Genomic DNA, 72,089 nt, shown 5'->3' with positions numbered 1-72,089 from the left:
TTTTCTTTTTCTCTCTCCCAACTCCTAATTCTCTCTTGTTCTTTTATCCTTTTATTCTTCTTTCATCTTACTACTTGCTTTTGTTTTCAGTTCTTCTTTGCTTGAGGACAAGCAAACCTTTAAGTTTGGTGTTGACGATACGCTTAGAGCTTTGCTGTCTAATTTTATGGCACAAAGGGAGGTGAATCATCTTCACGGAGGAGCACAACCTGAAGAATAAAATGACCGCTAGGATAATTAAGGTGGTTGAGTTCCTTTCATTCTATATTCCTTCCCGCTTTCACTATATTATGTTCCGGTTTTCTGCTATTTTGCTTTGTTTGTTGCATGATCCTTTATTAGTTAGAATTCTAGGTTTAGTTTAGTTTTCTCTTAATTGCTTTAATTCTGAAAAGATGTCTCATGTATTACTCATTGAGCTTGAATGCAAATAAAAAATACATAAGTGATGTATTGCATGAGAAAGTGAGTTTATATTGAAGAATAGTCTTGTTTACTTAAATGTGGTGGTATTTTCTGTGATTCTGAATGCATGACATGAACAGTATATATTTAAATTTGAATCAAAGAATGTTGATGTACAAGGAACAGGAATTTAGAGAATTATTATTATTTCTCTGAAATTAATGAAAGTTTAATCCTTGAAGCAAAAGAAACAGCGAAAGAAAAAAATAAAAGCAAGGTCCAAGGCTCTGAGCATCAATGACTAGGGAGGTCAGACATGATTAAAAGCTCAAAGAGTTGTTTCCCTAGTCACATGCTTGTGGTATTCTTGTGTCAAGTAATCCTTGAGACAAAACATTCAGAGTCGAGATCAATTGCAGAGTACGCCAACGGTTTTGAGCACCACTGTCTGGAAGTAACGAAAAAAAATTAAGAATAACAAAAATAAAAATATTTAGAACGTAAAGAGAGTTCCCCAGTTAAGTGCTTGTGGTATTTCTGTGTCAAGTAAAATTTGAGACAAAATATTTAAAGTCACGGCTAGGCTCAAGGTGAAAAGCACCAGAAAAAATTGCTGTGTTCAAGGATTAAATTGAGTTACAAAAGATCAGAGAGTTCATAATATTATCCGGATTCTAATTCCGAATGATAGTGACATTCTTCTGATTCAAAGGAGAGTGAGATGCCAAAACTATTCTGGATTGTGGTTGCAAAACCCACTATAAGAAGAGACATGAGCTTAATCGAACTCTCATTCTCATGCGAATTCACATCCTAAGCCTATATTAATTATGGTTGCTTGAGGACAAGCAACAATTCAAGTTTAGTGTTGTGATGCGTGAGCATCTTTCCTATCTTTTCCTAGTGAATTTGCATCTAAATTGTTGAGTTTAATAAAGAATTAATTATCTTTTAGCCAATATAGATGCTACTTTGAGTCTTTTGTAATTTTGTTTATTTTAGTAGCATTTGGCTGAATTTGATGGAGTTTCTGCATCACAAGAATCAAAGGAGATGGCAGCGAGGAGTGACGCGTACGCGTGACTCGGGAAGAAGACCATCGACGCGTATGCGTGACATGCGCCACGTGCAGAAAATGCAGAAAAATATTGGGGCGATTTCTGGGCTGTTTTGACCCAGTTTTCAGCCCAGAAAACACAGATTAGAAGCTGCAGAATGGACAAAACAAGTGGTCCCCATCCATCAACTGAAGACTTGTTGATTAATTCAGATTTAAATTCAAATTTTAAAGATATTATTTTAATTTTAAAAATTAGATTTTTAAATTTATGAGGATTAGATATAAAAGGGAGAGAAACCTCTCTTTTAGGAGTTCCGGGGGATTCTATTCCAAATTTACATTCCGTATTTCACAGTTTTCTACTCTGAACCATGAGTAACTAATCCTCCATTGTTAAGGTTAGGAGCTCTGTCTATTTGTATGGATTGATTTTATTGCTTTTTTTATTTTAATTCATGTCTGGATTTATAATTTAAGAATTGTTTTTGCTCTTTATCTTATGAATTTGGGTGGAACGGAAGTATGACCCTCGTTCTATTTGAGTTCTTGTATAACTTGGAAAAGCTCTTTACTTGAACAACAGCTTGAAAACATATTCTCCTAAATTTTAATTATCTGGATTTAACGGGATACGTGACATATAATCCTTTTATTTTTAGGTAATTAGAGTTTTTGTGGCATATAAACTGGAATTTGATCATGCAGCTTCTAATTGGAATTAATTGACCAAGGAATTGGCAGTTAATGAATTTTAGAGGAGACTAGAAAGGTCTAAGGAATTAGGGTCTAGTCACTTATAGTTTGCCATAAATTAAATCCTACATGATTAAAATAGTTAGTAAGAAAAGTTAATCTGAAAAAATAGATAACTCTAAAACATTAACTGTTTTCTCAATATTTTCTTCTCAATTTAATTACTTGCCTTCCTTCAATATTCTTTGTATTATTTAATGTCTTTTATATTGCTCAAACACTCTTTTCTATTTGTCTAACTAAGCCAATCAATCAATCATTGTTGCTTGATCCATCAATCCTCGTGGGATTGACCCTTACTCATGTAAGGTATTACTTGGTACGACCCGATGCACTTGCCGGATAGTTTGTGGTTAGAAAATCCGCACCAATACCCAACCTCCACCAAGTCTCAAGTGTCTACAAATCAAGCTCGAATTTATATATACACCTAATTTCATATCACCACATATGTATATATCCAAAATTTAATACCCAACACACAAAATTATAGAATTAACTAGATTCTAGGATTCTCACCTTACCAACGGGAAATTGGGACATGACTCAGCAAGTCCACCAAGTTAATTTGATCCTAAACACCGAAATTACACAAAATCTCAATACCAAAGCCCAAGAATTTTGAAACTAAAAATGGAGAAATTGAGAAAGAAAATGTGACTTACTTACCTAATTAAGTACTAGGCTTTGTAGAGCTTGACACTGTGGTCGCGTTACCGCAAACGGTGCGGCGATCAGAGCCCCAGATCAAAAGTTATTGGAATATGAAAAAAGAATAAGGGTTGGAAGCTTATGTTCTTCTGCTCTCCTTGTTTCGCGTTGCCGCAAACGGTGCGGCGATCAGAGCCCCGGATCAAAAGTTATTGGAATTTGAAAAAAGAATAAGGGTTGGAAGCTTATGTTCTTCTGCTCTCCTTGTTTCGCAGCGTTTCAACATGCATGAGGAGAGAGAAAATGGCTAAAGCAATCTTTATTAAGTGGCAAAGTTGGGCCTCGGGCCCATTATGGGTCTAGTTTGCTTGGTTCGGCCCGTTCGACTTAATTTTGGGCCAAATTTTTTAAAATTAGTGTCAAAATTTTTATTTTAATTAATTCTATCATATTAAACTATAAAATTTCATTTTCTAATTCCTTATATTAATAATTATTTTATTGACTAATTATTTATTAATTTCTCGGGTTTTACAGTAAATCCCCTCAAGGGTAATAAAAGTTGTTTTCTCCCTGTCAACTTTATGCATCGGGATTTGGTTATAACCACTATAAGCATCCAAGAAGCTTAGAATACGATATCCCAAGGAGGAGTCAATCATGTTATCTATGTTAGCTAAAGGAAAACAGTCCTTTGGGTAGGCTTTGTTTAAGTATGTGTAGTCTACACACATTCGCCACTTTCCATTAGACTTTTTCACCATCACCACATTCGACAACCAAGTGGAGTAAGTCAACTCTTGGATGAACCCAGCATCCAGTAATCCTTGCACTTGGCTTTTGACCTTAGCTGCTCGGTTGGGTGACATCTTTTGACGTCACTGCGCAACCGGCTTGAAGGCGGGGTCAATAGCCAGTTGATGGGACATGAATGCAGGGTCTATTCCGGGCATATCGACATGTTCCCAAGCAAATAAGTCCACAGTAAGGTAGTTCTTTATTAATCATGGTGTATTTCTCTGACTTGTCCCTAGTCTAAAATTTTTCATGCTCTTTGTGAGGCTTTAGCCTCAGGTTCTCTTGAATTTGGGTGTCTAAGTCAACAAGAAAAACTCCAGTAGATTCTTTGGCCTTATCTTGGAGTGAGTGACTAGCTTTTCTACACTTGACCGCAGACACCCGATCTCCTCGAATCGTTGCAACCCGATTTTTCATTGTAAGAAACTTCATGACAAAAAACTTGGTCGAGATGAACGCACACAAATAATTGAGTATCTTTCTCTCCAAAATTACATTGTAGGCTGTAGAATCTTGAAGGATAACGAATCCGGCTTGTACTTCCCTTATGTTCATGCCTTTTCCTAGGGTAAAAAGGAGCTCTACGGCTCCATCTGGCTTGATATAATGATCTCCCAGGCCAACAACTCCCAGTAGATGGGGTTTCAAGTGCTAATCCTTCAACCCCAGGGCATCGAATGCATTTCTAAAGAGGAGGTTTGAGTCCGCGCTAATATCAACGAGCATCCTCTTTACAATGCCATTACCTAATCTGGCCGTGATGACTAAGGGTTCGTCCTCATCCAATGTGGTGATCCTCATCCAATGTGGCAATCTGAAAGTCTTCCGCTGTGAACTAGACTGCTGGACACCGCTTTAATCTTGCTTTTTTACAGCATTGTTGGATCTTGACAACCCATTCCTTCCAACTACCACGTTGACCACAACCTGAGTTGTATCTTCCGTATTCTCTGGAGGTCTGGAGCTCTTTGGGTTTCTGGTTTCCTGATCTTCATCCTCATTACACCGTCTTGGCAGTCGTACGTGTTGAACGAATTCATGAAGCTTTCCATCTTGGATTTCTTGCTCCAAGGCATCTTTTAGATCAATACAATCATCAGCTTTGTGACAATGAGACTTTTGGTAGTCACGATACTGATATTTATTCAACGAAGCTCTTGGTTGGATCTGCCTTGCTTTCGGCAAGATTCCTCGATGAGAAACTTGCTGATAAACTTCGGCAAGTGAGGCCACTAGGGGAGTGTAGGAGGTGAACTTTCCAACTCGAGGAAATGAAGGTTTTGGGGTTGAGATTTGTCCCGAACTCCTGCCTTTCTGAGGAAACGGTGCTGGGTTCTTTCTTTTGGTAGAAACTACCTTTGATACATCCTCATCTCGCATGTACTTCATAGCGATCAGGTGGATTTCTTACATGGATTTTATGTCCTTAGAAGTTAAGTGCCTACGGAAGTCTCTTTCTAATAATCCAGCGATCAAGCACAAGCACACCACTTTAGGGGTTCGTATGTTCACCTCTAAAAGTACTTTGTTGAACCGATCCAAGTAGTCTTGAATGCTCTCACCCACCCTTTGTTCTACCCCCAATAAGGAAATTGGGTGTTTTGCTTGGGTCCTTCTGGTGGTGAAGTGAGACAGAAATTTGACCTTGATGTCAACAAAGGAAGAGATCGATCCAGAAGGTAATGTATTAAACCACACCATGGCTGGTTTCGACAATGTTATCGAAAAGACTTTACATCAAATTGCATCTTCAACCCCCTCTAGGTTCATCTTGGTCTCAAAGGCATCAATATACTCTTGAGGATCCGTCTTTCCGTCATACTTCAAGTCCGTTGGCTTGTCAAAATGCTTTAACAATCGAACTTGAAGAACGTCAGAGGCAAATGGAGTCTAACCCATGATGACATGTTCACGGGATTCCATATGCCTTTTAGATGTTGGACTCCTCTGTGGGATCCGCATCCTTTTAGACTGGGCAAATCGTGATTCTTCTCCTGCCCAGAAATTGCCGTGTCGTCGAGGTGACCTTCTCTCGTCTCTACAACGTGAGGGAGAAGGTGAAGCCCTCCAGAGTTCGTGCCTTTGTTCATGAGTTCTGGGATGAAATTCTTTTTTACATCAGCTGGCATTTTCCACCAAACTTCTTGTGTAGAAACACCAGAGCAAAACGGTATTATAGAGCGAAAACACCAACACAGTTTAAGTGTTACTAGAGCACTGTTATTTCAATCAGGAATTCCATATTGTTTTTGGTAATAAGCAGTTGCTCACGCTATTCACCTAATTAATAGGCTGCCCAGCACTAAACTGGATAATGCTTGTCCTTATAAGCTTTTGTATGGTAACTTACCTAACCTTTCATATTTAAGAGTATTTGGTTCTCTTGCATATGCCTCTACATTAACAAATTCAAGAACAAAATTAGACCCAAGAGTCAGGAAAATACTTTTCTCAGTTTTAAATTAGGAACAAAAGGTTTTCGACTTATTGATTTAAAATCAAAAGAAATTTTCATATATAGAAATATAACTTTCTATGAAACTCATTTTGCATTTTCACATTCTACTAGCACTGACATTCTTGCAGTACCCACTCGTACTCCACAATGCATTGATCTTTTTCAATATGATACACCATCTATACATCATTTGTAATCACCTACACATACCACACTCACAGATTCAAATGAATATTTCTCAAGCTCAATGCACTTACCAATTTCCTCACACACCATTGTGCCCATTAGCACACCACATACTAACAATGCACCTGCATCACAAAACTACAACATCACACGTGATTGCATCACTAGAAAATCTGAAAGAATCAAGAAATCGCTTGCTTATTTGAAGGACTACGTAACTCACTCTAACAACTTTGCCAACTCTAACTCTTTACATCCTATCTCACAACATTTTTCATATGATAAACTAACGCCAAAATATAAGTCTCTTTCTCTAGCCATCACCTCAAATCCGGAACCTAGCACTTATGAGGAAGCGGCTGCACATGAATGTTGGAGAATGGCAATACAAGTTGAATTGACAGCTCTAGATCATAACAGAATTTGGTGTCTCACTAAACTCCCAAAAGGCAAGAAGACTGTGGGTTGCAAATGGGTTTTTCGGGTAAAATTCAATCCCGATGGCACCATAGAAAGGCACAAAGCGAGGCTAGTTGCAAAAAGATTCACTCAAGTGCAAGGAGTGGATTATAGTGATACTTTTAGTCCAGTTGTCAAAATGACTACCCTACGAGTAATGTTAGCATTAGCAGCAACAAAGAAATGGCATTTGAAACAGCTGGACGTCAATACTGCCTTCCTTCATGGAGATTTGGACAAGGAAGTTTATATAAAGAAACCACCCGATTTGGCTGTGTCACAACTAGGTTTTGTAACACCCTAATTAGCCTAAGCTTTACCTCGCATTGTAAAGCAAAGGTTAATCAAATGCTACGACAGTTCTAAGCTCATACGTATAATATATAGAAAGAATTAATATAATCTAGAAGCCCGATGAAGGATATAGCTCAAAAATAGGATTTAAAAAGCGCAAAATGTACTAGCGAAGCTTCTAACTTAAAGCACAAGATATAGATAAGACATAGCAAAAGATAATAGTATAATATCATAAGAATTTAGTCACGACTCGCGAAGTTTAAGCCGGCTAGCAATATACAGACTATACAGAACCAGACAGTAAAATCAGCTTATACAGTTTTTCTCTCTCAAATACAAGCCTCTAGACAAAGCAAAATACAAAAGTGAGAGATATATAAACAAAATAAATCCAAATGACCCCAAAAAGTAACAGGATCCTCCGCTTCTGTCACCATCCAAGTAACTCACCGAGGTGGGTTGCGACCTGCATCTGAAAAACACAACAAAAATATGGTATGAGAACCGGAGGTTCTTAGTATGGTAACAGTGCCCAGTGATGTAGGATATAAGACCTCGGGACGCCAAAGGCAATCCTAGACTTCATATCCATCACAAGATTCAATCTTAAAGCATACTAAAACAATAAAGCTTAATTCTATAAATCTTAACATAATTAAACAGGGTACTCTATCTTAAGGGATTTCTATTCTAACCAAACACCGCTATCCCACAGCCTTCACCAACCTATCCTCGATGCGATCCCATCGCCACCACCTTCCGAACCTCCTCAATCCAAGTAAAAATCACAATTAATTACAATGCAAGTAAAGCACAAGTAGAAGCATATAAGTCAAGTAGTTCAAGTAAGCAAATAGGCATGTTATTCAATTAGGCATACAATTTCAAGTCGACAAAGCAGACGAACTGATAGAAAATGCACATGATGAATGCCTGCCCTACTGGCTGTGATATCACATTGTCGGTTCAATTGCCAACCCGACACATCTCCATGGAGATTTCGCCCTTCGAAATCATAATTGGGAACCCCCGAGATATAGTACTCGGACCACTGTCCAGGATTTTGTGCCTACACACTCTATAGATCCGAAGGGATGCGAGCGGGATACTCTTGCCTCGGACCTCACATCTCAACGCAAGCGGGACGAACCACTGCCCTTACGCCGCCGCCGCTACCTCGATAGGAGGGATCCAACTGCCGTCCCTGCTGGGCGCATAGCGTCTCATAGTCTCAGTATAAAACAGTAGTTCAGTGGTTTTTCAGAAAACATTTTTAATACAACAATGATTCATCATTGCACATTCGAGTCCTCGACTCGTTCTCAACCACTGTCACATCAACCTTTCCATTTCCGAGTCCTTGACTCATCTCAACTACTGTCAATTCACATTTCAAATTTGAACTCAATATTTCATCAGTTTTCAGTTCACATATCAGTCTACCTTCACACGCCATCAAAGCATCCTCAGTACACCCGAAACCTAAGCCTCCGTTTGCTAATTTTTCATAATAATCATCAACTAAAACTCTTAGGTTATTTCCCATGTTCTCATGCCCAAAATTAAGCCCAAAAGCCTTAAAATGGTGTCATAGAAGCTTACAATCTTGTTGGGAAGGTGAAATAGTTGAAAACAAAGTTAAACTTGAGAAACAGGACGTGTGCGTCTGCACAGGGGTGTGCGTGCGCACGCCCAGGAAGATTTTTAAAAGTGTGCGTACACACAGGGGTGTGCGTATGCACAGGTACGAAAATTCACAAGTCTGTTCACTCACACAAGCTGTGCTAGTGTCCCCAGCAGACTGACCTTCCCAACGTGTGCGTGCGCACAGGGCTGTGTGTACGCACAGGTTGTAATTCCTCATTGGTGTGTGCGCGCACAAGCTGTGCTAGCGCTGCAAACAGGGAACCTTCCCCTGCGTGTGCATACACATAGGTCTGTGCATGCGCACAGGGTAAAATTTTCGCAGGGTTGTGCGTGCGCACATACCAGAAATCATAAAATTCTGTAACTTTGCAGAATTTCAGATTTTAACACCAATCTTTGTATGATCATAACTCCCTCTACAAAAGTCCAAATTTTACAAACTTTATATCGATTTGAAGAGTTTTCTATGGACTTTAATTTTAAACAAATTTCAATAATTTTTGAAAACTGGGGAAAAAGTTATGATCAGACAAAATTCACCAAAAATCAACTTTTACCAAATTCCACAATTTCCACAATTGCTTGTACAACACAACCAAAACCATACCAAACCATTCCAAACTCCATTTTTCATCAAAATCTACCCTTTGTGTCATATTACACCAATCCTACCACATTTTCCTTCACATCTCATTATTCTCAACCTCAATTATCACATATACAACATGTCAAACAATTTTCCACCAACACATTCACCAATCCTCATTTCATCAATATCAATCTTCATCTTCAACTCATTCATGCTCCACATTAATGATCAAAATGCACATTCATACAAGTTCATCATATATCACATCCCAACATCATTATTTAACAACATGCACATCATCAACAACCCAAACAATCATCAACAACATATAAATTTCTAAACCTATCCTATGAGTCACTAGCCTAAGTGTCCATGAATATTATATACTACATAGAGAAAACAAAAACCATACCTTGACCGATTCCCAATAGGTCTTTAACCCCAAATTGAGCACAAGCAAGCTCTCAACCACAATCCAAGTTTTCAATTCCACTTCAACAAGCACCAACAAGTTCCAATAGCTCCGAAACTCATAATTATTCAAGCTATATATACATAAATCATCACAAATCAACCTAGGGCTCAATATAAACATAATCTCACAAGGGTTCAATGCCTCTTACCTTGTCCAACAGTTTTGGTAGCCAAAACCCAATGCTAAGCAAGGATTAGAGTGGACCTAAACACCCAAAATCACAAAAACTCTAAGACTCAAAATTTTTGAAGAGAAGAACTGAAAGGGATTCGAGCTTTTCTTACCAGTTTCTTGGGTGAGTTTTGTAGAGCTCTTCGCAAGGAACGCGTGGCTGCAAACAGTGCGGTGATCGGAGCTCTATAGCTCAAGATATGAGCTTGTGAAGTTGAGAGTGAATAGTAACAATGAAGCTTCTTCTCCTTCTCTTATCAGCTGGTGGTGTTGTGTTTTAAGTGTTTGTTGCTGAATGGGTTCACTTATGAACCTATTTATATGTTGGGCTTGGGCCCAACTTGGGTTCGGTCCAACTCGTTAGTATTTTTAGCCCGTTTGGCCCAAACGTCCGGTTTTTTACTTCTAATATTTTTCTAATATTTTTTACTGTTTTAAATTTTTCTCTCACAGTACCGGGCAGACTTGAACCGATTCAACTCAGAAAAATCTACTAAGTCCAAAAATCATATTTAAATCTCCTAATTCTCACTCTAATTATTCCGAACCTAATTTGGGCAAATAAATTATCTTATTAGGTGGTTAATTAGTCGCGGTTCTTACAGGTTTGGTTTGTAAATTGCAAAAGTCTCTATATGGGTTTAAGCAAGCAAGCAGACAATGAAACATTAAGCTCACCCAGACTCTTGTTGATGCTGGTTATAAGCAGTTTTTTTATGATCATTCCCTCTTCATCAAGAAACAATCTGAAAGTTTCGCTGCCATTCTAGTATATGTTGATGACTTGGTTTTAACCGGGAATGATATTGGCGAAATCAATTCTATCAAGAAAATTTTGGGTGACAAATTCAAAATAAAGGATCTTGGTGATCTCAAGTACTTCTTGGAAATGGAAGTAGCACGCTCTGACTCTGGAATTCACATTTATCAGCAGAAGTATGCCATGGACCTTCTCAATGATTTTGGTTATCTAGATTGCAAGCCTCTCTCCACTCTATTTGATTATAGTCAGAAACTCTCGAAGGAATCAAGTACCATTTTAATGGACAACACTACTTACAGACACCTCATCAGCCGACTCCTTTACCTCACAAACACTAGACCCGATATCTCTTATGTTGTGGGATGTTTGAGCCAATTTTTAGACTGTGCAACTACTTCTCACTTACAAGCTGCTTTCTGCGTACTCCGATATTTAAAAGGCAGACCTGCAACTGGTCTATTCTTCTCCTTTGCTTCTAATATACATCTCACTAAATTTGTCGACGCTGACTGGGATACCTATGCCGATACTCGTCATTCCGTTTTTGGTTATTGCTTTATGCTTGGGAACTCTCTCGTTAGCTGGAAGAGTAAGAAGCAAACCACCGTTGCCAAGTCCTCTGCAGAAGTTGAATATAGGTCTCTTGCTGTTGCAACTTGTGAAGCTAGTTGGTTATTTTTCTTAATGGATTTCATTGGTTTGTCGCTTCAAAAGGCTATCACTTTATTCTGTGACAATGAATCAGCCATTCACATTGCCAATAATCTCATCTTTCATGAAAGAACCAAATACATTGAAGTGGACTGCTACATTGTTCGTAAAAAGCATTTGTCTGGTCTCATTCATCTTATGCTAGTTCGTTTCAAATACCAACTTGTTGATTTTCTTACCAAGGCTCTACCACCGGGTTCTTTTCTTACTAATGTTTCCAAGTTAGGATTATTAAATTTATACAATTCTAGCTTGCGGGAGAGTGTTACCTAGATTTTTTTTATCAATAGTAGATGTAAGCTTACTTGTAAATTTTTTTTAGTGAGAGTACATAAAAAGTATATAGTATACAAGGTGTAATAACTCAACAAATATTTTTTAAAGGATTTTTTTTATTCTTTTCAAAATGAGAAGAAATTATTTTTCTCCTTCTCTTAATCCCTTTAGGTTTATGAAACCATCAACATCACAACTTCAATAGCTTAGGACATGAGATTTTCTTCAGAAGTTAATATCGTATGTACCATCACACGATTGGTCTTACACGTTCGGTTATCCCAATATGAATTTATTTGGTCATGTTCAGTGTTCTTTGTTATCCATTGCACTTATAAAGGTTCCTATATGTTGACTTTATTTCCTCCAATTTTTTATACCTCTGACTTAGTTGAATTTGGACAATACAAGAGAAGTTCGTACTTGGATTTTGTGCTCTTTCCCCAGAAACCACCTTGAATACATGGGAAAGCCAGTAATACATCATTCACAAATTTGTGCTTTTCTTATAGTTCCTAAACAATTATTTGCTTCTAATGGTCGTGTCATATGTTGACAGAAATTATTAGAGACAAGATGCTCACCATAATACATCGCAGATTTCTTCAAATACCTGAAAACCAACCAGGCTCAAGTAAAGCTTGATGAGATAGAAGTAATTGGTTTTGGTTTCCTGAAGCTTGTCCCGAAGTGGCATGTGAAACAAGGCATAATGGTGATGTTGGCCAAGGCCTACGACACTGAAATGAGCACCCTGAAGCTAGGTCATGGGAACATCCGCATTCAGCCTGAGCTTTTCCAGCGTGTTTTCAGAATCCTGCCCGGTGGTGAGTATACCTTTATCTATTACACAACATTCAATTGGGTAAAATGGTTTTGGTCTCCGTTATTTTTCCTTTATTCTACCTATGCCACAACTCATTTTACACTATTTTATACACATCCATATTGTAGTTGACGACTTTCCACCGTTCGTTGGTGGAATACTGCCCATGTCTCAATAAAAAGAAAATTTCACAGGTTGAAAACTATACAGCTAAGGCATTTTGTCAACCAGTGTATTAATTTCTAACATCTCGCTAATTTTGTCACAAGAATAAAATATATTTCACGTACACCTCATGAACCACTGTCGTAGCATCATCCTAATTGAATAACGTCTACAGATTCTTTCTTATGAAATCGATAACCAAGGACATATCACCAAAACAGATAAACATCCACCATTTGACACTCATAAAAACTCTTCCAATAACCACTTATTCAATGATAACACTAACTAATAAACAACCAAAACTAAACTGATATAAAACAACACTATCCATGTTCATATCTATAAAACGAAAATTAATTAAACTTGCAAACATCAACTCAACATGATGAACAAAAAGAATAATAAAATACATCAAATGTAGAAAATGTATCATCATTCTAGCATAATTGAATGAAAGAATATCCACAACCATTCTAATTAAACAAACAAAATCACAATCCTTCCAACAAAGCATATCATTGTTAATAACTCAACAATAAAATAAAAAATAAGTTACAGATAAAGATAACCAAATATACTACTAACACACAAATTACCTTGTCCATACGTTGTGTGTTATCTTCACTCAGAGATGGGACATTAACGTCGGTGGAATTAGAATGATCACTCACATCATATGCAGTGTTGTACGATGCTTCTTCACAAATTGATGGATCCATCGATGTAATGTGGTCCACTCACCTTCAATGGAGACACATACACTTTTCTCCTACAGATTTTAAAAACTATTTGCCAATGAGAGTGGCTGTTCACGTTGCCGGTGGTCTGTGAGGGCTATGTCTCAACGAAGGTGAAACGCTATGGCTCAATGTGCATCCACGACAACGACAATGCCGCTACTAGAAATAGGACTTTTTCGGACGAATTTTGAGACGAAATCGAAATAAATTTCGAACAAATTAGAGACAAAATGTTTCTTTCAAACAAAATTGGGACAAATTTTTTTTGTCCCAAAAAGCCTTGTTACTAATTTATATTTTGTCTGAAATTTCATCTGAAATTTTTTTCAGACGATTTTGCGACAGATTTTGAATAGGCATTTATCTGCTAGATTTCTAACTATTATGATGTATTTTAGACAAATTTTAGACAGATTAGCCAACATAAAGACAATGTATTTCAGACAAATTTCAAACGTAAAAATATTTTATTTTAGAAAAATTTCAAACAAAAAAATATATTTTATTTCAGACAAATTTCTAACGAATTTAGTCAAATATAACAAATTTTTTTTGAACAAATTTTAGACAAATCAAATATTTCTTTTCAATTAAATTTCAGACAAATTTAATTTAAAAGAATTTACGTATTTGAAACAAATTTCATACAAAATAAAAAATTATTTTCGCACAAATTTTCTACAAATTTAATATAATATTTCAAACAATTTTCATACAAAATAATTTGCTATTTAATATATAAATATTTTAGAAAATAAATTGTATTCGATCTGCTTTCTATATTAAGATCATCATAATCATTTTTTTCATATTACATCATCGAAATTATAAACACATAATAAAGTCATGAAAAAGTTGATTACCATAAAAGAGTTAAAAATTATGTATTATTAAAATACTTTTGTCCATAAATGTAATCAAACTAAAATAAGAAAAAAAATACTTAAACTAAAACAAAGAAAGCCTTTAAAAAGGTCAAATATCATGAATAAAATAAAATGTACTGACTAATTCACCTAAAAATTCCTTAATCTAAAAAAAAAACATATATTCCTGACGTCAATCACTTATGTTATCATCCTCATCATCACTAGAGCCTGTCCCAAGCTCATCTTCTGCAGGATCAGACAAAGTTGAAGGAAGTAGGAGATTTAACTTTTTATACAAAGCATGAATTGTCTTTTTAGTAGAACCAATTCTTTTCTGTTGAACCTTTAGTTGACGTCCTTGATCTTTTAACTTGTGCTCAGCATCATTCAACTTAACCTTTTGCTCTAACCACTAGAGAATACATAAATCAAAACAAATGTTAAATTCAAAGACATTGGCAAATGATAGAAAAAGAAAAGTGTTAATAGAGTTGAAGGAAAATTACTAACAGTGTTAATAGGATCAAGAGTTTGTATTGAATCAACATCCATAGCACAAGGGGAAAAAAGCTGAGCTTTCTTCAATATGTCCTGAAAACTAAATTAAGATATAAAAAGCATACAAGTATCTAGACTTCACCATACAGTTCTCGCAAGTTAAGGCTATTACATGAAATAATCACTTAATAGGACCCAGACAATAACTTCAATAAAAATTCATGTATAAAACAGAAAATAATATAGCAAGAAGAATGCTAGCAGAAAAACTAATCAGAAGAAATCTAGATTTCCACCTCAATATCAGTACTTAAATATAAATATATATCTGAATTAATTCTAAGGCGTTCTGCTCTATTACCAATTTGCTCAAGGCTTTGTCACATGACACAAATAGAGAAGGTTAACTAACTCTAAACCCAAAGCACAGTCACAAATCAAATGTTAAACTTCAGTGCCCACATCAGGGAAATCAAATATTATCCCAAACTACAATACCAGGATGCAGGAAAGAAACCCAATAAAAGCTAACCTCTTCACCAGACACATAAAACTCGAGACGCTTTGCCTTCACTGCAACCCTTTGCTATCATTGTTGCCATCTTTCAATCAAATTGTGACAATAAAAGAAACCCTTAGTGGTAAGAGTTTTGTATCCTCTTAATTTAAAAGAAATCAAATTGAACTCCTCCCAAGTCCAATTAGCAAAATCTGAAACAAGATAGATAATAATAACATTACAATCCACAAGATCGATTATGTTACAAGTGAGCCAATCATTTCACTTCATTTGTATCTTCTTAATTTATTTTGTGGCATTATGGATGCGATCCAGAAAGAACTTATTGTATAAATATTGCTCTCATAAAATTTTAGTACCAGAAATAAAATCTCTCACACAAGGACATATTTATAAAGTTTAAATTTAATGCACTTTGAGGTTAAGTAATTTTAGACATGCATTCAATTAAGTAAAGTCACCTAGCAAAAGTAAACTACTTTTTTACATTGATTGTAGAAACCAACAAGTTTAGTATCTTTCAACTTGTATAACTTTTACTACAAAACTTCAATTAGGCTAAAGTTTGGTTTGGAAACTCCTAACTTATCTAGCAACAAGTGTGTCTTAGTTGCAACCGAATTGCTATTCAATTCTAAGAGTTACAAGCATTAGAAGTTGATGCATAACTTGCTAAAAACTGGTTCTTTCCAGCTTAAATCATTAACTTTAAAAAATTCACAACTCCCAATCCTTAACTCCTAAAATTCTGAATTTTTATAGAAATAAACCAAATTAATCATATTTTAAAATAAAATTAGTTTCGCTCCAAAACTCAGCTCGTAGGAGTCTTAGTACAACAAACAAGTTGCTACCCTATTTGAACTTTTCTGTTGCAGGACAGATTTATCGACCTAACTTTAAAAATTCGCCATAAATTGTGTATATAACGAAAAAGGCCTCAAATTTTCCAGTCCAGCTCCACATATTCCCAAGTTTAATCCGGATTTGGTCCTATACAATTCCAATCATCACAGAATTAGTTATAACTTTTCAAAGTTTCTGACTTCGTTTAGAAGTAATGCAGAAAATCAGATTTTACTATTCATCTTTGAAAAATCATAACTAATTCTCTAGTTAAAAGGAAACCTTCAAAATTGAATATTAATAACTATACTTGTTGTAGTTCACTTAGCTTTTAATCTCATAACATTCCAATCTCTATTAAGTTGCTGGTTCACTTTCAAAGTTGCCATTTAATTTCAAAACTCAAATTTTTCAGCAAGCAATTCAACATCTCAAATTCAATCCTTTAAACATTCTCTAAACCCAATTCCAATCAATCATCAACTAAATCCATCACTGATATAATAATCATATAACCAACTCAACAGCAACAAATCCAACATAATCCATCAAAATTTAGAATTTTCATCAATCACTCATCAACAATTCATATTCCACCCATGATCAATCAATTCCACAAAATCCACCATTTCATACAATTCACAGCCACAATTCAACATCCACACAACCAATCAATTACTCACAATAATTCAACCTATTTGCAGTTATTCAATAAACTTTATGGGCATTCTTAAATTAAAACCATTTAAAATTTAAACCCCTACCTTGATGTTGCAATCGTATTATTTAACGCAAAAAGCCCCTTTATCCCCAATCGTGGTAGCAGCAGCGACAATTCCAACATAACTGGGACAAAGGCAGCGGCACCAACTATGATCACAGTCGAAGTAACAATTTTGACATTTCCAGCAGAACACAACAGTACTAAAACAACGATACTGGCTACCGTAATTAGAATAAGAATATAACAGAGAAACAATGCTAAACAGAACAAGAGTGGAAGCGTTACAGGGTTTTGAATGGGAGAATCGATGTCAGAATGAAAAGGATGGCGCAACAACTTGTCTTCTCTGGTGACAAGCTTCAACTGTGATAATTCCAACAAACTCAACAGAGTCAAGAACATCAGAAGCAAGCACAGGGTTGTTATAGAGCAAATAAGGTTCAGAGGTGGTGATTATGGTAGCTAGGCACGATTAACTCACCATGAATTCTGGCGGCGACCAGGAATTCCAGCAGCGGCAGAGGAACGGCTCCTCCTCTGTTGCGTCACTTCCTCACACGCGTTGCTTCCTTCCTTTCTGTGGTAGCATCAACGGCGACCTCCTCTCCCTGTTTGGTTCCTCCCAACGATGGTGGCGGCTTCCATCAACGGCAGCGGCGGCAAGGCGCGGCGACGGCGGCAATGAAGACGAGCTCCTCTTCCTCGCGTCGCGTCTGTCTCCCTCAATGCCTCTGCAAAGCAAATCTCTCTCTCCTCCAATGCCTCAACAACGGTGACGGCAGTAAGGACCCAGCCGCATCGTCCCCTCCTCTCTTCCCCTCTTCTCCCTCGAGCTCCCCCTTCTCCCTTCTCTGTTTCCCCTTTCTCCCTCACTTACTGAGTGTTGTGTGCGTGTGTTTAGAGATTTAGGGTAGTAAATTAGGAAATTTGGGATATTAGGGTTTTTATTAAAAAATTTTAGGATTAGAGTAAAATATATAAATATAATAATTTTACAAAATATTTGAGATAAAATAACAATTCAGAAATCAAATATAATACTATAAAAATTATTTTCAAAATGCATAAGATTTTATTGATCAATATATCAATGAATTTAAATAATTACTTTTAATTTAAATTATAAAGTAAACATACTAATCACATTTTATAAAATATGGTTTAAATCCTAATATCAATTATCTAAATATGGCGCTTATGGTGGGGTGCGATAACGGTGCATATGATGGCTTTATCTCTCACGAGAATCGCGGTGTCACAAAATCAGATCGCGTGGAAGAGGTTGTGTCACAAATCGAACAGTGATTGCAGCTTCCTGGTGACGTGAAAAATTTCAGGACGGAGAGATTAATGGAAATAGTTGAGGAGAAGAGGGTTGTGTGATACCTTCATACACTCACGTTGCAGTTCTCTTCCACGGGACTGGCAGTGCCACAATATGGGATCCGGAAGAAGGGACAGTCACTGTCAAACAGTAATGGCAGCGTCCCGGTGACTGGAAAAATTTCACGAAAGAGACACGGCTGGTGAAGAGAAAGATGATTAGGGTTGCGTGATGGATTGCACTGCAGTCTTTGTTATTGACGTGATTAAGCTTCAAGCACGGGTACCATTCCTTATTCTTTCAAAATGCTATATAATAGATCCCACTAAATTTTTAATTGATATAAAAATTATATTTAATTATTTTTAATTATTATTGGTAATAGTTGACAGATTTATATCTTGACACCCTATACTTTTCTTTATTACATATTATAGACACTACAAAAAATTCTGGTAAAAACGGCAGTTTTTTGTATTTATGGCGGTTTGAACCGCCATTATTACCAATAATGGCGATTTCGTAAAGCGACGTAATTCTGGATGCCATTCTGGTTATTACGGCGATTTTTGAATAGGTTAAAATGGCGGTTCAAATCGCCGTTATTTCCAGGGTTAAAATGGCAGTTTGAACCACCATTATTACCCTGACAGAGTTGTGTTTTGGTTGGTTAAAACGGCGGTTCAAACCGTCGTTATTTCCAGGGTTAAAATGGCAGTTTTTTTATAGGTTAAAATGGCGGTTTGAACCGCCATTATTACCCTAACTGAGTTGCGTTTTGGTTGGTTAAAACGGCGGTTCAAACCGCCGTTATTTCCAGGGTTAAAATGGCGGCTTTTGGATAGGTTAAAACGGCGGTTTGAATCGCCATTATTACCCTGACAGAGTGGCGTTTTGGTTGGTTAAAACAATATTTTTGAACTGCCGTTTTACCCTAACAGTGACATTTTTTATCGTTTAAAAAAAATAATTTTTACCATCATTTTTATTGCGTTAAATAAATAATTGTGATTAAAATTTCACAATAGCAAAAAATCATAATCTATAAATGAAATATATAACTCATAAACAAAATATTAATATAATATATAATTTTTTATTATTGAAAATCAAAAGTAATAACTCCTATACAAAACCTTGTCTTACTAAACTTACCAAAATACAAACATTTCAATAAACACTAATAAGTTAAATCTACCATCCAGTTCTCTAAACTATGTTAATATCTAATAATTTATTTAAACCATCTAATAAGTGTTGTTTTTACTACTTAGAATATGAATATACAAGACAAGTAGCTTAACTATGTGATGATGAATAAGATTTGGAGGCCAAAAATTTTCTCCTTTTGTAATTAACTTTAAAACAAGCCTGCCTTAGTTTTCTAGTCTCTTGTGTGAGTTTCATCTCGGGAACTTGCTCCAACATCTTTGTTTCTTGCTCCAACACTCCAACTTCATTATCCAAACTCATCTCTTACAAAGACTTGTAGGAACCTCTCCTGTCAGGGAATTTCTATCAAGCCGGCTGTTATAAATTGAAATTATAACAATGAAAAGATGTCATTAGAAACAATATATAACTAGTCAAATAATATAAAGAGAAAAAATAAAATTAGATTGGTTGAAAGAGTCGAGAAAATTTATTAAAAAATTGAAATATGAGGCAATTACTTACAGAACCTCAAGTGTCTGAACTAGTCCTAATGTTTCTGGTATAGAACCAGATAAATCATTTCCATTAAATAATCTGCAAATTCCACTATCTTAAATTAGCAATTCTACTATGAAAATTTCTTATAACTGCACAATAACCATATTACTAATAGCTGTCTCTTGGAGTATCAGAACCAATATTTGCCTAATTCAAAATTCAATTCATCATCATATTGCCCAAAAAGTCAAGAGGTAACAATATAAATGAAATTGTTATTAATTAAAACTTACCTCTATAATATCATCCATTGTTAATTCAGCATATTCAATAAGAAGAGACTGAAAATTCTCAGATTCAAGTGCTCGTCTTCTCTCTGTATAAACACAATCTCTTTGGCTGTTGAGCACTTCATCATACTCAAACAACTGTTTCTGAATGTCAAAGAAGTAGTTCTCCACTTCTGGTGATCAATGACCCTGCACAGCAGCTGCACATCAAATAGATTACCTGAATTTGGTCTCCACCAAATATACGAAAAATGTTATCTTCAAGACTTAAGAAAAAGCGTAAGCCTCCTGGATCTCCTTGTCTGCCACTTCGACCACGCAACTTAAAAAATAGAAATTAAAGTTTCAAGTTTAACTACTTATTCAACAATATATCCATGAAAGGAGTTGTGAATAGGGGCTATGATAGCTGAGAATTATAAAAGGCATTTGGCTGTGTAATGCCAGAAGCTATTCCCAAGAAAAGGAAAGAATGCAAACCTGATTATCAATTCTCCGAGACTCATGACGCTCTGTGCCAACTACATGCAGTCCACCAGCTGCCACAACCTAAAGTCACAATTATTATTAAAAATTTGCAGTAAAGACTTTATATTCCTTAACAATTTCCAGAAATGCATTTCTTAGCTCAGCAATGACTTCATCTTGAGCAGGCCCCTACATAAACATACATGATTTAATGACACAAGATTAAAACTTTGCTTAAGTGATATCAAGAAAGAAGAAAACACCACTTAAGATATTCTTTTGGGAAAATTCATTAATAACGCATTCTCAATTATAGTGTTAATTCGATAGAAGCATGATCATCATCATCGTGTCACCTTCTCACATGAATAGGATAGGCGCTCCTCTGCTTCAAGCTCAGTTAAAACCATATTAACCAGAATAGCAATTCTACTATGGCCGGTGATCTCATTTCTTTACTTGATCTAACAAGACCAACACGTTGTTATATATTGGTTCCTATCAGATTAGTTTCTTCAAACATATTAACCAGAATACACATCAGTAACAACTTATGGCAGGTAGCAGCTCTAGGAATGATCCATTCTGAAATAAAAAAAATAGATACAGACTATTAAGGATGATTTGCAAACACACAATAGATTCTAAAATAAAAAATAAGCATTCTTGCAAAATATTCAGTGCATTCTAATACTTGTTATAACAGTAACAGCCTCAAAACAACTCAAATTTTAAAAGGTAATGAGTGAAATTTAACCAACTTTAATTTGTTTATAACAGTAACAGTGCATTCTAATAATTTTTATTAATTTGATCACATTCTCAGCATCCAAAGAAATCATAATAAATCAGCTAGAAAGGTTAGTAATGACAAAAACCTTGGAAGCAACAAATGATCTACAACTGAAAGTTCAGTAATGAATCTAGAGTCATGACAAAGCCAAACTGTCTAATCAATGCACAGTCACTGTATTACCAGGGTATGCTAATATACATGTATGAGTTACACTTAGCTAAGTCTAACTATTCATCTAGTATAACTAACTAAACAACTTCTAATTACTTCTAATTCTAACTGAGTGAGCTGGCAGCTGAGTAAACTACAATCCTTCAAACTATCATGAAATTATGATATAAATTGAAATTATTTACACTTACTACAGAATAAACTTCGGAAAAAGTTAATAAGTTATTCTTATCCTCATCATTCAACTTTCAAGTCATTAAGCCGCTCATGGAAATTACGCCATTCATCTACAATGCTTTAGAAATGAGTGAAGATGTACTGAGGGAGAAAACAAAATAGGTGAGAAAATAAAACCAAACTCACCAGGGTATATCTTTCTTAAGTAGAATAAGATTGATATCCCATCTTCATTTTCCTTATTAAGTTCCTCAATCGAATATCGAACATCTTCTTTGTAATATGGTGTCAAAACACTAAAGAAAAAGCTTACATAAGTTCCAATCATAGTAGCATCAATTAAAATTAACAAACATTATGTGCCTTTAATATTTAAGAACTTAAGATTGTTGGCACTTGCCATTTTTCAATATTCATTCTATTTTTTCCACTTTCATGTCATTAAATTAGTTAATCATAATGACTAACCTGAAGGACAACATGTTTCAAACTTTGGGAGCCTTCAGCATATTCATGAATAAGGAATTTGCAAAGAATGTGATACGGCGACGAGCATCCAGATTTTGAGGCACATTTATGGCTGATTCCTTTACTGTCAAAGGGTCTATATAGGAAATTGAGATATTCTGAGAGGAAAGAGTTACCAATAGAGTTAGGAATTTCTCCAATTTCTCACTAAGTGAAGGCAAACCACTCATCTTGAATTCCTTGACAAATGTGTGTTCTTGTATGCTCCATTCAACTTTATCACAAATATGGCTTACAATCCTATCACAATACATGGAAGACCTTGAATAATCAAGAGGATTCCGGTAAAAGCAGAAAGAAAGTTACTGTTTGGTTTATATTTTCACATTTTGAGAAGAAAAAAGTTGAAAACAATAAAATCATGTTTTCTGATTTCGCAAAATCCTAACAAAGAATACTAAAAATGAAATTAAGAAATAAAAATAGAAACTAAATATGTAAGCATGCGAAATAGTGATATCTTTTTTTTCCTTACATCTTATCTTCCTCATCTTGCAGGAGGTCATAAATGATATCCTTGAGAGTTTCATAGCATTCGACGACTGCTGAATACATGTAGCTAACATTCAAGCTAATAAAATAATTTTTTGATATGTCTGAGAAAGAGATATATCGCATGCAACAATGATTAAATAAATGCATAGACAAAAAAAAGATTTTCTGTTCAGCATTATTTTCTCTTTAAATCAAACAGTTTTAAAACTTAAAAGTACCTGCTGATATATGTAACAAAACCTGGAAGGCAAGCAACTTCCTTGAGCGGTTCCCGGTATGCAAACGCCGCACCAGCTTCCGATGGATCAACACCGTAGAACACCGGCACAACTTTTTGACCCTTGCTGCTCCGACACTCCATTATCTTCTCCAATTCCTTCAACCACCATGTCGAATTCCCATAGCTTTGGGAAAAAACCACGATTGAAATTCTAGAATCTTCGATTGCCTTGGAACAAAAAAGATAAGCATTCAAGCAATTCATCAAACACGTGCTATGCGAATCAGTAAATCACCAACCAAAAGCATATTTACAAATCAAAACCGCAAAACGAATGAAAATTTGTATACATGCATGTAAGAAAAAAATCGAAGGAATTTCATGAAGACCTTACCCCCAATTTTTGCTAACAAAGAGAAAATCAAAACCTAGCATTAAAGATATAGAAGTAGTAACAATTAGCAAATACAAAATATGAGTAATTAAAAGAAGAGATTGTGGATTTGTATATAAACCTAGTTCAACGAAGATGGAGAAGGAGAAGCTTCACAGAGCACAACACGATGGAGTAGGAAACTTTGATGGAGGAGATCGCAGCTGGAAGAAAAGCGTTGATGGAGGAGCTTGCCACCAGAGGAGAGCGTCGTGGATGAGATCGCATATCTCACGCTGCAAGGGAGTTTCTTCCTAGTTCTCACGTTGCCATGGAGTTTCGATAGATTGAGTAGCACAGCGTTTATTAGTAAAATAAGAGTTAGGTTTTTATATTACGGAAGCAGATAATGAGATACTGGCATTTAAAACCGCCAAATTCACTAAAAAACTGCCGCTTTCCACCAGTAAATTATGGCAGCCACATAAACCGCCTCAATTTATGAATATAACGGCAATATTTTAAAATTACCATTTTGTTGATGTCATTTTATACTAGTTTTTTTGTAGTGAGAATAACTTTTTCTTTGTTTTTGTTCAAAGATTCACCAAAATTTCTACAATAATGAAAGGAAAGTAGAACGGTATACTTGTTCATGAAGTCATAATTGTCATAGACTCATAGTGAATGAAATTCATTCCTTGAAATATCCATGATGAAATTTTAAATTCCTACTTCAATGGCAACAAATTACCTCTATCTCTAGCTCTCTAGATATGTGTGCGCGAGAATAAAATTAAGTATATTATCATCTATTAATTCAGAGATAAAACTTTAATTTACTCATAATTTATTTAATTCATTTTTAGATGATTGAATATAATAAATTTTATATTATGTATAAGTGATTGAGTTTGTCCAACAGATAATTAATTGACTAAAAAGATCAGAAAAATATCTAAAATTCTTAATTAGTGAGATATCCAATCAAATTACTTATTAGCATAAAAAAATTTGAAGTAATAATATCTAATATTTTAGTCTGACAGGATATACAATCTGAATCTTGACAATTATAGTCTTGTGAAGGTTTGAGAAAATAATATTAAAGATTCTTATGTTTATGCTACGGTACAATTTGAATAAAATTGTAATTAAGGGAGACTCAATAGAAATAATATCTTTGTACATCTATTCTAACAGTAAAACTCTTAAATGTGGACTGGACGTAGACATTGAGTATATATTGCTTGTGTATTATTTTTTGAATCCCTATCTCTTGCATTTACAAGTATTTTATCAATTCATAGTTTATTTAGTGTTCAAACAAAGTCCTTTTTAAAAGAATATGAAATTATTAAAAACCGTTTTAAGAAAAATATTTAAAAACAATAATAGACCTCAAAAGATATCTTTTAAATATTTATATCCCATGACTCATTTTAAACAAATTTAAAACAAGCTTGCAATTTAAACAAACTAATACATTTTTTTTTTTTTTTGTAACAGTCACTGCCTTGAAAAGTTCTTTAAATTCATTTTTAAATAAAATATTCTGAAGCTTGATTCAATCTCTTTTTTTTGCACATTTTCACAACTTTAATTATTGAATAAATAGTAAATACTTTATTCTCTTAATTAGGTAAAGGTTTAATTATTCTGTTGGTTCTTATAGTTTTGCGACAATTTAGGTCTCTATACTTTTTTTTCTTTTAATTGAGTCTCTACACCTATTTTTTTTTTAATTAGGTCCCTCTTAACATTAATTGGTTTAATTATATAGGGACCTATGTAAATTGGTGCAGAAATCTAAATAAAAAAAAGTATAAAAATCTAATTAAAAATAAAATTTAGTACAAGAACTCAATTAAAAGAAAAAAAAAATATAAGAACCTAATTAAAAATTTTATAAAATTATAAAGACCAACAAAATAATTAAATCTTAGTTAAATGTGAAAATTCCTTTCATTTAGAAAAACTGTAAGTAAATAAATCAACTAAGTGCATGCTATTTTTTAATTATATATAGTGGATCAAAACGAAGAAAATGGAGGACAACATGATTTAAATGCATGACTATTAAAGTAGCTAATAGTGGAGTAATATCATTGAGTGCATATAATAAATAATTGAAAAGAAAACAATAGCACTACAAATCATCAATATGCATGCATGACATCGATAATAGAGAGAATTTTTCTTCTATAAATAGCATTATTGGGCGTGTGATCACATTACATGAAAAATGAAAATTGGAAAACAAGAGAGAGAGAGAGAATTAAAAAGGAAAAAAAATAGAGGAAAAGGGAGAAATGAAGATAGAAGAAATATAAGGTTATTAGGATAGATAAAAATTACTCTTTTTAAAGAAATTACTCCAAATTATCGTATATATATTTGTTATGATTTATTGTTCAATGCTTTATTTTATGCCTTTAGTAAAATTAGATTTTGTTCCTTTTATATGTAATTGTTCAATGTATAGTGGTCAGAATCAAATCGATGATCAAACTAATTAAATTACTAAGTTATTAAATTATTGGTTTAATTAATAAATTACTGATTCAATCGATCAGTTAATAATTCGGTCTTACATAAATAAAATATATAAAATAATCAAAAGTTTAAAAATTAAAATTTAAAATACATATATTTAATAACATTTTAATAAATATTAAGTCTCAACAAGGACTAAATGATTAATCTACCAAAACTAAATGACTAATTTATAGAAATAATAATCTATTAAAAATAATATACAAGAGCAACCAAATATGACAACAATATATTGATACTTTTTTAAATAATTCTTCTTTTCTTTTTTAAACCCTTTTGTACCATGGTAACATGGTATCAGAGCAGAGTTAAAATCAACCATTTCTGACGAATTGACAATTGCAAATATGCTATGCAACAGTCTTGGAATGTAATCATCACAAACCAATTATGACAATTTATCAATTGGTTTCAAATTAAATAGAGATCATTATTCATTATGGACAACTCAATTGGTGGAAGAAGAAAGAAGAAACCCACTAAAGAAAACTGCTTTAAGATCGTGGGTTATCCAAATTAGTGGAAAAACAATCTCAAGTCATCCAGAAATCAGAGTAAGGGAGCCGCCGCTGTGAGCACCCCAGAGGTCACCAACAGAGCAGTGGTGAGGCCAGAAGAGAGGAAGCAAGTCGCGATGGCAAGACAGCAACGGTGGTAAGGGCAAGGATTACTGAACTCCTTGGCTGCTCAGCCCAAGCCGCGACTCAATATGAAAGGGAGACCCAAAATCAGAATCCAATTAAAAAAATGAATGGATTTTCGATTGTGGGCTCCGATACTATGACTCATGACCTCCATGATTTTAACAGCTTGACTATACTCTCAAAAGCCCATATTGAAACAGCTAGTGGAGAATTAATTGATGTTAAAGGAGGAGGCTCTATTACTTTTTCAGAAAAATTGAAACTAAAAAATTGCCTCTATGTCCCTGCACTATCATCAAAATTATTGTCTATTAGTCAAGTAACAAAGGAACTAAATTGTGTGGTACTCATGTACTCTACTTTTTGTCTTTTACAGGACATTCTTACGAAGGAGATCATTGGGTGTGAGCGAAAGGGCCTTTACTACGCTGATAAAGTAGTACACCAGGGTCATGCCATGCTTGCTCACGGAACAGTTACTAGGCAACTTTGGTTATGGCACAGGCGTCTCGGACATCTTTCATTTGGGTACCTCAAATTTTTATTTCCTAGTCTTTTTAGAAGTAGCACTGAACCCCTCAAATGTGAAACTTGTATTCGTGCAAAAAATCACAGAGTTTCTTTTCCTCCAACTAACACTAGAGTCAATTCCAGTTTTTCTCTAATACACTCTGATGTGTGGGGTCCAGCCCCTATTTCCCATAATAATTTTCAATATTTTATGTTATTTGTGGACAATTTCTCTCGCATGACTTGGGTATATTTTTTAAAACACAAATCTGAAGTACCTGATAAATTCTTTGCTTTTTACCAAATGATTCAAACTTAATTCAACAAGAAAATCCAAGTACTTCGCTCAGATAATGGTGGAAATTTATAAACCAATCAATGCGCGATTTTTTTTATAAAAAATGGTCTTATCCATCAAACTTCCTGCCCAAATACACCCCAACAAAATGGTGTGACTGAGCGGTGAAATCGTAAGTTACTTAAGGTGACCCGAGTCATGCTTTTTGATGCACAAGTTCCAAAAACCTTCTGGCATGAAGCTATAGCGACCTCTACCTACTTACTGAATCGCCTACCTACCCAAGTTCTCCACCACAAAACACCCTTACAAGTCTTGACTACTCAGACATCAATCCCGCCTATTCTAACCTTACCACCTCGAGTATTTGGATGTTCTGTCTTTGTCCATATCTCCAAAGTCAATAGAACCAAACTTGATCCTTGTGCAGAAAAATGTGTTTTCGTTGGGTATGCTACACACCAAAAGGGGTATAGGTGCTACAATCCAATCACTCGTCGTATTCATGTGACCATAGATTGTGATTTTTTAGAATCCAAATTTTACTTCAGCCGCCAACATGGCATTCAGAGGGAGAACAATAATGAACCACCAAGTTGGCTAAATAACCTTTGTTGCCTAGAAACTATTCAAACAGAGCAAGTAAATGGAGCCACCGATCATATTTCGCTCAACATAGAAAACAACTTGGTACATACAACCAGTGAAAGTCCTTTTGAGAATGTCAGACAAAAGGTAAGTAATTGTTAATCTGATAATTTACTCCCTGTTTTTAATGAGGCCACTAACAATAACAGTATAGCACTGGAACATGAAGAACCAGAGCCCAATACCTTTATTCTTCCTCTAAGAAGAAATAGAGGCATGCCTCCTGATTGGTACTCACCAGAACATGTTTCCCGTAACTCAAGATACCCGATAAGGGTGGCTAGAGAAGGAATAGCAAATATTGCAAAGGTTTTTTCTACCACACTCTTGACAGAAGACATTCCAAGAACTGTCCGGGAAGCCAATGAGAAAGCTGAATAGCAAAAAGCCATGAATACATAAATGAAAGCTCTAGAGAATAACGGAACTTAGGAGAAGTATATCCTACCGATAGGAAAAAAGCTAGTCGGGTGCAAATAGGTTTTCACCATTAAACACAAGGCAGATGACACCATTGAATGGTACAAGACAAGGTTGGTGGCCAAGGGTTATACACAGACCTATGGTATCGACTACACTGAAACTTTTTCACCGGTTGCAAAGATTAATACTATCAGGGTGTTGTTTTCAATTGCAGCAAATGAAGATTGGCCACTCCATCAATTTGACGTCAAGAATGCTTTCTTGTGGGCGTTGAACGCCCAGCTCTTGCTCTTGGATGGCGTTCAACACCAGATCTGTGCTCCTCTTGGGCGTTGAACGCCCATTAGGGTGCTCCTTCCTGGTGTTCAACGCCAGGTCTCTGCCCCCTTGCTAGCGTTCAATGCCAGCTTCATGCTCCCTGGCTAGTGTTCAACGCCAGCAATGCCGCTCCTTATAGGTGTTGAACACCTATTCTGGCCTCCCTGGCTGGTGTTCAACGCCAGCAAAGGACCTACTCTAAGGTGTTCTATTTTCGGCTTTAACTGTTTCTGGTTCTGTTCTAACTACTGCACATGATCACAAACTTAAACAAATATGAAAATTAAACTGATATGACTAAAATAACTTAATGAAAAACATGAATAATCTTTAATTATGGTTGGGTTGCCTCCTAACAAGCGCTTCTTTAACGTCACTAGCTTGACGGTTAGCTCCTCACGGAGATGGATAGGGGATCAGAAATTCGCCCCTTACAGTGAACTTCTTGCATGCGCTCTCATGGATAAGTTCCACATGTTCTAAAGACAGGATCCTATTTACAGTGTGTGGAATGAATGGATTGTCAGTGAAGATAACTCTCATGCTAGGTGAGAGGCCTTCAGTGGGAATTTTCTTATCCCTCCAGTCCTTGGACACTTTCTTACTGCCATTCCTCTCAGAGCTTGATGATGGTTGCCCCACATCAAACATAGAACTGGTGTCTGGGGGCTTTGTCAGGCTCTATATGGAGAGGAGTGGTTGAATCACTTCATGTTTATTAGTGGTGCTTCCTTCAACTGAGGTAGAATGAGGTTTATGAACCTTGAACACATGATAGTCCTCATCTAATTGCAGGACTAGTTTTCCTCTGTCTACATCAATCACAGCCTTGGCTGTAGCTAGGAAAGGTCTTCCAAGGATGATGGATTCATCCTCTTCCTCCCCAGTATCTAGGATTATGAAATCAATAGGGATGTAAAAGTCTTGAACTTTCACTAAGACATCATCTACCAGTCCATAAGCCTTTTTCATGGACTTGTCTGCCATCTCTAGTGAGATTCTTGCAACTTGTACCTCAAAGATTTCCAGCTTCTCCATTACAGAGAGAGGCATGAGGTTTATGCTTGACCCTATGTCACACAGAGCCTTATCAAAGGTCATGGTACCTATGGTGCAAGGAATTAAGAAGCGTCCGGGATCCGGCTTCTTCTGAGGTAACTTCTGCTGAACCAAGGCATTGAGTTCCTTGGTTAGCACTGGAGGTTCTTCCTCTAATGGCTCTGTGCCAAATAACTTGTCATTTAACTTCATCAAAAGTCCTAGGTACCGAGCAACTTGCTCCTCCCTAGTTTCCTCTTCCTCATCAGAGGAAGAGTACTCTTCAGATTCTATGATCCTTAGCCGAGCATTCAAGGGAACTTCAATGGGCTCCTCATGAACCTTTGGTTCTATCAGCTCTTCCATAAGGAAGTTCTCAGTGGGCTTAGGGTCGCTTACTACCCCTATTGTGGCATTTAACGCCAGGACTTGTATCTGTTTTGGCGTTGAATGCCCAGCTTATATCCCTTTACTGGTGTTCAACGCCAGCTTTTGTGCCTCTTTGGGCGTTGAACGCCCAGTAAGGACCTCCTTACTGGCGTTCAACGCCAGAGATGGCTCACCCTTGGGCGTTGAACGCCCAGTAAGGACTTCCTTACTAGCGTTCAATGCCAGAGTATCCCCTGCAGATTTGGCCTCAGCTTCTACAATGATGGCCTTGCACTCTTTCCTTGGGTTTACTTCAGTATTACTGGGAAGAGTGTTAGGAGGAGTCTCAGGGATTCTCTTGCTCAGCTGACCAACTTGTACCTCCAGATTTCTGATGGAGGACCTAGTTTCTGTTATGAAACTATGAGTGGTCTTAGAGTGTTCAGAGACTATGGTTGCTAAGTCAGAAAGGCCCTACTTAGAAGTGTACATGAACTGGTTATTTGCAACCATTTCAATGAGTTCCTGCGCCTCTTCAGGCATCTTCTTCAAGTGGAGTGATCCACCAGCAGAATGGTCCAATGACATCTTGAACATCTCAGATAGACCATCATAGAAGATACCTAGGATAGACCATTCTGAGAACATATAAGGAGGACATCTTATGATCAGTTGCTTGTATCTTTCCCAAGTTTCATAGAGGGATTCACCCTCTTTTTGTCTGAAGGTTTGAACTTCCACCATGAGCTTGCTCATTTTCTGAGGTGGAAAAAACTTGGCCAAAAAAGCATTGACTAACTTTTTTCAAGAGTCTAGGCTTTTCTTAGGTTGAGAACCCAACCATATCCTAGCTCTGTCTCTAACAGCAAAAGGGAAAAGCATAAGTCTGTAGACCTCAGGATCCACTCCATTGGTCTTAACAGTGTCACAAATTTGTAAGAATTCAGATAGGAACTTATGTGAATCTTCCAGTGGAAGTGCATAGAATTTGCAATTTTGTTGTATTAGAGAGACTAACTGAGGCTTAAGCTCAAAGTTATTTGCTCTAATGGCATGTATAGAGATACTTCTTCCATAGAAATTAGAAGTTGGTGTAATGAAGTCACCAAGAACCTTTCTTTCATCTCCTCCATTATTCTGTTCGGCTGCCATGTTTGTATTTTCAGTTTCTTGTTCAAAAAGTTCGGTGAGATCTCTTCCGGAGTGTTGTGCTTTAACTTATTGCAAACGCTTCCTTATCGTCCTCTTAGGTTCAGGATCAAGATCAAAGAGAGGTTCTTTATCTTTGTTCCTGCTCATAAACAAGAAGAAAGAATGCAAGAAAAGAAGAAGAAAAGGATTCTCTATGTCAGAGTATAGAGGTCCTTTGTTAGAGGAAGATAGGTCAAGAAGAAAAGAAAAGAAGATATCTTTTAATACGGATAGTTTTCAAAAATTAATAAAGTAAAAAGAGAAGATATTTTTGAAAATAGAGAGGGAGAAGGAGATGAGATTTTCAAAAAAGAAGAGAGAGAAAGTAGTTAAGAGGTTTTGAAAAAGAAAAAAGGAAGGGAGAATAAAAAGAGAATAAGATAAAACATGCAACTAGTTAACTAACAAGATTTGAAAATAAAATATTTGATTTTGAAATTCAATTTTAAAAGAAAGTTGAGATTTTAAAATTTAAAAGTTTTAAATTTTGAAATAAGATAAGTAAGTTCTGAAAAAGAAGGAAGAGAAAACAAGTAACTAATTAAGAAAGATTTGAAAATAAGATAGAAGATTTGAAAAAGATTTTATTTTAAAATTTTGAAATCGGAAAGGAAAAATTAAACAAGATAAGATAAGAATTAAAAAGATTTGAAAAAGATTTTATTTTGAATTTTGAAACTGAAACAAGATAAGATAAAGATTTAACAAAGATTTGAATTGAAAAGATTTAATTTTGAAATTTAAAACTAAGATAAAGATAAGATAAATGATTTGAAATTTAAAGAAAGATAAAAAGATAAGATAAAGATTTGAAAAAATTTTGAATTTTAAAATTTTAAAAGAAAGATAAGATAGGAAAGAATCAAATTAAAAGAAAAGATTTAAAAAGATTTTAAAAAGATAAGATTTGAAATTTGAAATTAAGATAAGATAAGATAATTAATTTGAAATTAAAATTTGAAATTTTGTTTGAAACTTTCAAAAATTTTTTTGAAATAAAGATAGAAAAGATTTTTTTTTAATTTTTTGAATTAATGAAAAAAGAGAAAAACAACCAAATGACACCAAACTTAAAATTTTTAGATCAAAAGACACTTGTTTTTCGAAAATTGAAAAGAAAAACACCAAAAGACACCAAACTTAAAAATTTTAAGATCAAAACAAGAAAAGAAACAAGAACAACTTGAATACCAAGAAAGAACACTAAGAGTAATTTTGAAAACTTCAAAGGAAACAAAGAACACACAAAGGACACCAAACTTAAGAATTGACACTAGACTCAAACAAAAGACACAATTTTTGAAAATTTTTGGAAAAGGATACCAAGAAAGTTCGAAACTTTAACAAGAATAAGAACAAAAGATTCAGACAAAAGACAAAGATTAATAAATAAAAGAAAAGATTTTGAAAAAATTTTTGAAAAGAAAACAAAAGACTCAAAATAAAAATAAAAAGTACCTAATCTAACAACAAGATAATCTGGTAGTTTGTCAAATCCGAGCAATTTCCGGCAACGGCACCAAAAACTTGGTGCACAAAACTGGTTTTGCACGTTTCGCACAGATAGACCAGTAAGTATACTGGGTCGTCCAAGTAATACCTCAGGTGAGTAAAGGTTAATCCCATGGAGATTGTTAGTTTGAGCAAGCAATTGTTATCTTGCAGATCTTAGTCAGGCAGATAGAAAATATAGTTGTCATGAGAAAATGCATTAAACAGAATAATTAAATAAAACGTTACTAGATAGGTGTGAAATCTATGGTATGAGAACGGTTGAGGCTTCGGATATGCTTCTTCCTTCTGGATCAACTTTTGATTAATTCCTTCCATGGCAGGCTGTATATGATTAACGGCGGGTCAGCGGTCATTAATCTCCTCTGCATCAGATCAAACGCCGGGTCAGTGGTCATCCAATTTGAACGGGGGTGAAGCTCTAGCAGTCCATTCCCTTGGTGATCCTACTCAAAGCGCCACAGACAAGGTAGAATCTTCCGGATCAGAGAATGCTGCGTCTTGGGTTCTAGCCTATACCACAAAGGCCCTAATCGCCCCGCACCTCGGCTGAACTAATGTCTCGAGAAGTCCCCAACGAAGTCGTGGATTAGCCATTTAAGAGATGTATAATCAAGCTTGTGGTTCAGTACTATCCCGTCAAGGACTCACAAGAACCCATGTGAATAGGGATGACGGTCAAGTTACACTCCCAATTTGTTAGGATGAAGAACAAAAATACATCTTAGAATAGAATCAAGCATAGATTGAAGTAGAATAGTGATATTATTAATTCATAAGAATTAGCAGAGCTCCTAACCTTAACCTTAGGAGGTTGGTGACTCATATTGTACATAATGGAGAACAAAAATAAAATGGGGGAGGAAAAAGTTTTTTTTTTAAAAGTTTGGGTGATCTCCTCCTATAAATACTAATCTGCTAACTAAGAATTACAGAAATAAGATAAACTAGTTTTGTAGTGCAAAAATCTACTTTCGGGGCCCACTTGGTGAGTGTTTAGGCTGATCTAAAGGTGTCTCCACGTGCTAGGATCCCTTAGGGGCATTGAACGCTGGCTTGGGACTCCCTTTTGGGCGTTGGACGCTAGCTGCTCCCTTTTGGGCGTCCAACGCTAGGAATAGGGCAGGTGGCTGGTGTTGAAAGCCAGTTTTGGGCCTTCATTTCTGAAGCAAAGTATAAACTATTATATATTTCTGGAAGCCCTGGATGTTAGCTTTCCATAGCCATTGAGAGCGTGCCATTTGGACTTCTGTAGCTCCAGAAATGCTCCTTCGAATGCATGGAGGTTAGATCCTTATAGCATCTGTAGTCCTTTCTCTGTCTCTGAATGAGACTTTTGCTCAAGCTCCTCAATTTCAGCCAGAAAATACTTGAAATCACCATAAAACACACAAACTCAAAGTAGAATACAAAAAATGTGAATTTTGCACTAAAACCTATGAAAACATAATAAAACTTAAACAAAACATAACAAAAACTATATGAAAGTGATGCCAAAAAGCGTATAAAATATCCGCTCATCAGTTTCTTTCATCATTAGATCCATTACCGCCTCCTTTACCATTCCTAGTTTGTTCGCTCCATCTCTTCAGCAGAAGCTTGCAAAGCAGCAGTCAGAGAATCAACCGTATTACCTCACTCGCGCCCACGAGACGCCATTTGGGTCTTGTCCACACCGAACAATTGATATTAAGGTGATCAGTCTTAATATCTAAAGTCTAGTCTTTCGAATCTCCAAAGGTAATGCTCATGAATATTTATGCTATATATGTCAAGTAGACGTCTTAAATAGTATGTACATACAGCTAGAGTATGCTTAGAAGCATAGTCAGTCCATTCTCCATGCTCTGCGGGAACGAACTGCTCTGATAGACTGATACCATAATGTAACACCCTACCACACAGAGTCTTATGCTTAAATCATAAAACAGAGGTGGTGAGGTATCACGACCTCTAAAAGAAAAATTATATATATATATATATAGTTGAAAAAGTTTATAACTAGGAGTCTTTGAAGACAAGTCAAAACAAAAGCGGTAAAATGAAAAACACAACACTCGCGAAGCGACAACGTAATGAAGTAGGATAAGAGAGTTTCAAGATACCGATAACAAGGCTCCTGACCCGGCTCGCGAAGCTAGAACCGGACAGAGCATATAAACATATTTACATATATAAATGAGAATCCCAAATAACCTAAAGCAGAAAAAATGACAACATGTTTCTCCGAGTCAACCTCTAAGAGGGACAAACATAAAAATACAAGGTGGAGAATCTACATACATATATAAATATAAACAAAATACGTCCCTGAGCCCCAAGAGTTCTTCCGAGTCTCCAGAATACAGAGTGGTGCTTCTCAAACTGCATCTCAAAATAACAATATTGTATGGGATGAGAACCGGGGTTTATATATATATAGTTGAAAAAGTTTATAATTAGGAGTCTTTGAAGACAAGTCAAAACAAAAGCGGTAAAATGAAAAGCGCAACACTCGCGAAGCGACAACGTAATGAAGTAGGATAAGAGAGTTTCAAGATACCGATAACAAGGCTCCTGACCCGGCTCGCGAAGCTAGAACCGGACAGAGCATATAAACATATTTACATATATAAATGAGAATCCCAAATAACCCAAAGCAGAAAAAACGACAACCTGTTTCTCCAAGTCAACCTCTAAGAGGGACAAACAAAAAATACAAGGTGGAGAATCTACTTACATATATAAATATAAACAAAATATGTCCCTGAGCCCCAAGAGTTCTTCGCTTCATCAGAGTCTCCAGAATACAGAGTGGTGCTTCTCAACCTGCATCTCAAAATAACAATATTGTATGGGATGAGAATCGGGGTTTCTCAGTATGGTTAAGGTGCTCACATATATAATAAATAAGGTCCCGAGAAAGTCAAAGGCAATCCTAGAACTCCGACGCTCTTGATTATAAAACTTAAAAAGATTTAAAGACAAAAGTCATAAACAATGTGGTCCTTTAAGGTTCTTAATTCTAACTCAACTCTAACTAAAACCCTCAACTATTTCCCTTCCTTTACCATCCTCCAAAACACCAAAAGATCCACACAGACAAACAAAGCAAACACAAGTAGAGTATAGATACAGCAAATAGAACATATAGCAGTTAAGCATGAAATAACAAGTAGGCAATCCTAAGAAAGCAAACCAAAGCAAACACTCAAATGCATATGATGCATGCCTTTTCTACTGGCCGTGAGCTCACGTGTCGGTTACTTTGCCAGAACCCAACACATTTGGTAGCTAACCCGGGCATTTGTCTCTAGGTTGCACATCTCTAGGAGGATCATAAACGAAGGAGAGTGCCTTTCCACATCGAAAGAGTGTGCCTTTCCACCTTCTCCTGGAGGATATACGAAGGAGAGTGCCTTTCCACACCGAAGGAGTGTGCCTTTCCACCTTGCAACCAGAGAAGAATGTGGGAGAAACAATACGAAGGAGAGTGCCTTTCCACTTTTCTCACACCTCTATCACGACAAGAGAGGGAACTTCCGTCCTCAACTTGACATCCAAAACATTTTCAAGTTAACACGCAAGTGGGATCGCACCCAGACCTTGCCATCTCAACCATTTCGGCCACACACAAATCTCGACCATTCTGGCCACACACAGTCATCCCCAATCTCATCATTAACATCTCAATTCAGTTACTCTAAACCTTCCTTTGCTTCCAAGTAACCTTACTTTCCATAGCCTAATCTCATCACTACACTTAAAACTAATCTTTAGGGGATAAAAGAATGAAAATAGAGGTTTAGAGGTTTAAAATCATGTTTAAAACACAAAAATTCCATTTGCTGAAAACAGGGGTCACGCGTACGCGTGGGCCATGCGTACGCGTGGGAGTACAATTTTCTATGCTCGCGTACGCAAGCACCCTGCTCGCATACACGAGATACCCAACCCGAATAGGTTGGTTGGGTCGCCTGCAGTGGTCGCGTACCCGAGTTATGCAGAACAGCAAAAATACTGAAAGTTGTAGAATTTTCAGCTTTGCACTCCAAACTTCTGACGCGCATAACTTTTTCCTTTTAAAATATTTTCATCCGTTGCGTAAACTTCACAAATCCAATTTTTATTTGAAATACTTTGGGGGTCCGGAAGCCGAGTTATGGCTCGCCAAAGTTTGGTCAAAAATCAATTTTTCACAAACACCTCAAACCTCAATTTTCATTACAAACCAAACTCAAATCCTACTTCCTGTACACATATTCAACACAGCAACATACCATTTAGAATGCCAAAACATCCACATCCTACCTCAATCAATTATATCTCAACATATACATAATCTCATACCAAACATTCATTACTTAATCAACAAGATTCATCAATCAACCACCACAAACTCACATTCATTCTCCTACTTTATCAAACATCATTAGTTCATCATTTGAAATTCCAACACCAATATCAACAACAGACCAAACTCAACCTTGTGCAAGATATATCATTAAAGCACTAATCAATTTACATTCTCAAGCATTCATTCCTATCCTAAGGTCGTCTAGCCTAAGTTTTCACAGAACATTATATATTAAATACGAGAAACCTAAACCATACCTTGGCCGATTTCCACGTATTACCCGAGATGCTACTAAAGGCACTAAACACAGCCCCAAGGTTCCAAGATCTTCAAAAAAATTATACCCAACCTCCACCAAGTCTCAAGTGTCTACAAATCAAGCTCCAATTTATATATACACCTAATTTCATATCACCACATATGTATATATCGAAAAATTTAATACCCAACACACAAAATTAAAGAATTAACTAGATTCTAGGACTCTCACCTTACCAACGGAAAATTGGGACAAGACTCGGCAAGTTCACCAAGTTAATTTGATTCTAAACACCGAAATTACACAAAATCTCAATACCAAAGCCCAAGAATTTCGAAACTAAAAATGGGAAAATTGAGAAAGAAAATGTGACTTCCTTACCTAATTAAGTACTGGTCTTTGTAGAGTTCGACACTGTGGTCGTGTTGCGGCAAACGGTGCAGTGATCAGAGCCCCGAATCAAAAGTTATTGGAATTTAAAAAAAGAATAAGGGTTGGAAGCTTATGTTCTTCCCCTTTCCTTGTTTCCCAATGTTTCAGCATGCATGAGGAGAGAGAAGATGGCTGAAGCCATCCTTATTAAGTGGCAAAGTTGGGCCTCGGGCCCATTATGAGCCCGGTTCGCTCGGTTCGGCCCGTTTGGCCTAATTTTGGGCCAAATTCTTTAAAATTAGTATCAAAATTTTTATCTTAATTAATTCTATCACATTAAACTATAAAATTTTATTTTCTAATTTCTTAGATTAATAATTATTTTATTGACTAATTTTTTATTAATTTCTCAGGTTTTATTGTAAATCCCCTCAAGGGTAATAAAAGTTGTTTTCTCCCTGTCAGTTTTATGCATCGGGATTTGGTTATAACCACTATAAGCATCCAAGAAGCTTAGAATATGATATCTCGAAGAGGAGTCAATCATGTTATCTATGTTAGGTAAAGGAAAACAGTCCTTTGGGTAGGCTTTGTTTAACTATGTGTAGTCTACACACATTCGCCACTTTTCATTAGACTTTTTCACCATCACCACATTCGACAACCAAGTGAAGTAAGTCAACTCTTGGATGAACCTGGCATCCAGTAATCCTTGCACTTGGCTTTTGACCTCAGCTGCTCGGTCGGGTGACATCTTTTGACGTCGCTGCGCAACCGGCTTGAAGGCGGGGTCAATAGCCAGTTGATGGGACATAAATACAGGGTCTATTCCGGGCATATCGACATGTTCCCAAGCAAATAAGTCCATAGTAAGGTAGTTCTTTATTAATCATGGTGTATTTCTCTGGCTTGTCCCTAGTCTAAAATTTTTCATGCTCTTTGTGAGACTCTAGCCTCGGGTTCTCTTGAATTTGGGTGTCTAAGTCAACAAGAAAAACTCCAGTAGATTCTTTGGCCTTATCTTGGAGTGAGAGACTAGCTTTGCTACACTTGACTGCAGACACCTGATCTCCTCAAATCGTTGCAACCCGGTTTTTCGCTGTAAGAAACTTCATGACCAAAAACTTGGTCGAGATGAACGCATACAAATCATTGAGTATCTTTCTCTCCAAAATTACATTGTAGGCTGTAGAATCTTGAAGGATAACGAATCCGGCTTGTACTTTCCTTATGTTCATGCCTTTTCCTAGGGTAAAAAGGAGCTCCACGGCTCCATCTGGCTTGATATAATGACCTCTCAGGCCAACAACTCCCAGGAGATGGGGTTTCAAGTGCTAATCATTCAACCCCAGGGCATCGAATGCATTTCTAAAGAGGAGGTTTGAGTCCGCGCCAATACTGACGAGGATCCTCTTTACAATGCCATTACCTAATTTGGCCGTGATGACTAAGGGTTCGTCCTCATCAAATGTGGCAATCTGAAAGTCTTCCGCTGTGAACTAGACTGCTGGACGCCGCTTTAATCTCCCTTTTTTATAGCATTGTTGGATCTTGACAACCCATTCCTTGCAACTACCACGTTGACCACGACATGAGTTGTATCTTTCGTATTCTCTGGAGGTTTGGAGCTCTTTGGGTTTCTGGTTTCCCGATCTTCATCCTCATTACGCCGTCTTGGCAGTCGTACGTGTTGAACGAATTCAGGAAGCTTTCCATCTTGGATTTCTTGCTCCAAGGCATCTTTTAGATCAATACAATCATCAGTTTTGTGACAATGAGACTTGTGGTAGTCACAATACTGAGATTTATTCAACGAGGCTCTTAGTTGGATCTGCCTTGCTTTCGGAAAGATTCCTTGATGAGAAACTTGCTAATAAACTTCGGCAAGTGAAGCCATTAGGGGAGTGTAGGAGGTGAACTTTCTAACTCGAGGAAATGAAGGTTTTGGGGTTGAGATTTGTCACGAGCTCCCGCCTTTCTGAGGAAACGGTGCTGGGTTCTTTCTTTTGGTAGAAACTACCTTTGATACATCCTCATCTCGCATGTACTCCATAGCGATCTGGTGGATTTCTTCCATGGATTTTACGTCTTTGGAAGTTAAGTGCCTACGGAAATCTCTTTCTAATAATCCAGCGATCAAGCACAAGCACACGACTTTAGGAGTTTGTGTGTTCACCTCTAAAAGTGCTTTGTTGAACCGATCCAAGTAGTCTTGAATGCTCTCACCCACCCTTTGTTCTACCCCAATAAGGAAATTGGGTGTTTTGCTTGGGTCCTTCTGGTGGTGAAGTGAGCCAGAAATTTGACCTTGATGTCAACAAAGGAAGAGATTATTAAACCACACCATGGCTGGTTTCAACAATGTTATCGAAAAGACTTTACATCGAATTGCATCTTCAACACCCTCTAGGTTCATCTTGGTCTCAAAGGCATCAATATGCTCTTGGGGATCCGTCTTTCTGTCATACTTCAAGTCCGTTGGCTTGTCAAAATGCTTTAGCAATCGAACTTGAAAAACGTGAAAGGCAAATAGAGTCTAACCCATGATGACATGTTCACGGGATTCCATATGCCTTTTAGGTGTTGGACTCTTCTGCGGGATCCGCCTCCTTTTAGACTGGGCAGATCGTGATTCTTCTCCTGCCCGGGAATTGCCATGTCGTCGAGGTGACCTTCTCTCGTCTCTACGACGTGAGGGAGAAGGTGAAGCCCTCCAGAGTTCGTGCCTTTGTTCATGAGTTCTGGGATGAGGTTCTTCCCGCTCCCTGGCCAGGCGGCTTTGAGAACGAGACCGCCTGGATAATGAACGCTTAGCTAGCTGTCACTGAAGCTCCAATTGGTAATGTTCCAATTCTTGCACCTTGTGTCACATTTCTTGCATGGCATGATGATAGTCATCTCCGAAGCCAGCGAAATGACGGGTTTCTGGATTTACAGGTTCACGATTTTCGTAGCCAGGTGGGACTTCCTCGCGACTTGGTGTGGCGTCTGTCTCATGTCCATCCTCCCATTGTTAGCTTTTCAACGGGGTTTCTAAATTAAAGGTAGATTGAATTCGTCGTTCGGTCATGATTCTTACTAAAGTTGAATCCCCACAGACGGCGCCAAATGTTTGTGCTCGAAGCGACGTCAGGATCTGAAGAGGTGGAGACAAGAGATCCTAACTTCGTCAAGTAGTGCAGAACCAGACCGGGTGGACAACTTGCAAGACACTCCCATACTAAAGTCAATAGTATGCTAGATAGTAAAGTGAGTTTTTCGTGTGTTTACCTATTGGTTGCTTCTCCGTTTTAGTCTTTACCCTTTGGTGCTGTCATTTTTCCAATATTTAGTGCTTATTATTGTTGAAATTCGACGATTATAGGATTGAATGGTATGATCGTTGCAGTATCTGCCGTTTTTCTGTGAAGTTAATTATGTCTTTAATCGCTTCATCAGTTACGTTTTCTTTTTGTTCGAAACAAATAAATACACCGTCTTCTTTGACTATCACCTAAAATACTACTAATTTAAGCCTTAGAGTGTGCAAATTCTCTCCCCAACCTAATTCCAACACAATGCAATTTAGGATCTTAGCAGCTTATCAGTTCGTAAACTCTGTAACCGGTACAAAGACCAGCTAATTTGTATCATCATAAATCCATGATCAACAGATTAATAATCACAGGATAGTTAGAACTGGAAAGTAATTATATACTTAACTAACAAGGCAACGAATAATAGATAATCCGATCCTCTATTATAATTATTTAGTACTAATTCCAGAAACCTTCGCATTTGTCTTTGTAAATATCACTATCATTTCCTGCTTTCTTTGGAAGACTTCTTACGAGGCATGCATTTTCCTTTCGCTCCTCCCTTCGCTTCCCTCTTCTCCTCTTCCACTTCCTTAAACTTCTCTTCTATACCTAACTTGCTGCTCCTGCATGCATATTAATTTGTGTAAATAAGTATTTGCAAAAGTTAAAATATGCAAATATGCATTTAATTATTGGATAGACGGAAAAATAATTTACACTATTAACAATCAAATTTATTTATTTAAATAACTTTTAACTTTTTAAGTAATTAATATAAAAAGTCGCTGTTTTGACTATTGTGACATTATATTATTAATTTCTAAAAAAACAAAATACCTTTTCACTTATTGTATATGAAAATTATGTTACAAAGAATTTTAATTTTTAAATATTAAATATATTAAAAGTTCTGATTTCCTAGAGTATTTATTGCCATTAGCAGAGACTAATCCCTTTTTTGCTTGGTCCTTTTAGTTAAAAATTATACCACTCGTCTAGAAAGAATTCACTATTTGAAAGAGACAAAAGATTTAAAACTTTTCAATTCTCAAATTCTTAACAAGCGTATCTAATAAAACTAAAATTACTTTTTAGCGTTAGTTAATATATAATAATAATCTTACACCATACAGTATTTTTTCTTATATATATTTTTTTGATTCCACTTAAATATTAGAAAATATAAAATTACTCTTTATAAAATTAATTTAAAAAATTGAAATTCGTAATATTTTAAATACTAATTATTATTATTATAAGTACTAAATTAGTAATTAGTAATGCACCAACCTCTCTTGGTTATAGGAATTAGACCTCTTGAGAACCGGTTGAACATCCGAACCGGTCTGGTTGGCCTTGATGGATTCAACAATGCTACCACTGAAGTATTCTTTCTCCTCCGACACCAAATTCCCAAACCTCGGGTTCTCCGACACGTACTTTATCATCTCAACCTCATCAGAAGAGTTTGACACACTCTTCTTCGTTACTCTCTCGAAACACGCGCTCCTCGAACCCGCGTTGCTCACGCGCCTTGGCTCGTTGTTGTTGTTGTCGTTGGCCTTGAAATCCGCACCCGAGCTTCCACACGCTATCAGTTGCAGCAGCACCGAGTTGCGACTCGGTGCCAATGCCGCTGACTCGTTCTTTTCTTCTAACCGTTTGGAGCATTTGTTAGGTACTTCTTGGTTCAGTTTCTCAGCTAGTGTTGTTGTTGTTGAAGAAGAAGAACCATGTGGATGGGTAGATTCATGAGAATGCTCTAACGGCTCTTTGTGTTTACTCACCTAAGTTGCACAAATATAATATCTTAAGACTCAGATACATAAATGGGTTATAAATATATGAAATTTAATTCAACAATATTTAATGTAAGCAGTGACTACACGTAGTATTATGCACGAGACAATATATTCAAACAGTACACCTATTTGCGTGAGAGTAATGATGGGCATATTCATCTTACTTATCTTTCTAACATTTAAAGAAATAAAATTTAAATATACATATTATTTTTTAAAATTATTAAAAAAAGTTTGTTTTTTTATTTAAAAATTAGGAGAAAAACTTAAAAAATGAGTTAAAATTTTTAATAATTTTTATTGTTTAAAATTATTTAAAATAAGAGAAAAATAAAAAAACAGATCAAACAAAAACATTAGCTGAATATTGGTAAAGGAAATTGGTGAAAGTTATTTCTCACATTAAACAGAATAAAAAAGGAAAAAAATTTTCAATTTCAACGACACAAGTATCTATATTTACTAAGAGATTTATTATTTTCTCTTTTTCTTTTTTTACAGTAATCCGAGCCAATATTATTATACTAATGCCCTACAGGAGGTAAAGAGTGCAATTGCAATGTTTCCTAAATATTTACTATTAAAAGTAAAGAAAAATTAAAATAAAAAATAAAAAATTTAAATTTCAAACTTTAAATATTAAATTTTGTAAACAGTCTTTAAAGATAAGTCAATAACCTGTTTCAAGATGAAAAATGATTAATTAATTAATTAATTAGAAAAAATATCTAAACTGATATATATAAACATAATCTACATTTTATTTATAAAAAAGATAATATTATTGTTAGATAGTTAGAAACAAAATTGTTTAAAAAATGATTACATATAACATATAGTATGAAGGGAAATGAGGGAATAATACAAGTACCTTTTGGGGTAGTAGTAGTTGGTGATCATCGTCGGTGGATACGCCTCTTGAGCAACGAGAGTGGGGTGTGGCGGTGGAGCTAGTAGTGTAGCTTGCTCTCTCCTCTTCTCTTTCTTCCACCAGCAAGAACTCTTCTTCTTCCTCTACTTGTTCCTCGTACTCTTCTTCGTATTCTATGCTTTCCTTCTGCCTGTGATGACTCTCATGGGGGCTGCAATTGAACGACTTGCGTTTTGGATTCATTGCCTGTTTTTTGTTGTTGTTGTTGTTGCTGCTACTAACGTGTAGCTGTTGGAATCTTTCTGCAAAGTTTATATCTGTTCATTAGCTGAAAATTATATTTCTTGTACAAAATTCATTCCAAAATATTAGTCTTGTTTTTAATATAAAAATACAATAAAAGAAAATATATATAAAAATGATCAATACAATAATAATAATAATAAAAATAAATTTTGAGAGTTAATACACAATTTATAATCAACATTGCAGCCAACATTTAATCTAAAAACAATTTGAAGTTCAATTTAAAAAATATTTAAAACTTAAATTCAACAAAAATTTATGATCAATGGGCTTTATATTGACTAAAATTAACAACTCACTATAATATTGGCTGAAATTAGCTGTTATAGTAATGATTTTTTAATAATAATAATAATAATAATAATAATAATAATAATAAAAAAGAAGAGAATATGAAATTATAGAGGGGGAGGGGAGTATAACCAGAAGAAGCTTGAACAAGTTCAGATCCTTTGAGTATATATTCTGCTCCTTCAGCGGGGTGTATTATGTCATTAAGTGCCAAGTCACACCACACATAACCGCTCTTATAGTTCCTAATAAACAAAATGCAATGCTCAATTACTATACAGAAAAAGCCAAGACAAACAAAGTGGTTTTCTTTTTTAATTTAATTAATTACCTTTTACAAGACCATGAATACTGTGAGGGCATGCCACTTCCTCTCAGCGCTATGAGCCGCTCGAACACATCTTCATTTCACCAAGTAAAAATAATAAATAAATCAATCAATCAATTAAAATTAATAAAAAGGTAATTTATTAATTGAATAGAATACCTTTCAGACGGAGAGGGTCATTGGGGAAAAGGGTGATTTCAACGTAATGGGGATGCTCTAGAAGGCCATTACGGGATAAGTAGTAAACAACATGAACCCTCTTACTCTTAGTGTTAGTGTTGGCGGGCTTAAGCTTCTGCTTTGGCTGTTGCATTCTGCACATTTTAGCAAGATCTGGGGTAGTATCTCTATCTCTACCTCTATTATCTCTATGTGACGCAACATCCATTCTTCACTCTATTTTTGACTTTGTTGTTTGGTTGAGGAACAATAGATGACCCGAGAGGACCCTTACATATATACTTCCTTTTAGAATCACCACCGAATCATATCAAATTAAATAATAAATTATAAAAAGAGAAAGTCTAACGACGAGTAATTTTTGTGTTTTGTGGCCAACATTTAACCATAAAAAAAAGTGAGTGATCTCTCATCATTGGATGTAATCTCACACTGTTAAAAACACTATTGATAGCCAATTGATGGTTATAAAACACAAAAATTGCTGGCCCTAACACTTCTCAAATAAAAATACATATACTTTGCTTGAGTTGTTGTTTTTGCACATCGGATATATTTTAAATATGATATTTATTGACCTTTGATGGATATGTGTGGATTTTTAGGTCTAACCACTTCATAAAAAATAAAAAATTTTCTGCGAAGCATTTGGACAGACTTAAATATCATTACGTACGTATAAGAATATCCATTTTTATTCTTAACATGTATTATTAAAATAAGTTTAGAAATAATATATATTATTATTTATTAAAAACAAAAATATATTTTAAATACTTTATATAATTAAAAAATACTAAAAGTGATTAAAAAATTAATTTATATTTTAATATCAATAAAATATCAAAATATTATTATAATTTATTTAAAAAATAATATATATATATATATATATATATATATATATATATATATATATATATGTGTGTGTATATTCGTATTTTATAAAAATTTAAAATTTGTATATCTCTATGTGGCTAATTTTTTTATGCAAAAAAAATATTGGTGTTTTTGTTAGAAATGAAATTATTTAGTATAACTATAGATAGGTGGATTTTGTAGGCTTTGGATCTCTTCTATTTGAGCTCTATCCACCGGCGGCTACGAACTCGGACGGAAGAGTTGACTTGGTGTTGGTGCGAAACCTATGCCACGCACTCTACTCGAGTGCTATTTACCGAGAGCTTGGGCAAAGGAATCATTTTCTGACAATATTCTTGTAGTTTCATCCAGCTGCTCAATCTCAAATATTTTTTTCCTGCAGGCGTAAATAAAAATACACAATCACACTAGGAATATAGCATACTCAAGAACGGCGGCAAGGAGTGGCGCGCAGAGGTGTGTTTCGTGCCTCTGCCCCTTATGCTGTGTGAACTACAGGCGGAGGTGATGACCCAAAAATTGAAAAGAAAAGCAATAGAGGATGAAGTAGTAGTAGAGAAAACGAAGAGACAGGCAATAGAGAGTGTACTGAATTATCTGGTCCAACAGCAAAGTGGGTAGCTGCCACCAGACATCGCTGCACAGATGAATTCTTTGGATGGACATGGCAGAAAATAGAAATTAGTATATATATATATATATATGTGTGATAGTTTATTTTTCAATATATGTTTTGTTTATATTAACTATGCAGCATTAATTATTAGCCAAATACTTTACTTTTTTGGGTAACTATTGAAATACTTTATTGATATTAAAATAAATATATTAGTTTGTTTCGCAGTTAAATATTCATGAATTTTTTTCCTTCAATATATAATTTTAGAAAAGAACGATAAGATTCTTTAAGTAAAAAAATACATAAAAAAATCCCCAGGATTGTAAAATAAATCAAAATAAAATATTATATAAAAAAAAAAAGTAATGCTAGGAATAGCGGCGGTTTAAAACCGCCGCAAATAAAATTCATAAAAAACGCTGCAGCCGATTGCGGCGGTTAAGGTGCGTCGCAAAAATGTGGAAAAAAATATTGATTGACGCGAAATCCTTGATTTGCGGCGGTTATGCTAGCAGTTGTTGGAAACTGTCGCAGAATGTTACCCCCGCACCCTTATGCGCTACGGTTGCTGCAGTGATATAGAAGGAATTCTTCAAGAAAAAGACTCTTGACTAACTCAAAAAGTCGCTGAGAATATGAGTGAGTGTGAGTGTTTTCTCTAAAAAGATTTCAATCCTTGTTCCTTCGATCTTTCACCTGTTTATAGAAGTCTTCGACCAATCAAATTAAAATATAACTTCCACGTGCGTCAATCCTTGAATAACCGTTCCCGCTCTCTTGTACAACGTGGATAACTGCCATCAATTATCTTCACTTATCGCTCTACTCCGATAAGACTTGTCGTTCAACCTTACTTCTCTCCTCGACGAATCCCTTTCGACAAGTACTATGTTCTTCGCAAAGTACTTATCGAGCCTTGACCTCGATGTCTCAAGACCTACTGACATCTTCTTCGATACAGCTGACTTCCGTCGAGCCTCTTCGACTTACACACTTGAGCCAATCGACTAATAGATAGTACCTAATGGAATATCTAATTGGTTCCAATCCAAAGTTAATTCTAACATGTATTTGGAGGTTGATCAAAATTTTTTATTTTTGGCACTTGGCAATGATCGAAGTCTAAACTTGTCGAATATTAGCTTGTCAAAGAGTTCAATAACATCTTTGTCGAAAATATTATTTTCGATATAACACACAACTGTTATAGTCTGTAAGGCTGCGTTTGTTTTCGAGAACAGGACAGGACAAGACACTGATGGATAGAGACACAAAATTTTGTGTTTTTGTATTTTGTTTGGCGATAAACTAGAACAAATTATAAAAATCCAATTTATTCTCATTTTTTTTCATTCAAACAATTTGAGATGAAAAATATAATAATAAAAAATATAATTATGAAAAATTAACAAGAATACTGAAAGAAAAAATAAAAAATAAGTTGTGTCCCTTGTTAGTGTTTCTGTGTCCTTCCTGTCAGGATAGACACAAAATATACTAATTCAGTGTCTCTAGACACATTGTCTCTGTCCATGTCTTTTCTGCTAAACACAATTTTGTGTCTCTGTGTCCCTGTCTCAGTGTCCTGTCTCTATAAACAAACTCTGCCTAACAGTTTATGTAAAGATATAAACAACATAAAACACTACCGTCTGTAGTGATTTATAAACATAAATAATTGAAACATAAATTGGTACAGAGTATAACTGTTTATAAACAAGGAGAATATATGAAAAAATATAAGAATAATTACTTTTTTATTATATTCAATATACATAAAAAAAAAACAACACTTTACTAATAATGAGATTCAATTAAAAAATTAAAAACATAAAATTATAAAATATTTTTAAAAAATAACTTAATAATGTCCTAACAAAATTAACAATTTAATTGTATAAACAACTAAGTAAAATGATATTTCATTATTGCAATGAGTTATAACTTAAATGGCATAGTTTCTTCATATTCACCTAAGAGGTTGCGGGTTCGAGTCTCCGTATCTTTGGTAAAAACTTATACCAATAAACTATAGTTCAAATGGCATAATCTTCCCATACTCATCACTTAAAGATTGCGGATTCGAGTCACTCTATTTTTGATAAAAAAAAATACTATGAAACAAATTTGAAAGAGAAAGAGGAGGCAGGATTTTTAGATAATAAGAAGGGTGGTCCTATAATATGTAAAAAGGTTTGACCAATGATATTTTATATTGTAAGTTTTGATACGTTTTTTCTAGAAAACTCTATTTTCTGTTGTGGTTTATTGGTTCATAAATTGCTATATGCCATAGTGGTTTATGCTTCGAGTATAAGTGTTTATAAATCGCTGCAAATTGTAACGTTCTATGCATTATTTATATATTTACATAAATCGCAATGCACTATAGCAATTTACATATATTTATGTAAAATTTTTTGAAGTGTAGCACCATTGATACCGAATGTAAATTTTTTTTATTTGTTGTATTTGTATAATATTAAATTATAATTTCTTTAATTGTGTAAATTATCCCATTTTTTTACTTTTTTTATTATTTATCATTCATATTTTTTTTAAATAATTATTACTAATATAAAAGTTTTTGGATACTATTTTAACATTTCACCTAAGTAAAATAAGTTTAGCTAAGAACATATTAAGTGTAACTTTTCAAAATAATGATACACTATTTTTTCAATTCTCTTTTATGTATAATATTTCTTAAGTTGCGCGGATTAATCATTAAAACTTAAAAATATAATTTTCATATACTCTTTCATTTGAAAATTGAAACTATTGTTATTTATTATAAGTAAAATAAATATTCGTTTCAGGTTCCACCAAATTACCATAAGTAAAATGTAACGTGTACCTTGTTTTCATTACACGATAGAATAAAAATAGTATTTTTCATTAAAAAATAGATAGTTGAAATGGAAATATTCATAAAAAATGTAAAAAAAAAAAAAAAACCATTTTATAGTTAGAAAAGGCCACGGAATATAGATAGATGGAGGCAATTAATGTAGCATGAGAGTGAGACAGTGTAGAGTAAAAGAAGTGGTGGATAGGGATGGGTAAAAGTGGAAAGTGAAATTCCAGATAAGAAAAATTAAAAAGGGGGTAGAAAGTGAAATTGAAAGGTAAAAAGGTAATGTTGGAGGGTCCTCATTGTCTCAATCAGAGGAAGAGAAGCATAGAAAAGAATTTCATTTGACTTTTGGACCTTCTGACCTGATTTGAGACCAGAATGATAAATTGTCATAGATTGCTTGGTATAAAGAGCTTTATAGTCTTTTACCCATTCCCCCCTTCCGAGGAAAAGGACATCCTTGAGGTGTGTGCGTGTGCTTTCTTTAATCTTTATGGCTGATTATGGACAGTTCTAACGACTAGTTATATTTATATCGATTTTCTTAAAATAAATAAAATAAATATTTTATTTATAAATATAGATAATTTCTAAAGTTTTATGAATTTATACTCTATTACTTATTTTTTTTAGTATAAACAAAAGAATTTAGATCTTTTAAATTTTAAATTTATATTTTAGAAGATAAAATATAATTTTTTACTCTAAATGGTTTCTCTCTCATATTTATTCTTGGTCACACTTATAAAATAAATGATGAGAAATCACATTTTACTCTCTAAAGTAAAATTCAAACTTTAGAGAATTCAAATCCTAAACGAAATAATAATACATATATTTTATTTACACTGTAAATAAGATAAGACACACACACACACACACACACGTTTATATACGTGGTGTGTAACATGTTTATCTCATTTTCAGCGTAACATATAAATGAGATAAGTAATAACAACGCCTACATATAGAACTTGTTTACAGCATGACTTAAAGTTACTTTCAAACCATTTCTACTAGTTTTCTCTCACCTCTAGCCATTTATATTCATATTATCAAGGTACTCGGAGATTATGGTGCGTGCAAATATACGGGATGAGAACATCAACCCCCTGAACGCGATGTGGCATATCACTAGGGCAATTGACTTCCAAGTTAGTATTGTTATTTTGGCAGCTACGGGGTCTCCATTACCCGTCGCGGGGATGGGGGACATGTAATGGAGGCGGGGGTGGGGGTGGGGGTGGGGGACGGGGGCATGTCCCTGCCCCATGGGGACCCGTTGCCATCTCTAACTATATGCTTATTTAGCAAATAATTAACATAATCAGTATCACAACAATTAGAATTAGAAATATACATTAGGGTTAACAGAATCAAAATCACAACAAATAATTAACATAATCAGTACCACAACAATTAGAAGATAATCAAAATCACAACTATTAGAATCAGATATATAAATTAGGGCTAATAGAATCAAAATCACTTTAAAGAGACTCTGACGCGAAGACAGCGAAGAGGCTAACGATCTTGCTGGACGACGAACAGGCTCTGATGACGAGGAGGCCCTGACACGAAGACAACGAAATGCGAAGATGGCGAAGAGGCTATGATGCGATGTTGTTGGCTTAGATGGGTCATGAGGCAATGACAACGTTCTCGTCGGCTAGGTCAGCAACGACGACGACGTTCTCCACGAGATAGGACTTAGGCACGCGATGACGCATTACTGCGGTGAGCCGATGACCAGTGACCTCGAGAGTGAGAGGGGAGGATTTTGGCGGTGAGGGTAGGAGGTGGCAGATGGTGACTGACCCAATATCTACCCTCTGGCGGATAAATCCTCGTGGATACCCGTCCCGCCGGAGGTGTTTGCTATCCCTACATATAGTTATAGTCATGGTTAGAGATTATCACACTCAAATATCACTCCAGTGTCATTATTTCTCATATGACAATTGGAATAGACACTTACAACCACATATCCACTACTAATAGATATTTCTGCTTAATTTTTGGAAGAAAAGCACAAAAGAAGTGAAATGTTTGTGAAAAATACAAATAATTGCAAATCATTTTATATATAATTGCTGAAAATTTGTCGTACCATATCTCGTTTACAGTATAAATGGGATATACACATTATTATTTCATTTACACAGTAAACGAGATAAGTAATGAGTGTAAATTCGTAAAAACGCTACAAATTACCTATATTCATAAATAAAATTTTATTTATTTAAAAAAATTCTATTTATATCTAAGTACTTTTTAATTTAAATAAATATATAAAATATATTAATTTTTTAAAAATTACAAGTTATTTTAAAAATGTGCACTATGATTTTACTGCAAGCACTTGTAAAATGGGTTATAATATCATTTTAAGTTAAGTCTCATTTTGGTTTCTGAGATTGATGAATTGTACTGATTTTATTTCTGAGATTTTAATTACTCTAATTTAATCCTCTAGATTAAAAAAAGTGTACAATATTAGTCCCAAGTACATTTTCTATCACCGAAACTCAACGCCGTGAGTAACGTAACTTAGTCCTTGCCATGCTGGAGAGGGAAAAATGACGTCGTATATGTTTTAGCATTAAAGAAAGGTTGAAACATCGTCTTTTAAGAGTTTCAGAGTAATAAAATATTACTTCTCCACCATTTTGATCACTCTTTGTCTTCTCCTTCTCTTTTGAACTTTAAAACAAAAAATTTCTCTCTTCCATGGCTAAAAGTAACTAGTGGTGCTGAAGGAGAAAGGATTTGCGGCTGAATATTGATTTTCAAAAAGTGTGTACAAGCATGTCTGGATGATGAACACAGCTGCAAGGGTTTGTAGCTCTACTCACGGAGGTTAGTGATGACGAGTGGCAAAATTTTTTTTTTTTTGGTGAAATTTTTTGCAATGTATATATGTGTAGTAATGATATTTCTATGTTTTCATTATTTTGATAATACTTTTGTTGAACTTGAGTCTGTGTTTGAATTTGTTTTAGTTTTTGTGTTACTAGGTGCAATAGTTTTTATATATGATCTGTTTTCAATGCTTGATGTGGAGATGGTTTCGGGGCATAATGATAATAATTATAGATGAATTTTGACCAGCATCTGTTAACACTATAGCTAAGTTGTGAATATGCTGAAAAATTTATGTGTGATTGTCCCTGAACCATTTAATTTGATATTCTAATGGTAATTATACTTTTCAATCAATCATATAGATGGAGATATTGATGGGCATTATGTTCCATCATGGGAGAAAATTTCAGAAAGATGATAATGAAAACACAATTTATTCACCTGATAAAAAGACATGCCTTTGTGGCCTTGATGAGGATACGCTAAATGTATTCTTTGTCAAATATGTTACAAAGAACTTGGATATGACAAGATCGTAGAATACTAATGGCATGTTCTTGGGTGCAATTTAGATGTTGGTTTAAGGGCTTTTGATACAGACAATGAGTTAAGGGAGATGTGCTTTATGCATGGCTCAAAAAAACGATGGCACGATTGATATTTACTTTGAGCGTGGAATCTCATCACCAGATTTTTTTGAGGGGAAGGAGACGATTGTGTATATTGATGATGACATAAGGGAAGATGGTGAAGCTGATGTAAACTTGAAGGCCAAGCCCAAGTCACAGATCAATCCTTCTATGTCCACTCCAAATCCCTTGCCAAAAGAGGATCCAATCACTATCCTAGTATTGAGTCTAGACCCCCTACCCATGAACAATGAGTGCATGTCCAAGGAGAATGAAATCATAAGGACTATTTCTGATAAACCTTTTCCTACTAGCAATGAATGCATTATCCCTGCTGCTGATAAACCCAAGATTAATGAGAATGAATCCATACCTTTTACCACTAAAAATCACTTGCCGAAGACCACTAAACTCCTAACTATATCAAAGACTAATCCTAATTCCAAGACAAAACCCAAGTCTGTTATTAATTCTGCACCAAAAATCCAAAACATAAGTCCAATAACAAACCCAAGCTAGTTTAAAGACTATATCAAAGCAAAATTTAAGGCCAAGAAGAAAGTCACTCAAAGAATTGGGCAATGCACAAGGGCTACTTCAAAACGTAAGCAAATACAACAACCTCATGAGGCTAGGAAAGGTGATGAGTCCTCATCTGAAGATGAGCATACTACTGAAGACGGCTCCTATGAACCTGGTCAGGAAGATAACTCCTCAAGTGGTGATGATGAGGTTGTTGGAAACATATCAAAGGCTAAGACGAGAGACATGAAGTTCAGGCATGCACCTGCAGTTGCCTTTGCCAAAAAAGAATCTGATTAATGATGATGATGCACTGGTTGTAGATGATGAAGTCGAAGAGGTGGACTTTAAAATTTTGAGAGTCCCACACACAGGTGTACTACAGTTGATGATTCCTAAATAGAATTGTGTTATTTGTTCTGTTTTGCAAATTTGATGACCCCTACAATAATATATTTTTCCTTGTTGTTTTTTGTTTATGTTTGTGCATGGGAATGTGCTACATGGGATTTGTTATTTTTATTTTAGGATGCTGAAAAATAGGGACTATTTATTGGCACGATTTCAAAGTGGGGGACTAGTTTGGGTTCATTAAATGAAGGTTAGGGACCATTATAGGTTCATTAAATGAAAATTAGGGACTACTCTAGGTCTTGATAAATATTCATGAAATATTGGTTGTAAATGCAGGGACTGATACCAACTGTCTAAGAGGTAATGCCTTTGCCTTTGGTGCACCACAGATTCTGTGAGTGGCACCTATAGAGGAATTTCAATAAACAATAGAAAGATATGTAGCTAAGGAATTTAATGTGGGAGTGTGCAAGGTCTACCACACACCAAAATTTTCCTAACAACATGAACAATATCAAGAAACTCAATGAATATGCATGGAACTATCTAAATAAGTGGCCCAGAGAGTCTTGGACAAAATCAGCGTTCAACCACAAGGCTAAATTGGATAATATATGTAATAATGCATGCGAAATCTTTAATGCACGTAGAAGAAGTCAGAATGTTTGCCATGAGATCTATGGCTAAAAACAAAGTAAATTTGGCCAACCATGTGAATAAGTTACCACTTGTAATTCAAAGTAGGTTGGATAAGATCAGAAAAGAGTCCAAAAACTGGTATCCTATCTGGACTGGAGATGATGTGTACGAGAAATTTGAGGTGCATGGATACCCCATAAATTGTTGGGAATAAGTAGTATGACCACAATTCAATCAATCACATATCAAATAATTTGTTATTGTTATTATATTAAAATGTTAATATAATAAGGTCCTTGATTAAATTTAGAGATTTATCATTGTGATAGTGATCATAATATTGAGAGATAAATCTTTTATAATTTAATCTAAATTATTCTTGGTCATAGGATTATTAAAAAGGACATTAATAATCTAGAAAGATCAATATATATATATATATATATATATATATATATATATATATATATATATATATATATATATATATAATAGTCTTCATTGGATGAAGATTAATAGATCTCATTTATTAAATTATATATATAGATGGTGCATATAGAGATATGACCATTGAACTGACTCACTTTGAGAATTCCTAATGGTTATAATTACCCGCATATTTGTCAATAGGATATTCTCAAGATGAACATAGTAATAGAGTTTCCTTTGACCTGCGACTGTCATAGTAATTAACAATGTATTTATTATATTTTGATTCCGGACACCTAATACCCTAGGGTGCTAGCTGAATGGATATTGGGTATGATTTAAATACTTGTAGAATTAATGATTAGTCAATAAGGAATCCGTCAACTCTCGGTAAAGAGTTTGAGCTCTATGATTATAATGACTGAGATGAATAAAACCTTGGCCAAGGGGATTGAATGAATGAAGAAATGAGTTTCTTAAGTCATTCACAGTTCATTATAATAATGGTAACAAGTTAGAGTTTGACAATTAAACCATACTCTAAAGATTAACCAAGAGCTGGAAAGATGGAAGGAATTATACTTTGTTCTTCTGAGGTTCTTAGTAAAAATATATTACTTCATACTATCGGGTCGTTGAGGAGTGTTGCTAGATGCCAACCTTGATTAGTAAATTTAGTATGACTAATTTACTACCCGCTTAGTATTGAACCTATGGGGTCACACACTAACGGGTGTTTTAACCTTTGCTATAGAATTATTTAATTATTATTTTGATTTGATCAAATAAATAATTATATTAATTCAAGTGGAATATTATTATATTCTTTGCTAGCACCAAGAATATAATAATAGTATGATAATTGAGAATATTAAATGAAATTTGAGAATAATTAGTTATTCTATTTCTAAATTTGGATGAGATCCTAACTGATTCTATTTCAAATTGAGTTATGATATGATTCATAAAATTTGAATGATTCAGATTTAGAATTTCAAGATATGATTTAAATTTGAATTGAGATTCAAAATTTAAAATCAGTAACAAATCTCATACTATATATATGTATGCCAAGAGTACAGGAAATACATGAGAGAATAAAACACAAGGGTTTTATTCCTTTACCTCTACGCACATAAATGTATGTGAGCCAAATTCTTGGAGAAGAATTTTATGGTGTGCAAAGAGTTGCAAGAGGTTTCTCAATTTAGATCAGATGTCCATTGGTCAAGGAGTTGACAGTAAAGGTTTGTCTCGGTGTGGATACGCATAGCGCCTTCGTACCATCGAAGGAGAAAGTGATTTTTACTAAAGCGTCTAAAGGTATTTAGATTTGATCTATGTATTATTTCTAGAATAAAATTTAAGCACAAAATAGATCTTTAGGATTACCTTCTTTTCTCCCGCTGCGTGTTATGAACACATGGTAATCCTTCATAAACATGGTGGTTGACCTGGAAAAGAAGCTGTGCACATGCCAATTTTGGATGTTAACATATTAATTTTCCTTTACCTTTCACTATTTTTAATTAATATATTTGATTTTTCTTCATATATTTTTAATTAATACATAGTAATTAATACATTTAATTAATACATTTGTTAGAATACCATGTCAACTTACCTGTGCTACTCTTGCAATAGTGAATAAGAGACCTGAGAACTTTTTTCACAAGTGGGTAACAATAAAATCTTATAGAGACACTTATGCACATCATGTAAATCTACTACTCGGTCAATCTTTTTGCAAGAAATCAGATCATAGTCAGGCACAAACACGAAAAAGAAAAAGAAAGCCTGACTGATGCGGGATAAATGTCGGTTAGAAATTTTCACAAAATAATTCCGTCGAAGTATAGATCCAAACTAACAAACAACCCTCAATCAAAGTTTAATTTGTTTGTAACAAGTACAAACCCAATAAAAATCGAGAGTATTTAAACCTCGAGTCGTCTCTCAAGGAATTGCAGGGAAGTGTGCATATTATTGGTTATGGGGTATATTTTGGGGTTTTTGGGTTTGATAGACAAGAAAATAAAACCAATAATTAAAGAAATATAAATGCTAAAAGGCTACTCATGGCAAGGATCAAGAGTCAAAGTTTTCTATCTTGGACCATTGACCACAACATGGTGATTACAAAGGATTAATTCCACTTAGTTATCCTCAAACAATTGAAGGAAAGTCAAGTGGACGTAATTGGTCATAGAACCAATTAACAATCCTAAATCACCAATGGAACAGGATATCAATAATCTCAAGGGACCTAAGTCCTCAATCATAAGCCAAGAGTACCAAAATCTACTCTATAAACCAACCAAGCATTTTATCAAATACTTGAAAGGCACTAAAATGAAAGCATGGTAAAATGGCAAGAAAAATAAATTCTAAAGCTACCAAATGCAAGAATCAATAACTAACAACTAAAAAAAGCAACAATAAACATAAAAAACATAAATTGCATTAAAGAAAATTAAAATCAACAAGAGTCATGAACATAAAGGAAGCAAAATAAAGGGAATAGCAAGTAAAGCTAAGAGACCAAAATGTAAGAACAATAAATTGCAAGAAAAAATAAATCAAGGCAACAATTAAAGCCTAAACCTAGGAGAGATCTACCCTAAATCTACCCTAATTCTAGAGAGAAGAGAGAGCTTCTTTCTCTAGAATATGACCTAAAGCATGTTCCTAAACTATTCCTAATTGCTCTTCCCTTGTTCTATCTTGAATTCTACATCAAATAGCTTCAGAAATGAGTTGGATTGGGCTTTTGTAGCCCCAGAAATCGCCCCTAGCATATGTCATTAATGAGGTCACGTGCTGCTTGTCACGCATACGCGTCGCTTGACAAATTCTAGTCACGCGTACGCATCACATGGCAGATTTCCAAAATTTCATTTCTTCATAAATTCTCCACTTTGCATGCTTTTTCTTCACTTTTTTTTATCCAATCCTTGCCTTATAATCCTGGAATCACTCAACAAACATATCAAGGCATCTAATGGAATTAAAGTGAATTAAATTTATCAATTTTAAAGGCCTAAAAAGCATGTTTTTACTCTTAAGCACAATTTAGGAAGAATTTACAAAACTATGCTATTTTAGTAAATAAATGTGAAAAAAATTGATAAAATTCACCAAATTCAATACAAGATAAACCATAAAATTGTGATTTATCAATCTCCCCACACTTAAACAATAACATGTTCTCATGCTAAACTCAAGAAAGATAAGAAAGGAGTATCAACATTTATTCAATGCAAAATGTCTAAATACAAACTATCTATATACAATCTATCTAAATGCATGCAACTACTAGATCTTAAATCAACTTCTAAGAATATATATAAACATAAGGGCTAAAGCAATCAAATCAAATCCACAATTGAATTGAGTTATTGAAAAGAATTATAAACTTGCAAGATAAGAAATAATAACCGGTGGAAACATAGAATTGAGCAATCAAACCCTCACCGGATGTGTATCCACTCTAGTCGTTCAAGTATATAGGGTTGATTCACTCAATTCTCCTCTAATCATACTTTCAAATTTTTTTTCTTCTAACAATCAACAATTATTCAATGCATGCATACAAATATTATGAGGACTTTTCACAAGGTTGTAATGGAGCTAGGGTCAAGGTAAGATTGTATTTGGTCAAGTGGACTAGAATTTGAATCTTTGATTAACTTAACCTCTCACCTAACCTACAATCTATTTAATTCAAATTCAAACCTAACTACCCAATATTCACTTATTCACATACTCATGCATTCTTTTCAATTCACAAACCATATGCATTGATTATTATTGAACTTTATCTTGGAACATTTTGTCCCCTTTTTATTGCTTTCTTTTTCTTTTCTTTTTTTCTTTTTATTTTTATATATATATTTTTTCTTTTTCTTTATATTTTTATTTTTTTTCTTCACAATAAAGTATATACAAAAGTAAGAATGCATATGATTTTAAACATTTCATGTACGAGTATGTACCTAATTCCTAAGATCTTAAATAAAAATACAAAAAATAAATTTTTATCTCAACCAATGTTCTCAACTTCCCCACACTTGAATGATACACACCCTCACTAGCTTAAGCTAATCAAAGATCCAAGTTAAGGACATTTATTATTTTTCACTTAAGGATAGTGATGTGCTAAAATTAAGAACAAAAGGGAATTAACATAGGCTCAAAGTTGGCTAACAATGGTAGATACAAGGTAAGGCCATTTGGGTAAGTGAGCTCAAATGAAATAAAGGCCTCAATCATATAAATGCATTCATACACAAAATAATGGACATAAAGAATCAAACAAATCAAATATCACAATCATAGAAAGAGAATAATACACACAAGAATGAAAATAGTGGTTATATGATGCAACTACACAATTAGGCTAAAAAACTCACAAGCTTATGTGTTCTTAGCTAAAAAACATGTTCCACAATATATAATTCAAGCAAGTTCAATAAAATTTTTTTACTTAAATCAATTGGGGTGCCGTATAGATAAATTTCTTGAAAAATTTCATTATTTTGACTAAGCTTATTATATATATACAAACTAAGAAAATGAAACTAAAAATTCTAAAAGACCTAATAATAAAAGAAAATAAAATGTGAAAGTGTTAGGATTAGAAATTTTGTCACCCAAAAATGGCCGATCGGTCAGACGACCTCCCACACTTAAAAGTTTGCACCGTCTTCGGTGCATTCCAAAGATGAGCAAGGGGGTACAACGATTACACGGGTTGCCACCTTCAGCTGGTGGATCAACCGGCTGCTGCGTGTTCTTTCTTCTGCTTCCCTTTTGCTTACAGTGAATCATCCTAAAAGATAGAAACATGATATTAAGATGAGTAAATACAAAAGCAAGGAAGCATGGATTGTTGGAATGAGGTGATGATCACTAAAATGAAGTGAGTGAATAAGTTTGTGACATGAAAGAAACAAGTGTGTGGATTCTAAGTTGCATGCGGTTTAGAACACACACACTAGCATAGAAAGCTATATCACAATTACACAAAAGAAATATGCACTTCACTCATTCTAGTGTGCTTGAGATGCTTTAAAAGAAACTTGTAAGTTAAAACAACCAAACAAGTAAGATAGAAGCATGAAAGCATTCAAGCAAGAATCAAGCAATTGTGAATTGGATAATGAGTGGACATTGATTGATGTGCAAGGAAACTTAATGAACCAAATGAAATATAGAGCTCACATATCAAACAATGACACACATTGAAGTTTGTTTGCATCACCTAATTGACATGAAGTGGGACACATGGTTGCTATGGAACTTAGGACAAGAGAGATAGAGGTTAAAATCAATCACATAGCAAGCATTGTCCACAAATCTTTAAAAAGCTCAAAAATATATCACTAGGTAAGCTTACCATCCAAATTCACAATTCCAAAATCTCAATGCATGAACTAGCTGACGTAAATAAAGATCAATCATAAACAAGCATCACCTAACAAAAAATGCATTGATTCTACACAATTTCCATATAATAGATAATGAATTCAAATTACATGGTGGCTAGCTACAACATGCAATTTTTAGAAGTCTAAAAATATTCTTGAAGGCAATGTCATAGGTACTTGGTATGCACAAAAGTAAGTAGGAAGAATTCAATACCAAGCAACAAATTACAACTTCAATTACAATCCAACAATGAATATTAACAACAATGATGTTAAAATAACATCCTATCAATGATCAGCAGTAATAGACAGCAAACAAGATTAATAATCCAACACTTACCACCAAAAACAGAAAATTAAACAGAAAATTAAACTAACTAAATAACTAACTAACTAACTAATTAACTAATTAACTAAAGAAGATTATCATGAATGGTGGTGGTGGATGATAGTTGAATGAGGGAAAGAAAAGAGGGAAGAAGAGAAAAGAAGAAAAGAAATAGAGAGAAGAGAAGAGAAGAAGACTGTGAAACAGAGGTGCCCACGTGTACGCGTGGGTTGGCAAGTTTGGAATGCGACACGTTAGGAAATTTCACAAAATAATTCCGTCAAAGTATAGATCCAAACCAACAAACAACCCTCAATCTAAGTTTAATTTGTTTGTCACAAGTACAAACCCAATAAAAACCGAGAGTATTTAAACCTCGGGTTGTCTCTCAAGGAATTGCAGGGAAGTGTGCATATTATTGGTTATGGGGTATATTTTGGGATTTTGGGATTTGATAGACAAGAAAATAAAACCAATAATTAAAGAAATGTAAATGCTAAAAGGCTACTTATGGCAAGGATCAAGAGTTAAGGTTACCTATCTTGGACCATTGACCACAACATGGTGATTACAAAGAATTAATTCCACTTAGTTATCCTCTAACAATTGAAGGAAAGTCAAGTGGACGTAATTAGTCCTAGAACCAATTAGCAACCCTAAATCACAAATGGAACTGGACATCAATAATCTCAAGGGACCTAAGTCCTCAATCACAAGTCAAGAGTACCAAAATCTACTCTATAAACCAACCAAGCATTTTATCAAACACTTGGAAGGCACTAAAAGGAAAGCATGGTAAAATAGCAAGAAAAATAAATTCTAAAGCTACCAAATGCAAGAATCAATAACTAACAATTAAAGAAAGCAACAATAAACATAGAAAACATAAATTACATTAAAGAAATTAAATCAACAAGAGTCATGAACATAAAGGAAGCAAAATAAAGGGAATAGCAAGTAAAGCTAAGAGAACAAAATGTAAGAACAATAAATTGCAAGAAAAATAAATCAAAGCAACAATTAAAGCCTAAACCTAGGAGAGATCTACCCTAAATCTAGCCTAATTCTAGAGAGAAGAGAAAGCTTCTCCCTCTAGAATATGACCTAAAGCATGTTCCTAAACTATTCCTAATTGCTCTCCCCTTGTTCCATCTTGAATTCTGCATGAAATAGCTTCAGAAATAAGTTGGATTGGGCTTCTGCAGCCACAGAAATCGCCCCTAGCGTGTTTCATTAATGAGGTCACATGCTGCTTGTCACGCATACACGTGACATGACAAATTCTGGTCACGCGTATGCGTGGGTCACGCGTACGCCTCGCATGGCAGATTTTCAAAACTTCATTTCTTCATGAATTTTCTACTTTGCATGCTTTTTCTTCACTTCTTTGATTCAATCCTTGCCTTATAACCCTGGAATCACTCAACAAACATATCAAGGCATCGAATGGAATTAAAGTGAATTAAATTTATCAATTTTAAAGGCCTAAAAAGCATGTTTTTACTCTTAAGCACAATTTAGGGAGAATTTACAAAATTATACTATTTTAGTGAATAAATGTGAGAAAAGTTGATAAAATCTACCAAATTCAATACAAGATAAACCATAAAATTGTGGTTTATCATGACCCATTGACGAAGAAAAGGAGAAAAGATCCAAATGAGGGCAATGAAAGAAACAAGAAACCTAAGCCTAGTGGCACTCTGAAGAGACACCTGAATCTTTCACTTGTAGTTACCGCCTACAAAAGGGACATACTAAGAAGGAGTGTCCAAAGAAAAGATTCTAATTTTTCTGTTGCTATTGCTACTGCATCTGCAACTGTTGCTGCTGTTAATGCAAAGATAAATAACGGTACACAACAGGTTGCTATTGCTACAAATGAAGCATCCAAAATGATGATGTTCTATTTGAGGCTCCACAAGTTGCTACTGATCAAAATGGTGCACCACAAGATATTTCTCCTCTTCCAAATGGTGGCCAAAAAGCACCAAATGAAGCTCCTTCAAGTGTTATAGATCAACCATTTGATTTCCATGAGGTTGGGATTGAATTATCACAGCCAAACTACTATGATGCACAAGACTCTCAGCTGATAGTTAAATTTAAATTTATCAATGTCCATTCAAGTTTCTCTCTGTGCATAGGCAAGATAATATTAAAGTTAATCCCTTCATATAGGTACCACTCACAAGGCCACCAAAATTGCAAACTAAAAGAAAGACCTCACCACTACTGGGGACTGTGACTGTGGATCTATTCTAAGGAGAAAACTTAATGATAGCTTTCAGATTGACCAGCTTCATGAAGTTTGTCCGAATACTGGGTTTCAAGCTATCAAGGAAGAAGAAGTGAACTTATTCTTGCATTTGTGTAGCTTTTTTGGATAATGTTAATCAATTATTAGGGCATTAGGCCTTTTGTTTTATTTTCTTTAAACTGTTAGATACAATTTCGTGAAGTCTCTTATTTTTTGGTATGTTTGATTTTACAGTTGGTGTTTTGTTGAATGAAGAACTTGTTATATCGAGTTTATGGTACTATCTGTTATAATATTTGAATAATGTTATGTCAGGTTTATGGTACTCTTCTGTTATGACATTGTGTGATTATTATCACAATCTTAAATTATTATAATGACACTCTTTTGTTATGGTATTTCTGTTCTGCTGGAAAGAATTTATTTTTAGCAATTTCATGTGTATCAATTAAGGAACATAGTTCATACTGCATTTACACTAATTCTAGGTAAAAAGTCTTACATTCCCAATTAAGGAACATATATCATCTTACATTTTTTATTTATCCATATTCAAAATCTTACATTAACCTTAGCGTTTGAAAAAAGAAACTCCTACCTACTATCATTACAAAAACAGTCACAAATAACATTTGAATGTATAATCTTTGAGTTCTCATTTCATCTTCTAACTTTTCTATTCTCTACACAAAATTTAGCCTGACTTGCTCAATCTTCCCTGCAGAATTCAGAGTTTCTCCTACCTCTTCTTGTCTATTGTCAACTAACACAAATAATCCGCATCACCTCTTGCCAGTAGTCTGGAACAAACAATTTTTTACATTAAAAAAAAAAACAAAATCTATTAACAAAGATGCAATCATTGAGTAGAATTTTTCACGTTATAGTTGGAACATCCAAAGAATGGCTTGTTAGAGTTTGAATCAGTTGTGGACTAGTAGAACCCAGGGTGACAACTATAACCACACCACTTTGGAACCTACAAAGATCTGCTATGGCTAGGGTTATAGTGGTTGAATGCATAGAACTTTGGCTGCCACCTGCAATCATGATTCCTAACCTATAACTATGCATAAAAAAGAAGAAGAAGAGTAAGAAGAAGAATATGGAGAAGAAGAAGAATAGGATGAATGTTATTTGCTTTAGGTTATAAAGGGGAGAAGGACCAAATTGGTTTAATCTCATTTTTCTTCTACGTCATCTAGTCATTATCATCTCCAGTGTGGCAAGGACTAAACCACATCACTCACGATGTTGAGTTCTGGTGACAAAATATGTGCTTGGGACTAATATAATGCACTTTCTCGAATCTAGAGGACTAAATTAAAGCAATTGAGATCTCAGAAACTAAATTGGTGCAACTTGCCAATCTCAGGGACCAAAATGGGGTTTAACCCTATCTTTTCACTTAAAACACCTACAAAATGAACCGATTCAATTCATACATATGTGAAATGAGCATGTTTTAAGGTGTTACCTAAAACTAAATTGTGTTTTGAGTCTGGATGTGAGGTCTAGATGCCAAGAGTAAATCGTTGACGCTCTCACCTAGTCAATGGTGGAAAGTACTTGCAAGGGATTCTGATTCTTAAGTTAGCAAGAGTTTTTTAGGAAGCTATGTGTAAAATAGATTGAAAAAAAATTCCTGAGTCTTAGGATATTTATAGAATGAAGAAATAGACTATAGTCATTCCTTGGAAATAATGTCAAATGATTATGAGTGGTTATTCACGTACAGAGTAGGAAGTTACCCTCATGTTTGAGATAGTTATAACCATAGTGGTAATAACCGAAATAGTGGGAAGGAGCTTTTGACTTGCTCCCCAAGTTGGTGGGATACGGGTTATGGATGACCTGTATCTTAGTTAGTTCTACTCGTGTAAATGTGAGGTTAAATGGTTTGGAATCACTACTGCTAGACTGAGTTATAGGATAATGAACCAATGTGAGGGTTATTCGCTATTCAATAGAGTCTTAAGCTGGACTAACTTAAGTTAGGTATGGATAGAGTTCATGTCACCTCTATTGTAAGTAAGACGGTTCTTCCACTTCCATATCCCACAAAAATAGGTTTAAATTGTTGGAGCTTATTTCTCTCCTATGTGAGGTTCAAGTCCAAATTTTTAAAGGTGTCTCCTTGCTTCATTTTGTCACTAATCTAAGCAAAGTTTTAGGATCTTTGAGAAAAAGAAAATGCAACCACAAGAGTGAGAGAGAAGAGAAAAATACAATTTCCATTTTTATGCAAAGCAAGAAATTTTGAACAGTTGTTTCTCATCGACCGAGTACTTTATGGTAGCGTTTGTTTGCAGAGACTGGAACTGAGACTGGGGGATAAGAACTCAGTATTATGTTTGTTGAGGTAGAGACTGATACTTAAATTTGTGTCTCTATCTAAAAAATTTTAGTATTTCAATACTTCCAAAATGTAGGGACACTAGAGACTGAGATTTTTAAAGACAGAGACAGAAACTTTAATAATATTTTTCTACCTAAAATACCCCTATTATAATTAATTAATACGAACTTCTTTCTTCAAATCAGATTAGGGTTTCAGTGTGAGCAGTCCCCTCACTCCATCTTCTCATTCGTGCTTCAAAGTGTGGGTTCCAGCCTCTGCATCGCTAGTGTCAGCACAGCCCCATCGTCGCCGCCGTCGTAACCACCGCAAGGTAAGTAAGTCGCAGTTGAAGTTCATCTTCCTAGGACACAAGTTCTCATGTCTTTATTTGCTCTTTCACAGGATAATGTCCGAGGAACTCAGTTGAGAGAGTCTCCCCTGTTGCTGTCAAGTTCATCAGACTTCGTTGTTGTCATCACAGTTTGTGTAACCTAGGTTAGTTGTGGTCAAATTTTATTACTGATTTGGGTCGATTTTTTATGTCGTGAGTTATGTTCTATGGATTTCATCCGTTGTTCAACTAGATGCATAGAAAGAATCTGGGTTTTTCTCTCTTCAATTCGATTTAGTTTTTTGTTCTGATGTATAGATGCGTATATGTTTTCACGCCTTGTTTCTTTAATTTCGTTTGTGATGTGCTTCTTGTGAATTGGTTTTGTTCATGCTTGGTGTTCAATCACTGGCCTGAGCTATAAGGGCCGGGTTGGCCGAAGACAAAGGGACCGACCTCTTTAAAGGTTGGTCCACTACCTACCTCTTCACAAAAAGCTCGGAAGATCGCCACAGAGGCCCAAAGAGGCCCAAAATGAAGGACCACCGCCTACTAAGACGCGGATGACAAAAGATATGATCTCACCCATGAAAAGATAAGATAAGATAACAAACTTATCTCAAAGGAAGTTGTAAAACACCACTATAAATACACTGGAGCACCCAGGTATAACTCATACTCCAATTCTATAAAAAAAACCTGCCTAAAGCCTGTACTGACTTAAGCATCGGAGTCTCTTGCAGGTACCACCACCCCCTTGTGGCCAAGGACCGGCGGTATCTCCAGCTCTAACAAGTCGGACACGACAGGCTTAGCTCAACCAGAAGATCTCGTCCAAGATCAACCTCCACATTTCAGGTAACCCTCGGAACATTGGCGCCGTTGTCGGGGACCTGGAAGTCATCCCATCATCATGGCAAACAACCCTCCTAACAACGACCACACCTCTGGGTTGGAAGACGGTACACCAACAAAAAATGCGGATACCGCACCACCGTCACCAAAGGAAGCAAACCACTCTAAGAAAGACAAACAAACTCAGAATACAGAAATCCTAGATGCCATCCGTGAGCAATAAGATCGCCTCAAACAGCTCGAACAAGAGGCCGAACGACAACGGAAAGCCGAGCGAGATCTGCAAAGAGAAACAAGACGGCGCAGAGAGCTGGAAGACAAACTCCAGAAACTCGAAGCCGACCTCAAGGCCAAAACTACTCGATCCAACCGTGAAGCTATCCCCCATAAGGAACAAGACCCATTCACAAAAGAAATCATGAAGGCTAAAGTCCCAAAGCTCTTCAAAGCCCCTGACATGACCCCATACGACGGAACATCCGATCCGAGCCATCATCTCAGCAACTTTAGGAGTTGGGTGTATCTTACAGATGCCTCGGATGCAACTCGCTGCAAGGCCTTCCCGACTACTCTCACCAAAATAGCTATAAAGTTGTTCGACAGCCTACCCCCAAAGTCCATCACAACTTTTGATGACCTCACTAAAAAGTTCCTAGCCCGGTTCTCCATTAAAAAAGACAAAGCCAAACACGCTCCAATTCTACTAGGAATCAAGCAAGGAGATCGAGAAAGCCTTCGAAGCTACATGGAAAGATTCAATAAAGCATGCCTTGACATACAAAATCTTCCCATAGAAGCGACTATCATGGGACTCATCAACGGCCTATGAGAAGGGCCCTTCAGCCACTCCATATCTAAGAAGCACCCTACATCCTTGAACGAAGTACAAGAACGAGCCAAGAAATACATCAACATGGAGGAAAACTCCAGACCGGGGAAAGCTTCTAAGACAGGGTTCTCTTACCCCTCCTAGGACAAGGACAAAGAATCAAGGAAAAAGGAAGACCAACCCGCAGAGAAGCCCAGAAAATACCATAACTATACCCCCCTTTGGGTATTTCTAGTGGATGTCTACAGGAAAATATGCAATACAAAAAAGATCCCGCTACTCCACCCAATTAAGCACAAAAAGGGAAGGAGTCAAACCGAGTACTACGAATACCACAAAATCTACGGGCACCCCACTAACGAATGCTACGACTTGAAGAACGTCATCGAGAAGTTGGCCCGAGAAGGAAGGTTGGATTGGTTCCTAGCCAGCAGATCAGATGAGCCTAAGAAGAGAAGTAGGGACGAAGAGGGAGGACGAGCCGAACGCCTCCCTCACACCCCGGAAAGGCACGTCCATAAGATCAACGGAGGATTCGCAGGAGGAGGGATCTCAACGTCATCCCGCAAAAGACACCTCAAAGAAGTATACCACGTCGGAGAAGGGAGTAGGTCGCCCGACCTCCCCACCATTTCTTTCACCAAGGAAGACGCCGCTGGCATCATCCCTGGGCATGACGATCCTATGGTCATTACCATCATACTCGCAAACGCCAACCTCCACCGAACACTGGTCGACCAGGGAAGCTTGGCAGATATCCTATTCAAATCTGCCTTCAACAAGCTCGGACTAAAAGAAAAAGAGCTAAGAGCATATCCCAACAGCCTATTCGGGCTAGGAGACGCTCTGATCCAACCCCTCGGGTACATCCCACTACACACCACCTTCAGGAAGGGAGCTGGTCCAGGACGCTAAGCATAGACTACATCGTAGTCGATATGAAATCCGCGTATAACACTCTTATAGGCCGGACAACCCTGAATTAGCTCACTGTAGTAGTCTCCACACCATAATTGTGTATGAAATTTCCATCCGAAGAGGGAATAGCCACCATTAAAGGAGACCCGAAACTCACGCGACGATGCTATAATGAAAGCCTGAACCTAAAGGGCAATCCCAGAGGAAAAGAGGCCAATGCCATCGAACTCAGAGGAGCCCGGGTTTGCGAAGAACTTCGTCCTCAACCAGAAGGCGAGATCGAAGAGGTTCAAATCGGAGACACCCAAGATAAAACAACAAGTATAGGTTCAAACCTAAAAGAAAACCTAAAGGAGCTGCTAATAAAGCTCTTAAGGTAGAACTCCGACCTCTTCGCATGGAAGGCCATGGATATGCCCGGCATAGATACTGGCTTAATGTGCCACAAACTGGCAGTGTACCCTGGATCTCAACCAATACAACAAAAACACAGAAAGCTCGGTCCAGAGATATCACAAGTCGTGGAGGAACAGGTGCAAGCCTTGCTAAAGGCAGGGCTCATAAGGGAGGTTAAGTACCCATTGTGGCTAGCCAACGTCGTATTGGTAAAAAACCTAATGGAAAGTGGCGGATGTGCGTAGACTACATCGACCTCAATAAGCCTGCCCAAAAGACCCCTATCCCCTCCTGAAAGTGGCGGATGTGCGTAGACTACAAGTACCTTTTCTTCATGGACGCCTACTCAGGGTAAAACCAGATCCCAATACATCAACCCGACCAAGAGAAAACCTCGTTCCTAACCCCGAAAGCAAACTACTGTTACGTAGTAATGCCGTTCGGACTAAAGGACGCGTGGGCCACATATCAGAGGTTAATGAACAAAGTATTTGCCAACCACATCGGGAAGCTGATGAAAGTCTATGTAGATGACATGTTAGTAAAAACCCAAAAAGAGGAAACACTGCTGCCCGACCTCGCCGAAGTATTCGGTACCATAAGAAAGCACGAGATGAGACTAAACCCCACAAAATGTACCTTTGCGGTAGAAGCTGGCAAATTCCTAGGGTTCATGCTTACCCAGAGAGGCATTGAGGCAAACCCAGACAAATGTCAAGCCATACTCAACATGAAAAGCCCGACCTGCATGAAAGACGTACAACAGCTAAATGGAAGACTAGCGGCCCTGTCCAGGTTTCTAGCTGGATCGGCACTAAGATCTCTCCCTTTCTATGCAATACTAAGGAAAGGAAAGAAGTTCGAATGGACCCCAGAGTGCAAAAAAGCTTTCCAAGACTTCAAAACATTCCTGGGGCAACCACCCATCCTGACCCGACCTCGACAAGGAGAAGAATTGATACTATACCTCACCGAAGGAAGTCGGGCGATAGCATCAACACTAGTCAGAGAAGATGACAATGGACAACAACCCATCTACTTCATAAGCAAGGCATTACAAGGGGCTAAACTGAACTACCAAAAGATAGAAAAGTTTGCTTACGCCCTCATACTCACCTCCTGGTGACTTCGACCATATTTTCAAGTCCACACCATCAGAGTACGGACTAATCAACCCATGAAAGGCATCTTACAGAAAATAGACTTGGCTGGAATAATTCTACAATGGGCGGTCGAGTTGTCTGAATTCGACCTCAAATACGAAGCTCGCACCGCCATCAAATCCCAGTACTTGGCCGACTTCATTGCAGAGTACACAGACATCCCGGGGACCCCCATAGAATGGAACCTCTACGTCGACGGCTCATTGAACAAAGCCGAAAGTGGAGCAGGCGTTATCCTAGAAAGCGACCAAGGGACCCAACTCGAACTCTTCTTAAGATTCAAATTCCCCACTTCAAATAATCAAGCAGAGTATGAAGCCATACTGGCTGGCTTGAAGCTGGCTATAGAGGTCGGAGCACAAAAGCTTACCATCTTCAGCGATTCACAAGTAATCACCTCACAGATAGGAGAAAGCTACTAGGAAAATGACCGCACTATGAAAAAGTACTTGGACAAGACCAAAGAACAGCTTGAGAACTTCAGAGAATATGAGATCCGACATATACCTCGTGAGAAAAATGTCCGAGCTGATGCACTTTCAAAATTAGCCAGCACCAAACCAGGGAGCAATAATAGAAGCATCATTTAAGAAACCCTACAGCACCCATCGACCTCAAGGGAAGAGAAGGTCTTAAGCATATCAGACCAGGACCAAGGGTGGATGACCCCTATAATCAACTACCTCAAGTTTGAAACACTTTCCACAGAAAAAAAGGACGCAAAAAGGCTCATACGGAAGGCACAATATTACACTCTGGTTCACGACGTCCTGTACAGGAGAGGAGTTTCAACACCCCTCTGAAAATGCGTCCCGACTTCTACCACAAAGGAGGTCCTGAAAGAAGTCTACAGCGGAATGTGCGGCAACCACCTCGGAGCACGGGCACTGTCCAAAAAGATATTCCGAGCCGACTTCTACTGGCTAACTCTACAGAGGAAAGCAGCTGAGTTCGTCAAAACATGCCCTTCATGCCAGAAGCACGCCAAATTTCACACCGCCCCACCTGAAGAGCTCATTTGCGTCACCTCACCCTGGCCGTTCGCAAAGTGGGGGCTCGACCTCCTCGAACCATTCCCTCAGTAATCAGGGCAAGTCAAATTTCTCATTGTAGGAATAGATTACTTCACAAAGTGGATCGAGGTAGAGCCATTGGCCGCCCCTCCACCCAGAGAAGTCGAAAGTTCCTATACAGAAACATCATCACAAGGTTTGGGGTTCCCCACTCCATCACCACGGACAATGGAACTCAGTTCACCGACACGGGTTTTAGGAACCTGGTAGTCGATCTAAAAATTAAGCACCAGTTCACTTCAGTGGAACACCCACAAGCCAACGGACAGGCAGAGGCCGCCAATAAAGTCATACTGACTGGGTTGAAACGCCGATTACAGGACGCAAAAGGAGCCTGGGCTGAAGAGCTCCCACAAGTCCTATAGGCATACCGGACAACACCACACTCCACCACGGGGGAATCACCCTTCCGACTCGCTTACGGAATGGAGGCAATGATCCCCGTAGAAGTAGATGAAAGATCCCCTAGGATGATCTTCTACAACGAGGACACCAACCCCCGAGCACAAAAGGAAGAATTCGACCTACTTCTAGAAGTCTGAGAAAGAGCTCAGATCAGAGAGGAAGCCCTGAAGTGTCGAATGGCCTCAAGGTACAACCAGAAGGTAATCCAACGAAGCTTCGCCACTGACGACCTCATCCTAATCCGAAATGACATCGAAGCAGGTCGGTCAGGAGAAGGAAAGCTGGCAGCAAACTGGAAAAGACCATACCGGATTACAGAAGTACTAAGAAAATGTTACTATAGGGTGGCCAACCTCCATGGTCGTGGCTCGCCTGTAACCTAAGAAGGTACTATAGATAGAGAAAGGTCTTGAGCCAAGGTGCATTCTTTTTTCCATTAAAGGGTTTTTTAATGAGGCACCAGGCCAAGACCCGAAGGCAACCTGACTTGCAGGTTAACCCCACACATGTACATACTCTTATTTACATTTTTGATTCATTGCATTTTATTCTAATAAAAATAGAGATTCCCTAAAAAGTTTCCTACCAAGGCGCATTAATTTATGCTCGAAAAAACGTAAAATTCATCGCCCGACCAGGAAAGGTCGGCAAGGTGAAGAGACGAGGTCCAAATTAATGTGAGAAGTTATAAAAGCAACCTGTATAAAGTGGCTTGACGAGGTCGGATAAAAAATGGAGTTGCAAAAAATAATTTGAAAAGGCCCGACAGAGAAGTCGGACCAGCTAAAGGATCACTAAAAAAGGGAACAAAGCCTTCCTAACCAGGAAAAGGTCGAAAAAGGTTGAAAAACATAGTATCAAAGTTGCTAAGCTAAAAGGTAGGAGTCCAAAAAAGACGCTACTTAAAAAGCAAAAGCAATCACAAACCCAAACAAGGCTAAAAGGTTGTCTAAATAAACTAAAAGGTAAAGGTTCAGAACAGAACACCACCTAGAAAGTTATTGAAAACTAACCAAAAGCCTGCAACAC

At 35.9% G+C, this 72,089-nt stretch overlaps 2 protein-coding genes and 1 pseudogene across 4 annotated transcripts; all 3 read right to left on the bottom strand.

Moving 5' to 3' along the window:
- Window positions 1-14,492: 14,492 nt before the first annotated feature.
- On the bottom strand, window positions 14,493-15,515 carry LOC110267720 (uncharacterized; annotated as a pseudogene).
- A 3,844-nt stretch (window positions 15,516-19,359) lies between these two features.
- On the bottom strand, window positions 19,360-23,661 carry LOC107623327 (callose synthase 7-like). 2 transcript variants are annotated; one of them, XM_088508729.1, is made up of 10 exons: window positions 23,528-23,661; window positions 23,011-23,240; window positions 22,773-22,868; window positions 22,238-22,537; window positions 21,956-22,065; window positions 20,982-21,210; window positions 20,638-20,814; window positions 20,161-20,479; window positions 19,892-19,963; window positions 19,360-19,741 (listed from the first exon to the last, which is right to left on the bottom strand). In XM_088508729.1, exons 2-4 carry the CDS (start codon window positions 23,151-23,153, stop codon window positions 22,255-22,257), a joined length of 522 nt encoding a protein of 173 aa, XP_088364855.1. In that variant the 5' UTR covers window positions 23,154-23,240; window positions 23,528-23,661; the 3' UTR covers window positions 19,360-19,741; window positions 19,892-19,963; window positions 20,161-20,479; window positions 20,638-20,814; window positions 20,982-21,210; window positions 21,956-22,065; window positions 22,238-22,254. The 2 variants fall into 2 exon arrangements, with proteins under 2 accessions (XP_088364855.1, XP_088364821.1); XM_088508695.1 differs by lacking the exon at window positions 22,773-22,868.
- Window positions 23,662-41,256: 17,595 nt separating this feature from the next.
- LOC107620323 (protein SOSEKI 2) lies at window positions 41,257-45,187 on the bottom strand. Of its 2 annotated transcripts, none has more exons than XM_088508613.1 (6): window positions 44,916-45,187; window positions 44,760-44,829; window positions 44,561-44,673; window positions 43,832-44,133; window positions 42,449-42,945; window positions 41,257-41,781 (listed from the first exon to the last, which is right to left on the bottom strand). In XM_088508613.1, the coding sequence occupies exons 1-6, from the start codon at window positions 45,142-45,144 to the stop codon at window positions 41,658-41,660; spliced, it is 1,335 nt and encodes a 444-aa protein (XP_088364739.1). In that variant the 5' UTR covers window positions 45,145-45,187; the 3' UTR covers window positions 41,257-41,657. The 2 variants fall into 2 exon arrangements, with proteins under 2 accessions (XP_088364739.1, XP_088364779.1); XM_088508653.1 differs by having other exon boundaries at window positions 41,447-41,775; window positions 44,916-45,177.
- Between the last annotated feature and the right edge of the window lie 26,902 nt (window positions 45,188-72,089).

The sequence above is a fragment of the Arachis ipaensis genome, chromosome B10, assembly GCF_059453495.1.
Source record: "Arachis ipaensis isolate K30076 ecotype BB chromosome B10, ASM5945349v1, whole genome shotgun sequence".
Lineage (NCBI taxonomy): Eukaryota > Viridiplantae > Streptophyta > Magnoliopsida > Fabales > Fabaceae > Arachis > Arachis ipaensis.
Note: the sequence above shows the minus strand (reverse complement) of the source record. Positions and strands in the feature narration are given on the sequence as shown.

What these genes read in the sequence shown, in the direction of transcription:
- LOC107623327 (XM_088508729.1), bottom strand. Translation starts at nt 23,153, where the DNA reads ATGGAGTGTCGGAGCAGCAAGGGTCAAAAAGTTGTGCCGGTGTTCTAC. An exon ending in TTTGTTACATATATCAGCAG is followed by an intron (nt 22,869 to 23,010) that starts GTACTTTTAAGT and finishes TTATTTTATTAG; the next exon opens with CTTGAATGTTAGCTACATGT. An exon ending in CAAGATGAGGAAGATAAGAT is followed by an intron (nt 22,538 to 22,772) that starts GTAAGGAAAAAA and finishes GTATTGTGATAG; the next exon opens with GATTGTAAGCCATATTTGTG.
- LOC107620323 (XM_088508613.1), bottom strand. Translation starts at nt 45,144, where the DNA reads ATGGATGTTGCGTCACATAGAGATAATAGAGGTAGAGATAGAGATACT. An exon ending in TATTCATGGTCTTGTAAAAG is followed by an intron (nt 44,674 to 44,759) that starts GTAATTAATTAA and finishes TTTGTTTATTAG; the next exon opens with GAACTATAAGAGCGGTTATG. An exon ending in ACTTGTTCAAGCTTCTTCTG is followed by an intron (nt 44,134 to 44,560) that starts GTTATACTCCCC and finishes TAAACTTTGCAG; the next exon opens with AAAGATTCCAACAGCTACAC.